General features: G+C 48.2%; 2 protein-coding genes across 5 annotated transcripts; both read left to right on the forward strand.

Annotated features, from left to right (window-relative positions):
- Positions 1-304: 304 nt before the first annotated feature.
- LOC148214859 (SEC14-like protein 2) lies at positions 305-7,649 on the forward strand. Of its 2 annotated transcripts, XM_088147273.1 has the most exons (9): positions 305-425; positions 639-827; positions 1,074-1,169; positions 1,392-1,452; positions 1,573-1,656; positions 2,537-2,643; positions 3,235-3,374; positions 5,249-5,418; positions 6,209-7,649. In XM_088147273.1, the coding sequence occupies exons 1-9, from the start codon at positions 387-389 to the stop codon at positions 6,343-6,345; spliced, it is 1,023 nt and encodes a 340-aa protein (XP_088003399.1). In that variant the 5' UTR covers positions 305-386; the 3' UTR covers positions 6,346-7,649. The 2 variants fall into 2 exon arrangements, with proteins under 2 accessions (XP_088003399.1, XP_088003398.1); XM_088147272.1 differs by lacking the exon at positions 1,573-1,656 and having other exon boundaries at positions 370-425.
- A 9,115-nt stretch (positions 7,650-16,764) lies between these two features.
- Positions 16,765-47,852, forward strand: LOC148214860 (SEC14-like protein 2). 3 transcript variants are annotated; one of them, XM_088147275.1, is made up of 12 exons: positions 16,765-16,854; positions 24,700-24,775; positions 32,281-32,324; positions 33,185-33,244; positions 33,458-33,646; positions 33,893-33,988; positions 34,238-34,298; positions 34,418-34,501; positions 35,383-35,489; positions 36,081-36,220; positions 37,096-37,265; positions 43,703-47,852. In XM_088147275.1, the coding sequence occupies exons 1-12, from the start codon at positions 16,801-16,803 to the stop codon at positions 43,837-43,839; spliced, it is 1,218 nt and encodes a 405-aa protein (XP_088003401.1). In that variant the 5' UTR covers positions 16,765-16,800; the 3' UTR covers positions 43,840-47,852. The 3 variants fall into 3 exon arrangements, with proteins under 3 accessions (XP_088003401.1, XP_088003400.1, XP_088003402.1); XM_088147274.1 differs by lacking the exon at positions 43,703-47,852 and having other exon boundaries at positions 37,096-37,670; XM_088147276.1 differs by lacking the exon at positions 43,703-47,852 and having other exon boundaries at positions 37,016-37,102.
- Positions 47,853-52,461: the final 4,609 nt, after the last annotated feature.

Here is a 52,461-nt window from a genome sequence, read left to right on the forward strand (position 1 = left end):
GGCAGAAGATTGGGAAAAAACGTTCTACTGGGGGTAGAGAGGAAGGAAGATGACCTTGATGGAGATAGGCAGGAACCGTTTCCTAGGCAAAAGGGGATGAAGCACTTTTAAGGCCCAGAAGATCCAGAGAACTTTTGGAAGTGGCTCAGAGAATCACCTCCCTAATTCACGGTAGTATAAGAGGGGGAAGGAGGACCAGCACAATCAGACTTGCGAGATTCTGCTATTGTAGCCCATCTCCATCACAGTAGTTTTAGCCTTCCTGCGAAGTTGAATTCCTGGTCTGGTCTACGTGGTGGGGCCGACATAGGATTTCCCTCTCTCACCGCTTTGTGGTTTGTTCTCTCTTGTTTCTCGGTGAACAGCACGTTGAGTACTGCAAGCATATGGATGCCGAACACATTAAAGAATGGAAGGCCCCAGAGGTGAGTCTCAGGTGATCTCAGGTGATGGCGGTTCCTCCCACTCTCAGCTGTCTCTCTCCTTCAATGGTGCCCAGTCTTGGTTGCTTCAAAAATGTTGCGAAAGGAATGGTGCCATCACGTTTACGGGGTCAGGTATCTTTAATTGGGCATTAAGTTGGCCCTGTCCACCGCTTGGAGGCTGGCCCGTCTGACCTGACCGTGTGGTTCTTGTAGGTTATCCTGAAGTACATGGCTGGAGGAACATGTGGGTTTGATCGAGAAGGCTGCCCTGTTCGGTATGAGATCGTTGGGGCCCTTGATCCCAAAGGGATCCTCTTCTCTGCTTCAAAGCAGGATCTGCTCAAGTATAACATCCAGGTGTGCGAGACATTGCGGGAAATATGCCAGGAACAGAGTGAAAAAGTAAGTCAGGGCGTGTGCAGAGTCAGCAGACTGGGCCAGATGGCACGATCCAGAAGTTCTGACTTTTTTTCAGGCTGTGGAACCTGTTCATTGTAAAATAAAATAAAATAAAAAATAATTCTAGAGCCCCTGATCAAAAGGCAAAGCGTGGGTGATAGAAAAGGGGCTGCTGATGTTCCTATTTACATCATTGCTTTAATTTTTCTCCCCATCTCTCTCTCTTCCCCCCACTCCCCTTTTCTCAAGCTGGGGAAAACAGTTGAAGCTGCTGTGATGATTTATGATTTTGAAGGGCTGGGTTTGAGGCATCTCTGGAAGCCAGCCGTTGACGTCTACAGAGAGGTGAGATGGGCAAAGAGGCTTGCGGGTCGTGCACTGAGAATTTCCCCCCTTGTTTGACCTAGAGTTGTGTTTTTGACCTTGGCAAGTTTAAGACGTGTGGACTTCTTTAAGACGTAAATTCTGGGAGTTGAAGTCCACCTATCTTAAAGTGGCAACGGCTGAGAAACACGGCTATAAAGTTTTGCAGTTTTCTTTTGTTTGATTCTTTCTGCATCCTTCCAGCTTCTTGCCATGTTCGAAGCGAACTATCCTGAGTGCCTTAAACATTTATTTGTTATTAAAGGTGAGTCTCAATCCCTCTCTGTGGGGGCATGTATTTTTTTGTTTTTTATTTTTTGGGGGGGAAAGACATCCCCTTACCCCTTGACTTACTGCTGATTTGTTTTTCCTGCCGACAATACAGCACCAAAACTGTTCCCTGTAGCTTACAACCTGGTGAAGCACCTTCTGAGTGAAGATACTCGCAAGAAGTTAATTGTCTTGGGAGGTAGGGGGCATTGTTGTGAATCTTTGATTTCTAGCAGGAAAAAAGGGTTGGTCAAGCGCAGCCCAGAACAAAAGGGAAGGCAAAACCAATTAAACACGCAGCTGTTACCAAAATTCTCCTTCTTTTTGGACTGGAGATGCAAAACTCCTTCAATGTGATGCCAGACGTCCCTTTTGATAGATCCACATTTCCTCCTGATCAGCTGATTCAAAGGTCCCTTTGTGTATTCCCAAACTTCTGAATTTTTTTAGGTGTGTTTTGGTTCTTCATTATGATTTTGTAAATGTTCAAAGTTTCATTGAGGCATGCGGTTTAATTAAACATGCTAAATTATATTTAACACAGAGTTGGGTCCTGACCTTCTGGTTCAGTCCCATCCATGTTGGAGTTTTCTCTGAGTTTCTGCCGTCCTTCTGAAATTGGATGCAAATCGAACACATGATCTGTTCTATGCAGGGTTGACCTGATGGCTGCGTTCACACACACGTGCTTTAACCTGGTTACTGAGTTTGTTTCTGCATGTAAATAACCGAGAGTCCACATTCCTTCCATTACTGCAAATCATCAGAGATCTAACAGGCTCCACATGTTCTTTTATTTTGTATTTATTTTAATTCATTTACTTTAATGTTTGAGGTGTGCCTTTTTCGTTTACAGCTCTTTTATGTTCAATATATTTCAATTTTATTTTGTTGAAAAACACCTAGGCTTCTAGCCCACAGACTCGTGGAGGTTTTAAAGAAATTATTATTAATTTATTAGGGCCGGTAGACAACCGGGCTGTGCAACGCTCCAGTGCAATTCCAGGAAGGGGTTTGGAGCACACAACAGCCACGAACGAGTATCTATTGAAAACAGTGTCCTTCTTACTTCTCCCTAGCAAATTGGAAAGAAGACTTACACAAATATATTGACCCTGCAGAGATCCCCGTGTTATATGGGGGAACCCTCACGGACCCTGATGGAAACCCCAAATGTGAGACCAAGGTATGGATATTTGTCAGGCGCTTAAGACCAGAAATTTTTGCAAAATTAGCCCCCAGCAGTTAGAAAGTGTGGCTGCCAAAATCACCATTTACAGAATGAATGAAAGAGCAAGAAAGCACCAAAACCAGCTGGAGAGGCATAGAAGCAGCTGGAGAAATAGGCAATCCTTGGATTTACTCACGCTAAACCAGGGTTTGTTGAGTAAGTGCCAGTGGCGGGATTCAAGCAACACACAAAGCCATAAACATGGTTTTTCCAGCTACAGTATCCACACAGAAATACGCCACACACAAGGCCACCGAAGGGGTTGTGTGCAGTCTTAGCCCGGCAGACCTGGCTGTCGTGGCTCAGAAACCCTGTGGTTTGGGGCTGAACGAGTTGTGTAAATCCAGCCAGTTGAGGTTCGTTCGTGAAACCATGGTTGAACAAACCCTTCTGGAATGTGACACGTAAGGGACATCAGGAGAACGAAGAGATGGGCCAGTGTTTTTCAGACTTGGCAACTTTCAGGTGTATGGACTTCAACTCCCAGAATTCCTGGCTGGTTGCTTCTAGGCTTGCTTCTGGCTGTTCATGATCTCCGTTTTACAGATAAACTACCGTGGTGATATCCCCAAAAAGTACTACGTGTGGAATCAGCTGAAGCAACAGTATGAGCATTCGGTCATCGTGAACCGGGGCTCTACCCAGCAGCTGGAATACGAAATCCTCTTTCCCGGCTGCGTCTTGAGGTAGGTCAGGGTGGACCTCAGCAGCGTGGGGAGAAGAGGAAGGAGGGTGTAGAGCTGGTGGTCTTCCACCCGAGCTTCCACACCTTCCACACCTGCGAGGTAGGCTGGCTCAGAAATGTCAGTTCAGCAGCACCCAGGGAACCCCAGGGTTGACCAGGTTCTGACCCCGTGATTCTTCTACAGGTATTCCTCGCTATCCGACCACAATAGGGACCGGAATTTAGGTCGCTAAGAGATTTGGTCGTTAAGCAAATCGGAGCTGATTTTACATCGTTGTTACAAGGGTTGTTAAGCGAATTCAGCTTCCCTAATGGGCGTGTTTTGCTGGAATTTGCTTAACGGCCACGTGATTTGCTTAACGACCATGTGACTCGCTTAATGACCATTGTAAAAAGGTCGCAAATTGCGATCGCGTGACCGCAGGGGTCATAAAGCATTTTTCCCAAGGCTGTCATAACTCTGGACCATCGTTAAATGAAGAGTTGTTAAGCAAGGACTACCTGTACCAGCGTTCTGACCGTGGCTTCAGGGGCACCTCACGTTTTGCATTTCAAGCTTTCCCCTTAAGTGGCAAGCCAGGACAGGTAGCATGGGACAAAGAAGTGGGCAGGTGAGAAGCAAAGCCAAATTTCGCCTAGACCTTTCCCATGGTTCGCGTCTGAGTTTGAAGTCTCTGCTCTTTTTTGTTTTCCATCGTTTCCTTGTTTTTAAACATTTTTAACAATTTGTAAACCACCCAATTTGTTTTGCGTGGTTTCCTTGTTTTTAACAATTTGTAAACCACCCAGAGTTGCTGGGAGTTGGATGGCAGATGCATTGAATACATGAGTATTTATTTATTAAATTTGGTTCCTTTTCGGGGCTGCGAAGACAAAATGAAATGTCGTTAATGCGATCACTTGGTGACTAGCTTGAAACGACACGCTTAGTTTGCTGGCTTTAAGCACTTGGGGTTCACCCATCATATCCCCTGTGACTGGCTCAGTGGGATGGGAGTCCTGCAAAGGGGTCAGTCGAGCCTATTATTTAACTCTGAAGTTATTAAATTTGGCCATAAGCCATCCCGGTCTTGCAGTGGGTTAGACGAACCCCACCCCGTCAGCCTTGGTTTGGGAACACCAAAACGCAGTCAAGGGACGCCAAGCGCTTCATCAAGAGGGCGGGTCGCGGCCTCAGGGTCCCCAGGCGGAGACTTTGGACCAGGCTAAGGTGGCTGTGTGCTGCCAGCAGATCGCCTGGCTTAGCAATGCCAGGATAAATGTGTCTTCAGAACAGGGGCCTGAATCCCAAAGCAACCAAACGGGGTGGATTTTTACCATCCGCTAAGCTACCCACAGTGATCAAGCATTGTGAGTTTTGCAAACACATTTGCTAAGTTTAACTGACCCGATGCCACCCAGAGTTGTCTGCTCCGGGCACAAGAGAGGGCAGACGATTTCCACACTACCCTTATCCCATTCTCACAAGTGCTCTGGTGTGTTTCTCCAGGAGCTGCCTTCGCACAACCCACTAAACCTTGTTTAACAAACGGGAGTGGCTGGGTTCACAGGACAGGCAATCCCCAAATAAACCATCTGGTGGTGGAAGGGGGAGGCATGGTTCCCCCCCCCCTCCAAATGAGAAAGCGGCTGGTTCCCATAGCACAAGCAATTCAGCCCCACTTTAGCCTAACCTACCCGGTGGAACAAACCCAGCCAGCTGGGGTGACAGACATTCCCCCCATTTTGCTCTCTTAGGTCTACATGGAGGGGTCGTTCTCACAAACACCCGTTTGCAATCGTTCCTGCATTTTAGGAGTAGGAATCTGAATGCCTGAACGCTCTTCCCTGCTTTAGAAAAATGCTTGTGGGTTTGTCTTCTGCCCTGAATTCAAGGTGGCAGTTCATGTCGGACGGGGCCGATATAGGCTTTGGCGTCTACCTGAAGACCAAAGTGGGGGCACGCCAGCACGCCGGGGAGATGACCGAGGTGTACCCCAACCAGCGCTACAACGCCCACCTGGTCCCCGAAGACGGCAGCCTCACCTGCGCGGATGCCGGCATCTGTGAGTGGCCTCGGCCGGCTCCTTTCCCTTTCCCTTTTCCTGCTCCTGCGGACTTTCATATTTAATGTTCTTCCTTGTATTTCTATCGGGGTGTCTTATCTTTGTCTATTCATTTAAAAGATTGTATGGCTGCTGTCACAGGCGCCCCCAGGTCCGGCTTATGGCCACTCACTCGCACCCTCCCAGCCTGTTGGGCCGGGCGGATCCCGTAAGCCCCCCTTGCTGTCCAAAGCGCTTTCGCCACTTTGGGGGAGCCGGGCTAGCCGATGGTTCGGGGTTTGGGCAACGCTGGGAATTGCTGAACGGAGCTTTTCAGTTTTTTCAGGGTTTCCCAGAGAGCAGGCGAGACACGCAGCCCTGGTCAACAGCTGGGAAAGAATGATTATAAATAATTATTATAAGTAAAGTAATAATTAGGGACACGCACGGATCACGTCCAACCGAGCACTGAGGCAGAAGCGGTTCTTTGGAATACACGGAGAGCCAGTGAATTTAGAGTAACGGCAACACTTTTCTGCTTACGATGTGCACTTGCTCTTTCTCACACACACTCATCACGCTTACCCACGTCCTTCTCCAGTAGGCGGGTCGTTTGTGGACCCCTAGGATCGTCCCCTCGGCCCCTGGGGATCGATATGGGCCAGTTTGGGGAACCCGGGCTAGTCTACGGTTCAGGGGTTGGGCAACGCCGGGAATTGCTGAGTGGGGTCCCTGGGAAAGGGCACGGTCTCCAGCTGCTGAGCAGGGCCGGTGGTCCTGGGTGACAACGGTCTCTCTTCTGCCCGCGCAGACGTCCTTCGCTTTGACAATACCTACAGCTACCTCCACGCCAAGAAGATCAGCTACACGGTGGAGGTCTTGCTCCCGGATAAGAAATCGGAGCAGAAGATCCAGGAGTTGGAGGAGCTCCAGATTAACCACGCCTGATGAAGACGGCGTCCCCAGGGGCCTCTCCGCTGCCCTCCCCGCCCCCCGGGAGTGGCAGGGGTGGGCACCATCCTCAGAGGTCCTCTCTGGGGGCGAATTCATGCTTTGGCAGTCAGTGGGGTGCAGGAGGTTCCAAAGACGCTTGCCTCAAGGCGGCGGGTCACGAATCGGTTCCTTCCGGCCCTGTGGGCTTACGAAAGGGCACCCGTGCCTCCCCACCGCCCGTCGGTGCGGGACGCAGGAGGGCATCGTAGTCAAGCTTGTGCGGGAATCGGCTGCCTACTCTCTAGTTTAGGGCTACGGGAGAGGATGGGGCTGCCTTGCCTCTTTGCGGGTGGGTGCTTTGGACCCTGGGGGTAATCGTGGGATTGAGGACAGCCCCCCGGTCCTCACAAAGGGGAGGCCATTGAGACCGAGCGTTGGCTTCCACCGGGGCCTCCCAGGTCCAAAGACAGTAGGGTTCTCTGTCCTTGGCAGAGGTATACTGTGCCTGTATCGGGAGGCTCTGCTTCAAAAGTCACTGAAAGACCCGTCCTAGATCCATTTTAATCCCCTTCCCTGGGATTAAACTGGGCAAGCTTCTGGTTGGGAAGTAGAAGCAAAATCTGTCCTTGCTCAGCTTGAAGGCAGCCAGCAGCGCTGCACGTTGATCCTCCTGTTCTGGCGATGCCAAAGACCACCGTCTCTCAAACCACCCTTGCAATGTGCAAGCAGAAACTGCGCCAGGAAATGAGGGGCCTGGGGTCCCCCACCATGCTATGCTGCTCACCGACTGCCTTAAACGGTCACCTCAATTCCTGCCTGCCTTAGTTCCTTTGCTGCTTCTGGGACTTTGACAGGACTGGCAGCCACCGGCCCCAACAGGACTCTTTGTACAAAATCCTACCCGAGATTGACAGACGTATCTTTGCTGTGGGTCATTCTGTCCTTTGCACAACGGGACATTTTCCACCCCACACTCCGGACTTGGGGAGGTCACGGAACAGTTAAGAGGGGATTCATCTCCCTTACCTGCTCCCGTCCTTGGAACTTCTCTGCTGGATATTTTGAGCGCTTGGCCAGAAGTGGGCACCGGGGCCAGCCGGTGCCCTCACCCAAAGGACACGCATTTGCTTTTCTTCCAGGTGGGGAGGGGCCACCCAAAAGCCGCTATGCCCTTTGGTTTCCTCTGCAGCCCTCACAAATAATTTTTTAAATTTTATTTTTGAAAGAACGTTAAGAGACCAGAAGGAAGAAAGAAGAAAAAAGCAACAGAGGGATTTACAAACTGTAAAAATTAGATAATGAATTTACAAAATGGTAAGCAAAAATAAAACATTCCTCGGGTCTAATAATATTAGGATGGTACATCTTTCACTTTTAAGTTGATGCTGACAATGAGTATTTGTAATTAATCTTCCTGTTGAGACTGCCTGGCTACATTTGGCAGAGTTCATTAGAAAATTTTGCACAGGGATTCATGATTCCTTTAATTCAAGCTGTTTTATATCAAGCTGTTTTATCTAGCCCTTCTGCCCAAGTGAATTCCCAACCACATAAAAATAATACTGTTGCAATTCTCAAGACGCAGCACAAAAGGAAAACTGCACAGGAAGGAAGAGGAAAAGCAAGCAAACCCAGGCCTCAATTCTATTTTATCCCAGTCGAGATTTTTAAACCGGCTTGAAAAGTGGTTTATCCTGAGAGGTGGTTTTAAATAATCTGTGTGCTATGGTGGGTACAGCCAGCTCCAGAAGACCCAGAAGAGAGATGGGCATGTCTTAAACGATCGGAATAAAAGGACTAAACTGCAGCCACAGCTGGAGAACAGTGGTGTTTTTGCACAGGCTTCTCCAGGATTGTTTTGCAGAATGCCCTCCCCCGCTAAGCTATTCTGTATAACCATCCCCACAGAGCAAAAATGAAAAGAAAACGAAAATGAAACCTAAGAACAATTTTAAAAAGAGCTGAATATAATTGTATAAGTGTACTATATACAGTATACGTGGTCTTGAGGAGAAATACAAGCCATATTCGATATTTCTCTCCAAAATGACTACCGTACAGGGAAAGAGAATGTAATTAAGAAAAAAAAAATCAAGGGAGCTAATAAATGGTGAGCAAATAGGTCTGAGTTTGTCCTGCACTATAGAGAATTGTGGAACTGCTGTCTTAAATTTTTGGCAGAGTTTTCTCACATTTTACATACGAGTCGCTTGTTCTAGGATGGAATTTTGAACGTTCACACCAACCTCCGTACTTGGGACCCACAGAACCCCCTTCGCCATGCTTTCCATAGGTCTTTCTAACGGCTATCCCTTCTTTTTTTCAGACCTCCGCTCTTAACCAGTCCCTTCCGTCCATCCATCTCTCTCTTCTCTCCTTCCTTCCTTCCTTCCTTCCACCCACCCACCTCTCTCCTTTCTTCTCCCTCCTTCCTTCCTTTTTCAGATCTCCACTGTTAACCAGTCCTGCCTGCCTGCCTCCTTCCTCCCTTCCTTCCTTCCGTCCATCTCCCTTCCGTCTCCTTCCTTCTCTCTCCTTCCATCTGTCCGCCTGTCCGTCCATCCATCTCTCCCCTTCCTGCCTGCCTGCCTCCATCTGGTAGCCCCTCTTCCGGCCAACCAATTGCATTAAAAGGCACAAGGTTTCATGACCTGCAGCTCGCTTCATCCGATGCCCGGAGTGGCTGGACCGAAAGGGGATTTACTGAGGAGTGGGGGGAAGGAGAGAAGGCCGTTATACGCATGTGCAGGTTGCCTGTTCAGGTTACCAGTGAACAGTCCTGATGGGCTAAAACCCCTGGGAGGGTTTGTCGGGACCTTCCGAGGTTGCCCGAAACCTTTTGCGGCTTGTGGGCTCAGCAATCTCTCGCTCCCTCGTGCTGGAGGAGTTTTCCCCGTTAGCTCCTCTGCGTCTGACGAAGCGAGCTGCAGTTCGGAAGCTTTTGCTGTTTAACCAGGTGGGTCGGCCTGAAACGCTGCGGGAAGAGTCCTTCCTGCTTCTCTAGCCTAGCCCGGCGTTCCTCCCACCGCGTCTTCGTTGCAAGCGGCCGCAACGAGGAAGCTACAAAGAGGGCTGCAAATGTCCAGCACACCACTGGGTGACAGCAAAGAGGGACCGAAAACCATATTCCTTGCTCCATCTAGCAATCGCTCCAATTCCTGCCGTCCCGAAATGCTAAAAAAAGAAGATGCTTGGTCGGTTGCTGGTGTAGATAGCCACAAAAGGGGCAGGCAGATAGAAATCAGAACTCTTTATTTACTGTACTGTATTTATTTAAATTTATTAGCCCCCCAACTCCTGCGGACTCTGGGCGGCGTACAAAACTAGGAAAAAAACATAAAAACAGCTAAAAGCATCAAATCAGACAGACGCCCAAGACTAAAATGATTTTCCATGTCATGCTACGCTACACTTGTGGAAGAAATTGCAATTGGTTTTGTTCACATAGCATACAAAACCGTAAACCCTGATTTACAAGCCCCAGGGGTGCAATTCACGTAACATGTGAAGCCGTGATCAAATGCCGTGGCTTAATGCATCCTGTGAGCCCAGGTCAAGTCTAATTGTGGCTTTCCTATTTAAAAAAAACACAAATATTAAAAAGAAAAAATTCACTGTTTTGCCATGAAAACTACCTCTGTCCACATAGTAAAGTCTTTGCTCTTATTTTACTCGATGATCATCGAAAAAATTCGATGATCCACTTGTTTGTTCTCTTGGCTGTCCAGGGTGTTCTCAGGAGTCTTCTCCAACACCAAAGTTCAGAAGTGTCAATGCTCTTCCTCTCCTGGTTCTTCAAAGTCCAACTTTCGCTTCCATGGAGAGCCACCAAGAAGACCATGGCCTGCAGCATTCTGATCTTTGTAGGTATAGACCCATGGTGGCATCTGAGTATCTTTTCCAAGGCCTTCGCGGCTGCTCTACTGAGTACTCGTCGGTGGCGTATTTCTTGGCTGCTTGTTCCTTTACTGTGGATGGTTGAGCCTAACAGGCAGAAGCTCTCCACCACTTTGATAAGTCCGCCCAAAATTATTCTAAAGGTAGAACAATCCCAGACCTGTCTCAGGAACAAGCCGATCCTTTCCCATTAGTTCTCTGAAAGAAGGACCAGTTTGGCCACCCTGATATAAAAGCGCGTGGTACTGGAGAAGGAGCCCTGCCCCAAGGAAATTACAATCAACACGACATGCCTGAAGCCATAGGTAAGCATCAGTGAGCTGGCTTCTCTTCCGGTTCGTTCCCAGAAGATCCGTATCTTTCGGAACACACAATCTGGTGTTGCTACCTGTGTGATTGCACTTAGGGAGCGATACACCCACTGTAACAAAGAAAACAGGATCTCAAAGGATTGCAGGAAAATCAGTATTTTCCCCAGTCCGTGCACAGCAGCTCTGCCTCCAATCAGAGCTACATTGCTGAAGCTGCTTCATCGTTTCTTCTACAGGATACTCAGCAAATGCTGTAATTTAGAGTCCGTTCGGGCTTTACCCCAAAGCCTCAGAATTTCCCAAATACCACCTTAATAGACACGTGGTTTCAAGCAAAGCTGCTTTTTGCAAGCTAAATGTTGTGAGGTCAAACATTATTAATTTTGTCAATTGTTTTGACCATTCCCTTGTTATAGTTCTCAATGCTCCAATAATTATGGGGAACGCTTTTGCTGGTTTATTCCACAATCTCTTTGGTCAGTTTTCAGTTTTATTTTTTAATCATTTGCAATCTTCTCCAGTTCCTTTTAAGCCACTCTAGTGACATGTGGCATTGCTCTGTCTCTAAGTAAAAACTACTTTTCTTCAATGACTGGGATGTGAGTTTATGTTTTTTGTTTATCATGGTCATTCAGGAGCACTTAATTCCCCATTATTTAGGGGCGTCAAATCCGTATTTTTTGCATAAATGCCCATGTATTTTACCCGCCCAATCCTACCTGGCATTCTCATTCGTCTGGAGATCGTGCTACACCTACCGATTAGATGGCCCACGATCTCATCTTTCTCTTTGCAAATTCTATATTTGCTGCTGTTGCTACTAGCCAGGGGTCCCACAATGGCTGGGACGCCAGTTGAGTCCTATTGATGAACAACTGGCCGTTGTTAAGTGTCTGGCCTGACACTTACGGAAGGAGCTTAAACTGGTTAGCACCATGATGTTGTACAACAGGCTCCCCCCCCCCCCCGTTTTCTTTAAAAAGAAAATATCTTTTCAACTTCGAGCCTTCCTGTATTTCAGGAGAACTGGTATGACAAGAAACACAGATGGAAACTCTTTGTCTGAACCTGCATCACCCAACTGTTGTTGTTTTCCATTGTATTGCATTCGTTGGGAGTTGGATTGATTTGTTTCTGCCACTTGTAACTAAGGGGGGTTGCTGTTAAAGGTTGTAATGGGAGCTGGGAAGCAGCTGAACCATATGTGGGCAATTTAGACTGGCTTGATTGGCGGCAAGGCAGCTGGGGCCCAAAGGGCCAGGAAGGAGCTCAGGTAGGAGGGGGAGGAAGGAAAGAGGTCACCACCAGGTGGAGAAGAATCTAGACGCCAGGCAATAAGGGGAGGGGGGGATAAATAGAGGGAAGTTTACCCAAGGCTTTAGTTTTAGCAATGTTCTGTTTACAAGCTACATGTACCACGTAATAAAGAAGTATTTTTCTGAACCAAGCCTGGTTGCGTGAGAATGCTTCAGAACTGGGAGTTGGACATTGTGGACTTGGCACTGTTCCTGAATGCCCGGCTGGCATCCGTCGCTTTGGCCCAGAGCGGGTTTGGAGAACGGGCTGGCGGTGGCTGCCCTGCCCTGCCCTGCCACCCCCCACCCCCCGCCCCTGGCTCAGCAGAACATCAACCTCGGCTGCCTTCAGGACTGTGACCCACGGGGACGTTATGAAAGAGAGGCACTTTGCCAAAAATAAGTGTACGTGGAGGAAAGGGTTGTAGGGACTATGAAGAAGAATTTAGAAGCACAGGACGTTTCAGGGAGGGGATGAAAGCATGTGGATGCAATTGTTCTGCACACTCGTCTGGGAAGAAACACTAGTGCACTCAAGGAACATTACATGTGCGTAGAACGGCCAACGTACAGCACGATGCTGCGATGCTGGGCTCAAAAGCAAGTCCATCAGTTGCTGATGAATTTCCCGCCTTCCCTCTACAGGCTACTGGGGAATGATCGGCATGTCCTAATCTTTGCATTTATGTATTTACAAATATTTAGCGGCGTGCAGCGTAAACACTCTAACCAACAAGAATCTACCCGTGAAAAGGTGACCACATGCTTACAAAGCCCAAACTGTCTTCATCGGCGCTTGTTTCTTTCTTCCCTTCACAGAAAATGAAAATTGATGTATTGCTTTTTGAGAAAAAAAAAAACAGTTCAAAACGCAGCCGCTTTTTAACGAGATGGGCGGTGACCACTTTGCTATTTAAAAAATAAAATAAATAAAAATTGTATTGGCTTTGCACACTTTTTTGTGGAATGATGTCGATCTTAGTGGGCAAACTTTAAGATAATGTCGCCTTTGAGTTGAGCTCAGCTCCTGAGGATTCCTGGTGGTTCTCTTAGCAACGATACAGAAATAGTTTCCCATTCTCTTCTTCTGGGATGTGTTCCCAACTTCTCAGCCTAGCCTACAACCTGGGGATTTCCTTGTGGTCTCCTATCCACCTCTCTATCATGGCATTGTCCTGAGTCAGTCATGTTGTGTTGGCTGAGGAGTGGTCCCAGGATACCTTTTCTCATTATTGCTCATTCCCAGTTCTTAAAATTAACTCTTTTATAACTATCCTGTTACCGACAAACCATAAGCTAGTCACACATGTGAAGGTGTGGTTGGGGCTCAGTTGTATTCAGAAAATGATCCTCCCTAATAGGACTTTAAGTGACGTCTGTGGGGTTTTATTCCCAAGTACGTCTTAAAACGATCGTTCTATCTTTGTCGGTGGTAAAAATGCCCCACTGAGCTTGTGTGCGTCCTCCATCACCAAGGAATCTGTGTGTCTTGTTAAGGATGGAAATATTCAATCACCTGGAGGCTATTCTCCCAAAAATAGAGACTGGCAATTATTTGCGCTTTCTTCTTCTCAAGAAGAGACCTTAAGTCTCCATCCTCACCCATCTGTAATATGGGAAAATGAGATGAATGGCAGCTAATTGAGGGAACTATGGCACAAGTTGCCAAAATAAGCCATCTGCTTCGAAAATGTTATTGGTTACATCAGTGTTTCTCAATCTTAGCAACTTTAACACCTGTGGACTTCTTGAGGAGTTGAGTTGAAGTTCACACATCTTAACTTGCATGGACTTCTTGAGGTCTTGAGTTGAAGTTCACACATCTTAACTTGCATGGACTTCTTGAGGTCTTGAGTTGAAGTTCACACATCTTAACTTGCATGGACTTCTTGAGGTCTTGAGTTGAAATTCACACATCTTAACTTGCATGGACTTCTTGAAGTCTTGAGTTGAAGTTCACACATCTTAACTTGCATGGACTTCTTGAGGAGTTGAGTTGAAGTTCACACATCTTAACTTGCATGGACTTCTTGAGGTCTTGAGTTGAAATTCACACATCTTAACTTGCATGGACTTCTTGAGGTCTTGAGTTGAAGTTCACACATCTTAACTTGCATGGACTTCTTGAGGTCTTGAGTTGAAGTTCACACATCTTAACTTGCATGGACTTCTTGAGGTCTTGAGTTGAAGTTCACACATCTTAACTTGCATGGACTTCTTGAGGTCTTGAGTTGAGCATCTTAAAGTTGCTAAGTCTGAGAGACACTGGGTGACATGCCAAACTCTAGACCTAGAAAGTCTCTTATACCAGACAAGTCCCTGGCACCAAAAACAGCGTTCTCAAACTCATAAGTGCTCCATAAATCTCTGGGCAAGAGGCTCACTTGGGTTGTGTTCCTGTCCAAATCAACGGAGACTTTTTAGTGTCTTCTGCTCTCACTTCAGAGGAGCTTGCCCATCAAATGTGTCCCGGAGATCTTCTCAAACCCCAGAGTAGGAAAGGCTTGACCCGAATACACTCCACGAGCCAACTCAACAAGAGTTTGAGTAAATAGCCAGGAATTCTGGGAGCAGCAGCAAATTGCCCCTTTAGCTTACAGATCAGAGGGACCTTTTTAACCACTCCTGTATGTTGACACTTCTGGGACGGAGACAGAAAGCTGATATGTTTGTGTTCCCTGCCCCCTTCTCCACCAAAGATACTCGGGCAAACCACAAATGAGGATGAGACTGGCCCAGAAATGAGGAAGAATCAGGGTGGTGTATGAAAGAAGAAGTTTTCAACTGGATGCATCTCGAACATATCCTTCCAGCCCCCAAAGCCTTCTCTTTCTTCTGTTGGAGGGCGCGTAGCCCTGGCTTCACCCATTCAGTACCATGGGGGGGGGGGGGCAAAGCAAGAACTGGGAAGACCCAGACCCCAAAGTAGGTGGAGCCGCCCATTCTCTGGGGTTCCTCTTTGTTTCAGAGGCTTCCCTCTCTGGCCCTTGACTAGACATGACGCCCTGGATTTCAAAGCGGCCGGCCCTCTCGCAGTCCACCACACTGTATAAACCAGTGGTGCTCAAACATTTTGATCTCAGGACCCCTTTACATTCTCAGAAATGACTGAGGACCCCAAAGAGGCCCAACGTACATTTTTGGCTTACTGTATGCGGGTTCTATCTACTGTATTTACATTGACTGTATTAGAAATGAAACCTGAGACATTTTAAACAATTTATTTGACTTCACAGAACCTCTGAAAGGGTCTCGGGGACCCCCAGGGGTCTCCAGACCACACTTTGAGAACGGCTGGTATAAACCATGCCCACGTGGCTTGTTCACAATTTGTAGTGTTGTACAGATGCAGGGAACTGGGTTAGCCTCCTAAACTGATTTCTTTATACTACTGTATTCTTTTATTATCTTTATAGAGTGTTGTAATTAATAAAATGATTCTACTGCACTCAGGTATAAGTACATTTTATTGAACCGCCCTTAGTGCATTCTAAATAAAAATAGTATTATTACCATCACTACTGTACGAATGGCTTTTAATATGTTTTTATTGTTTACATTTTTACTTGTACTTCTGTTGATAGTAGGTTTTCTCCATATTGGGGGGGGGGGCTTCATCTGCAGTATTAAGATCCTGCAATTTACCTAGCTATGATATACTGAAATGGGTCACTCATGCTGAGTGACAAACCATGGTGTATGAAACCCAAATGGCCAGGTTGACACAACATGCTACATTAAAACCAGTCAAACCCCATGAAGGATGAGGCTCGCCCGTGGGTGAACTCAGCCTGCAAGTCCATCTGGTCCGGTGGGGACTTTTCTTAGAAAGAGCTCATCGTCTTTAAAGTGATCGTTCTGGAAATGGGCTACTCCAGAAGTGAGGGCAGAGCAGTTCTGAGGTCGGAGGGGCAAATGTCCTGGGTCTCTGGCTGGCCACCCTGGCAGCAGGACACTGGAGTGAAAGGTTGGTGGTCAGGTCCATCCGGATTCCTTCTTTAGTTCTTATCCCTACAGGATTACGTGCAGTCAGTAATTCTCTAAAGCAGTGCTTCTCAACCTTGGCCACTTGAAGATGGGTGGACTTCACTGGGTTAGACACGCAGTAGACCGTCATGGAGCACATCTATCTACGTGGTCGCTAGGAGTCGACAATGACTTGGTGGCACGTCATTTATCCATCCATCCATCCATCCATCCATCCATCCATCCATCCATCCGCACAGGACAGCTGGCGGTGGGGCGACAGGGTGGGACATCCATCCATCCATCCATCCATCCATCCATCCATCCGCGCAGAACAGCTGGCGGTGGGGCGACAGGGTGGGACATCCATCCATCCATCCATCCATCCATCCATCCATCCATCCGCACAGGACAGCTGGCGGTGGGGCGACAGGGTGGGACATCCATCCATCCATCCATCCATCCATCCATCCATCCATCCATCCATCCATCCGCGCAGGACAGCTGGCGGTGGGGCGACAGGGTGGGACATCCATCCATCCATCCATCCATCCATCCACCCACCCACCCACCCACCCACCCACCCACCCATCCATCCATCCATCCATCCATCCATCCATCCATCCATCCATCCATCCATCCATCCATCCGCCCGCGCAGGACAGCTGGCGGTGGGGCGACAGGGTGGGACAGCCCCTGGCTCTCCAGGCTCAGTCACTGACGGCTTCTTGCAACCTTCCTGGCGACGCCCAGCGCCCCGCCCGCCCCGTTCCTCCCTACCTGCAAGCCCGCCCCACTCCGTGGGGGAGCCAGCTAGTGGCACTACGACTCCCAGAATTCCTGCCGGGCCGGCGCGCTGGCGGGACTGCTGGGAGTAGTAGTTTCCCTCCCCGCCGGAGCGCCGCCCCCTCCGGGGGAGGGGAGGAGGGGAGGGGGCGTGGCCCGCGAGCCCGCAGCCCCTGAAAGCCGCCGGCGCGGCGCGCGGGCAGGTAGACGCGGTCATGAGCGGCTTCGTGGGCGACCTGAGCGCCAAGCAGGAGGCGGCGCTGGCCAAGGTGAGCGGGGCGGCCGCCCCCCCGGCAGAGAGGTGCCCCCCCCGATTGCGCCCGTCCCTCGCCTGCCCGCTCGGCGGCCGCGCACGGACCTCTTCCCGCGCCGCCCGGACGCGCACCCCGGCGCCGCGCACCCGCAGCCGGCCCGCGCTCGAGCGAGCGAGCGAGCGGAGCGGAGCGCTGGGCTGGGCTGGCCCGGCCCGGCGGGGCTGCAGCAGGGCCCCCCTCCGCCCCCCCTCCGCCCCCCCCGCGGGCTTCCAAGGGACAGCCTCGCAAGGAGCCGCCGCCGCCGCCGCCGCGCGCGTCTCGCCTCCGGGCAGCGTTCCCCAGCCGGCTCCTTCGCGTGCAAGTTTGCACTCGCCTCTCGGGAGACCGAGCCCTCGGCGCGGTGGCTGTCCGTCTTGCGCCCTACCTTGCGGGGTCGTTGGGCGGAAGCGCGGGAGGGGTGAAGCGGGGTCACGGGCTGGTCTGCGGGCAGCGGAGAAGCGCTCCGAGCAGCTCGGGGTCCCTCTCGGGAGAGTGGTAAGCCCCGTTGCGCTCAGCCGCTGTGGGTGATGGCGGTTGTAGTGGCAGGAGGGACGGGGGTCGTTCGCCCGGCGGGCAGCTGACGGCAAGGCCGGGAAAGGTCCTCGGCTCCAGGCGCGATTGCCGAGGGCAGGGCGAGGAAGCCGCATCGCCTTTCTGCACCTCCGGAGGGGCAGACGAAGCCGCGTCAAAGGCGCTCCGTGGCGCGGATTCTTGCGATTCTTGGCAGCGACATACCTGCGATGGGACCCTCTCCAAATCCCTCCAAGAGGGTCTTTTATTTTATTTTATTTTATTTGAAGTCAGTTGGGGGAGCACAGCGTCTGGCGGCAGAAGGGTGCCCTCTCCGCGCAGCGCCATGCTCACCTCTGCGCAGGGTCCGGTTAGCCGTGCCCAAGGCAGGGTTGAGCCCGGACGCGTCTGCGTCTTCGGCGCGCATCTCAGCCCGTTCCCTTCCCTGTAAACTAAGGCGATCCTTTTCCTTCCTGTATCCAATTGGGAGTTCCTTGGGGGGCATCTTTGCTTCCCGTTGCAAATGCAGAAGCGCAAGGATTCTCAAAGGGCCCTTTGGGGATTTTAAAAATGGATAAGCAGATTTATGTCTGCTCACCAAGGGAATCTGCTTAACGTGTTGAAACGAGCTCCCTTATTTTAGGATGATGTTTCTAAAGGGGATGAAGCATTTCTGAGTCCAGAACCACCTGATAACATTTGGAAGGGGCTCAGAGAGACAGCCAGGGGAATTCTGGGAGTTGAAGTCCACACATCTTCAGGCTGCCAAGGTTGAGAAACACTGCACTGGAGTATAAGAAGGGGTTAGCACGATCAGACTTGCAAGATTCTGTTAGTATAGCCCATCTGCACCAAAGGAGTTTTAGCCTCCCTATGAAGTTGATTCCTGGTCTGCCCCCCTAGCAGGGCTGACGCCAGCAGCCTGTTCATCATATCTCTCGATGGTTCATAATTGTTTCAATGGTTTTCATGACTGAAATTGTTCGCTGCCCAGAGTCACCCGGATTGAGAGGGGTGGCTGTGGACATTGCATAAATAAATAAAAAAATACATACATAGGCTGAAACGCTGCTGGGGTCTGCTCCCTTGCCATTAAATGCCTTGTATGTAGAGAACTAGCTGCTACGGACAGAGCTTACAAGCTGGCTTTCTCTCTGACGTCTGGATTCCTATTCCGAACATGGTCTGGCCCACCAGATGTTGCTGAGCCAGTTAGGGCTGATGGGGAAGGATGTCGGGAGAGTCCATTCATTGGATGCCGGTCAGGCTGCAGAATGGGCAAGTAAAACCAGCAGGTGGCTGGAAAGGTTGATGTTCCAGGATGACTTGGGAATAAGTTGTGCTTTTCACCCTTCACTCCCACTCTTGACTCAGTTTGCACATCTGTAATGGGCAGAAGGAATAACCCTGTGGAACAGGAGGAAGAGCTGCAACCAAGACAACAGTGAGATAAAAGAAATCTGAGCCCGGGGCAGAAATGTAATTTGAGAAAGCGTCTCAAGCTTGACTCTCCCTGGTTCTCACGAAGATAAAGGGAGGGACAGATGGAGGAAGCACATTCAGACTTGCAAGATTCAACCTTATAATAAAAGTAGCATTGGTCTGCACGACTTAGGCTTCCTAGTCTGGTCTACCTCAAAGGGCTGGCAACATCACGCTAAATCGTATGTGCTTTGTTTAAATTCCTGGAGATGTGTGAATCCAGCTGTTCTGGTTTGTAAACTATAATTGTGGCTATCTAAATAAATATACCACTTACTTTTAGCAATGACACTTTAATCTTTATGTTCATTACTAGATTTACACCCCACCTTTCGTTCAGGACCTCAAAGCAGTGAATGTAGCGCTCTGCCTTCCCGTTCTTCTCCCACAACAACCCAGTGAGGTAGGATGGGCTGAGAGTGACTGGCCCAAAGCTACCAGAACGCTTCTCGACTGAAGGTAGACTTGAACCTGGGTCTCCCCGGTTCCAGTTTATCGCCTTAACCACAGAGAACCCGTCTGGGTTTCTAAGGAAAGAGATGTGCATTATCAGAGGTTGGCAAAACAGGGACCAAGCCCAAATTTGAAGGCCCCTGGCCTAGACTGCTGTACAACCCAGGATATTGGGTGGATTTACTTACTTGCCAGAACTATCCTACAAGATGGGTTGTGGTGCTTGGAAATACACCGACTCCTCATTTAGTGACCATATTCCATTTCAACAACTTGGTCATTAAGTGAAATGGTCACTAAGTGAACCCCTGACAGAGAGAGGGAGAGATGCTGCAAAGATCGCTGGTTGCTGCGGTCTCATTCAGATAAAGTTCACTACAGTGTCCTCTGCCTGACCTGTTTTTTCCCTTTTTTCGCCCCCTTGCAGGGTAGAGAGATTGTTTAAACAAACTATCTCTTCCTGAACTGCTTTCCCTAAAAAGTACTAACAAGTTTAACAAGCTCATCTCTGTGACTTTAATTAGTTGATTAGATCCTTTCAGCTCCCCTACTGCTTGAAACTGACCAGATCTTAATCAGTTTCACACTGAAGGCTTTTGTGGCCAGGCCCACAAAAATTAGTCCTAAATGCACCCATTGGTCAGAAAATGAATCCTTTATTACTGTCATATTTGCGAAAGGTCGCTAACTGAGGTAGTCGCTAAACGAGGAGTGGCTGTAGGCTGAATTCCCAGACTCACTTTCTGTGGATGCCATGTGCAAAATTTAAAGGCAACTTTCAATCAGTCTGGCACCAGTGGGTGTAGTGGGGAAGGTGCTGGACTGGGAGTGGGGAGATCCAGGTTCTAGTCCCCCTTCGGCCACCGATGCTCCCTGGGACTCTGGGCCAGTCCCTCCAACTCAGCCCATGTGGCACAGTGGTGAAGGGCCCAGTCTTCCCTTAGGTACCGAAGCTGCCTTCTGTACCTTCGAGGTAGGCCAGGTCACAAACAGACACTGCAAGAATTCCAGGAATGCTACTTTATTGTTGGAGGGTATAACAAGAGAACCTTGAAAGGCTGTCGGAGTTCCTCTCTACTCCCTCTTATACCAAACAGAATCCAGGTGGGCTTATTTTGAGTTTCTTTCTCGCACTTTCCACTTTCCTAGGACTGAGCTGTCTTTTATTCTCTCTTAATGGTTCATCCGTTCCTTCATCAAGGTTATCTCCTCGTTCTTCTCCACTGGGTGACTTGGGGCCACTCACTCTCTCGGCCCAACCTACCTCTCGGGATGGCTGTTGGAGCAACGTCAGAGGAAGGAATACGGTGTGTCTCCTTTTGAGTTCCTGCAGGAAGGTCAAGGATAGAAATCTAACATATTCCCAGAATCGCCAGCTGATGTTTGAGGGCACCGGGTTGGGAAAAGCAGTAGCAGGTTTTTTCCTCATGCTGAAGCTTTGGATTAGTGGTCAGTTCAGGAAGCTCTTCCAGCAGTTTCATTGAACTGCGAAGTCAGAAAATACTTGGATGGGAGACCACCAGGAGACACCTGCACTTTTAATCTAGACCTACAAGTAAAAAGAAAAAAACAATTCTGGGAGAAGGCACTGCAAAGCGCATCTAAAGTGCTGCCAAGAAAGCTGTGGGGAGATTCAGTATCTGTGAAATCTTTAGAGCTGACTTGAAGGGAACTTTACTGAAGTGACCAGGGAGGCCTCTGCTTCTTCAGGAAAGTTCATGCTAGTAAGTGCTCCCAGTTGGGTTGACGACAGCCCTTTCTGTTTAGCTGGAGACCATTAAGTCTCCCTTCCAACATGGAGATCTGGAGATACGATGCAAAGCTTCTCCAGGTGGATCCCAGTGGAGTTGAGGCAGATAATTTCCTGGGAGTTTAGCGATTCCAACCCGCCTTACATATGGAGGACCAGCCTCAGTTCCAGAGCACATCTGGGCAGGTACTTGTTCTGAGGCCACCCTCTACATTAGCGCTTCTCTAACTGGCAGTCTTCCAGATGTTTGGGGGCTACAGCTCCCATCATTCCCTGCAGGTGCTAGCAATTCTGGGACTCCGAGTTCCCCAAAATTTAGGAGGGCATCCAGCTAGAGGAAACACAGCATGAGAAGCTGAACGTTTTGGAGAGGATTTTTGACCTGTAAAAATTGTATTTATTATGTTTACATTAATAATAATTCTTTTATTATTTTATTCCCTCTTCTCTTAACCTGTCACTGTAATAACTTTCTCTTAGTGGCCTTGAGGACAACAGAGGTTTATCCCTGGAGTCTATTGAGAATTATGCATATATTTTTGCAATCCTCCATGGCGATGAGAAATTTTATTTAAAAAATATGGAGGTTCCTAGCCACCACCGACGCTACCTTTGGCATTTATAGACTCTGAGGAATATTTGAAAATACTTAACGGTATTTGGCACACCTTAAATGCAAAACTAAATGAGGGGAATTAAATATCAAGGCGCATACAGATCTGTGCAAGTATGCACCCTGGGGCTTAAAAGTTAAGTCTGGGAGGGCTGACTAGACTGCATTGCAAAATGTTGCTAATCTCTGATAGTCAAGAAAGGTATTATCATTCCCTTCACGGGGAAGTTAAAAATTTACTTTCCACACTTGATCATTCTAAACCACTTTTTCACAGCAGGACCAATATATTAACAAACTACAGTTTCTTGCTGATTCCCAGTAACGGTATGCTTTATTTTTTCAAAGAAACAAATCTTTTCGCGTTGAAATAAATGCATTTATTTTTTTAAAAGCATTCTTTTATTTCCGTTATTTCAAGGCTGTCGCTTCTAGATGGAAAACGTACATCTGTATGCGTTGGTAGTCCACCTACCTTTCTGGGAGTTGAAGTCCGCACATCTTAATTTCCAGGGCTGAGAAACACTGATCTAACTCAGTGTTTCTCAACTGCTGGCTGGGGGATTCTGGGAGTTGAAGTCCACGCGTCTTAAAGTTGCCAAGGTTGAGAAACATTGATCTAGCTTATCTGCTTGGCCCCCTTTTGAGCGTGCAATGATGCCTCTTCCCAACTTGGGTGTGAAGTCATAATAGTTCATAAGAGCCTCTTCAGGGCGCCATGTATCACCTCAATGTCTCTGCCTTTTTCCTGGGGAGGTGAATATATTTCCAAATAGGAGGGGACTTTATTCACCTATTAGATTTATCTCTGCTATTCTGCCAAGAGCGCAAGGTGATATGCGGAGAAATCCCTTCTCCACTTTTTTTCCACCACAACAGCCCTGTGAGGTAGCTCACCCTAAAAATATCTGGGGGGGCTTTGCTTTGCAAAAAACCAGGTTTTAAAATGGAAAGTGCATGTTTTTTTAAAAAAAGCGAAGGTTCGAGGGATGGCGCTCCCAGACTGCTTCTGCTGACCTAATTTTCTTTTGCAGCCGATCCGTTCCTGCCGGAGCACGGACACTCCTTTCTTAAAGAAAATGCTTATTAACTGTTTTCGTAATAGGTGATGTTAGAAGAAGTGTATAGCATTGAAAGAGTTAATAATCAAGGTGTAATAATGTTGTGTTCATCTCAAAGATTATGACCTTGTAAAGATCTTGCATGATAAGGTGAAACCAGGAGTAAATGAACTAGAATAACCTCATTTAATGTGGAGAGAAAGATGATGTTTTCCTTGGAAGCCGTCAGGTGTGACTAAATTGGATTAAGTGTATTTGGGCAGCCAGGTTCACTCCCAACTCCGCAATCCCTGGGCTGCGTTCACACATGCAGCTTGACATCACAAAGGGTCGATTCACACACGTGTGTCTTCCTTGATCACTGCAGCATCCAATAGAGCAATGTTTCTTAGTGTAGTCTGAGGGCCCTTGAGGGTCCCAAAACCCTCCCAAGGGTCCGCGAAATCAAAATTATTCGCCAGATATTGAAGATATTTGCAAAAATTTAAACCGTCACTCTTCTCGTTATTCTTTATTTGTTACAAATATAAGGTTTTTTTCACAAAAATATTTTATGATAATATCTAATGGGTTTAATATTGTTATTTTGACATGGTTCAATAAATAAACATTCTATGAATGCATCTGTTTTAATTTGGTAATATGGTAAATATGGGTAAATGTAGCCCTAACCAACAAAAACTCTTTTGGGCTCCTCCACGATTTTTAAAAGTGGGAAGGGGTCCTGAGAGCAAAAATTTTAAATTGAAATGCAATTGAGGTTTGCATTTGCAAAGGGGCCTTACCAGAAACAGCTTCTATCACTCGCTAGGTTGCAGAGATAAAGTATCTGAGCATGTTCTAGCTGCACAATCCTGTCTGTGTTCCTGGCCAATTAAGTCCCTGTAATCTGGTTCAACTGAGGGGTTTGCCTTGAATAAAGAATGATTGGCTGGGATCGCACAGCAGCAAAGAGCCATGATTTGCAAAGTTCAGGGGTTGCTTTCATAAAACACCTTTCATGGGGCCATTCTCAGTCCAACATACGTCACAGATTGATGGTTGTAAGCTGAATCAAACAGAGATTTAAGATAAGATTTATCTTCTCACCCCCAGAAAATAAACGTTCTCTGGAATCAAGCTGGACTCCTGGAATGTTCATGGAGACGTCCATGTCATTTTCTTGGCTCTGTCTTCTTTAGGGATTTTTTTTCTTTATTTCACTGATGTCAGGTCAGAGAACAGACGGGGCAAGGATTACTGGAACTCTACTTAATTGTTATCCGGTGTAATAGCACGATCTGGAAAGCCTGCCAGAGTTTCTCTCTCCCTGCTCTTGCAGCAAGGAGGATCAAGACAAGGCAACCCGGGGTTTCTTTCTCACCCTCTGTTCCTTTTCAAGGCTCTGTTGATGTTTACTGACTGGTTCATGCATTTCTTCTTCAAGTCTACCTCTTCTATACCACTATAACCCTGAGCATTGCCTGGTGGTCTCCCACCCTAGAACCTGTTTAGACCGTGCTTAGGTTTTTGAGATCATTTCAGCTCCTGATGACTATCTGGACAAAAGCAGACAATATTATGGAAGTTATGGCTTCCCAAGATGTTTTTTTCAACTTCCCAGTCTAACCTTAACCCTAACCCTGACCCTAACCCTGGGATTTTCCATGCTATGTAAATAGGATATTGTTAAGTGCCCCCCAACGCTAATCAAGGGTGCCCTTTGCTTCCCAGCCTCCCAGCGGCTGGCAGTTTGATTTGACTTTATTTAATGTTCCTTCCGTTGTGAGGTATAAATGAACTATATACCATCAAAGAAAAATCAGGATGGCCTGGTCCGGCACCTAAATCCAGCCACTGTTTTTTATTTTGGCTCATTCCCAAGAAAGCATTAAGTGGCTTGAACAAGAAACGAAAGATTCCAGCTGGAGTGTAATCACCGCCTCCATATTTTTCTTTTTCCTTTTCTATAGTTCCGTGAGAATATCCAAGATGTCTTACCAAGTCTCCCCGTCCAGGATGACTACTATTTGTTGAAGTGGCTTCGAGGTAAGAAGGAAAACCGTAACGTGTTTGTAGTAAGCCTGGATGCATTTCCTGTAGCCAGGGGTTAGCTTCTGTCCAAGGCCACAGGGTTTGGTCATGCCTGGAAAATTTGGCGGTGGCAAGCGACGCTCCCTTTGCAAGGATGACCCATTAAGTGGCAAAGCAGGGCCGCCTAATGGAGTGATTCAACACTTAGGGAAAACCGGTGCAAGATGTTTGCTGGAAATGCAGTAATGAGGTTGGAGCATTGTTCTGTATTTGGTGGCAATGTTACAAAGCTGAACAATTCTGGAAGACAATTTATCACAGAAGGAAAACAAATCTTAAAGGAGGAATTCTCTTTTCTGCCCACTGTTTTTCTGTTAGACATCACTAAATGTTAGTGGTTCGGAGTTTATGTTACATGTACAGGTAGTCCTCCTTTAGTGACCACACTGGGACCCACAACTTGGTGGTTAAGTGAAGCGGTCGCTAAGTGAAACCATGACTGTGCTTATGATCTTGCTTCAGCTTTCCTTTGCTTTACAGACCTGCAAAGGTGGTAAATGCAAGGACTGGTCGTAGAGTTATTTTTCATCGCTGTTGTAATTGCCCCTCTAAACAAGACCCCTTCATGGATCACTGCCTTGTCGTGGCGAAGGGGCTTGCGTAACTCAGTGAAGCCATGAGCTATACCGTGCAGGGCCACCCAAGACAGACAGGTCACGACAGAGAGTTCTGACAAAATGTGGTCCACTGGAGAAGGAAATGGCAACCCACTCCAGTGTCCTTGCCAAGAAAACCCCATGGACAATGTTAAAAGGCTAAAAGATATGACGCCAGAAGATGAGCCCCTCAGGTCAGAAGGTGTCCAATATGCTACTGGGGAAGAGCGGAGGGCAATTCCAAGTAGCTCCAGAAAGAGTGAAGCGGCTGGGCCAAAGCCGAAAGGACGTTCAGCTGTGGATGTATCTGGAAGCGAAAAGAAGGTCCGATGCTGTAAAGAACAATATTGTCTAGGTACCTGGAATGTAAGATCTATGAACCAAGGCAAGCTGGATGTGGTCAAACATGAGATGACAAGATTGAACGTCGACATCTTGGGAATCAGCGAACTGAAATGGACGGGAATGGGTGAATTTAATTCGGGTGACCATTATATCTACTACTTTGGGCAAGAAACCCCTAGAAGAAATGGAGTTGCACTCATAGTGAATAAGAGAGTGGGAAAGGCAGTAATGGGGTACAACCTCAAAAACGACAGAATGATCTCAGGGCGTATCCAAGGCAAACCATTCAACATCACAGTCATCCAAGTCTATGCCCCAACCACTGATGCTGAAGAAGCTGAAGTTGACCGCTTCTATGAAGACCTACAACACCTTCTAGAACTAGCACCAAAAAAAGATGTCCTTTTCATCATAGGGGATTGGAATGCTAAAGCAGGAAGTCAAGGAGTAATCGGAATAACAGGCAAGCTTGGCCTTGGAGTACAAAATGAAGCAGGGCAAAGGCTAATAGAGTTCTGTCAAGAGAACAAGCTAGTCATAGCAAACACTCTTTTCCAACAACACAAGAGACGACTCTACACATGGACATCACCAGATGGTCAATACCGAAACCAGATTGATTACATACTTTGCAGCCAAAGATGGAGAAGCTCTATACAGACAGCAAAAACAAGACCAGGAGGTGACTGTGGCTCAGATCATGAGCTTCTCACTGCAAAATTTAGGCTTAAATTGAAGAATGTAGGGAAAACCACTAGACCACTCAGGTATGACTTAGATCATATTCCTTGTGAGTACACAGTGAAGGTGATGAATAGATTTAGGGGATTAGATTTGGTAGACAAAGTTCCTGAAGAACTATGGACGGAGGTCCGTAACATTGTACAGGAGGCAGCAACTAAAACCATCCCAAAGAAAAAGAAATGCAAGAAAGCAAAATGGCTGTCTGATGAGGCTTTACAAATAGCTGTGGAAAGAAGGAATGTGAAAAGCAAGGGTGAAAGGGAAAGATATAGGCAATTGAATGCAGATTTCCAGAGAATAGCAAGGAGAGATAAGAAGGCCTTCTTAAATGAACAATGCAAAGAAATCGAGGAAAACAATAGAATGGGGAAGACTAGAGATCTCTTCAAGAAAATTGGAGATTTCAAAGGAACGTTTAGTACAAAGATGGGCATGATAAAGGACAAAAAAGGCAGGGACCTAACAGAAGCAGAAGAGATTAAGAAGAGGTGGCAAGAATACACAGAAGAACTATACAAGAAAGATCTTAATGTCCCTGATGTCCATGCTGGTGTGGTCACTGACCTTGAGCCAGACATCCTAGAGAGTGAAGTCAAGTGGGCCTTAGGAAGCATTGCTAACAACAAAGCTAGTGGAGATGACAGTATTCCAGCTGAGTTATTTAAAATACTAAAAGACGATGCTGTTAAAGTGCTGCACTCAACATGCCAGCAAGTTTGGAAAAGGCAACAGTGGCCACGGGATTGGAAAAGTTCAGTTTACGTTCCAATTCCAAAGAAGGGCAACGCCAAAGAATGCTCAAACTATCGCACAATTGCACTCATTTCACATGCTAGCAAGGTTATGCTCAAAATCCTACAAGCTAGGCTTCAGCAGTACGTGAACCGAGAACTACCGGATGTACAAGCTGGGTTTCGAAGAGGCAGAGGAACTAGAGATCAAATCGCCAACATTCGCTGGATCATGGAGAAAGCACAAGAGTTCCAGAAAAATATCTACTTCTGCTTCATTGACTATGCAAAAGCCTTTGATTGTGTGGATCACAACAAACTGTGGCAAATTCTTAAAGAGATGGGGGTACCAGACCACCTTACCTGTCTCCTGAGAAATCTGTATGCGGGCCAAGAAGCAACAGTTAGAACCGGTCATGGAACAACCGATTGGTTCAAAATAGGGAAAGGTGTACGACAAGGCTGTATACTGTCACCCTGCTTATTTAACCTATATGCAGAGTACATCATGAGAAATGCCAGGCTGGAAGAATCACAAGCCGGAATTAAGATTGCAGGGAGAATCATCAACAACCTCAGATATGCGGACGATACCACCCTAATGGCAGAAAGTGAAGAAGAACTAAAGAGCCTCTTGATGAGGGTGAAAGAGGAGAGTGCGAAAGCTGCCTTGAAACTCAACATTAAAAAAACTAAGATCATGGCATCTGGACCCATCAATTCCTGGCAAATAGAAGGGGTAGAAATGGAAGCAGTAACAGACTTCATTTATTTGGGCTCCAAGATCACCGCAGACGGAGACTGCAGCCATGAAATTAAAAGACGCTTGCTCCTTGGGAGGAAAGCTATGGCAAGCCTAGATAGCATATTAAAAAGCAGAGACGTCCCCTTGCCGACAAAGATCCGCATAGTCAAAGCTATGGTTTTTCCAGTAGTAATGTGTGGCTGTGAGAGCTGGACCATAAAAAAGGCCGAGCGCCGAAGAATTGATGCCTTTGAACTGTGGTGCTGGAGAAGACTCTTGAGAGTCCCCTGGACTGCTAGGAGGTCAAACCAGTCAATCTTAAAGGAAATTAACCCTGATTGTTCATTGGAAGGACTGATAATGAAGCTCAAGCTCAGATACTTTGGTCACCTAATGCGAAGAGAGATCTCTTTGGAGAAGACCCTGATGCTGGGAAAGATTGAAGGCAAAAGGAGAAGAGGACGGCAGAGGATGAGATGGTTAGATAGCATCACTGAAGCAATGAGCATGAAACTGAGCAAACTCAGGGAGGCAGTGAAGGACAGGAAGGCCTGGCGCAATATGGTTCATGGGGTCACGAAGAGTTGGACATGGCTTAACGACGGAACAACAACAACAACAAACAAGACAGTCACTGATAAAAATCAAATAAACACATAAATTCTACAGAGTATATAGAGTTAGCTTTATATATGATAACAGCTGCCAGAATAGTATATGCCCCATATAGGAAATCCCATATAATTCTCTCTTTAGGAGGATAACTGGAGGTTTGCAGAGAAAGATGATCATAAAATTACAAAAGGACCAACTGGCGTGGCTCAAGAGCAAGATTATACAAGAATAAAAGTTAAAGTGCAAAAAACACTGTGGGGCTTCATCTGGGACTTTTGTGCCAGCATCGATAGATTTTGGTTAATTCAACAGGTCACTTATAACCGCAACGTGGTGCAAAATTCCGAGTCTGGGCTCTGGATACGGAGTGTTCTGCCCCCCGTGAGAAAACACGTTTGTGAAAGAGGTTGCCACGGCTGTGGTCAAAGCCCAGGGCCTGTTTTCTACGCATCTTTTCTTGTTCAACCCTTTAGCACAAAGAGATCAGTGTGCAAGGTCTGTTACTTCCACGTATCACGCGGTCACCCTTTTTGAAAACAGGGAAAAAAAATAAAAAATGAAATATTTCACATTTTTAGAAATGGCACGGCCTTTCTAAATACCTCTGATGTAATAGAGCACTCTTTTAAATTGTCTGTTTTGCAATAAAAACAACACACAGGAAAAGGAGAATCCAGAAGAAGAGGAGTGTGGGTGTGTATATGTGTGTTAGTTCCTATAGAGCTATCTTTGTTTCCTATTTAAAGTTGTATTTGAGCACAGCTTTCCCCGACACCCCCCTCGTAAGTATATTGGATTCCAGCCCCTGTAATTGCTAATCAACCAAATTCCCATCCAAAATACCTGGAGGGTACCAGATTAGGGAGCACAGTGTTATCTGTGAACCCAGTCAATTATGGCTTACTCTGTAAACTAAGTTAAGCAAACCAGGCTTTTGTGTGATATGTAACGCCAGACAGCAGGTTGACGTTTCCATGACCTCACTAACACTGGAAGTGGAGAAGCTAGCCCAGAGTTTCTCCACCTTGGCAGCTTCCAGATGGGTGAACTCCAACTCCCAGAATTCCCCAGCCAGCCATCAGCTAGCCAGTGATTGGAATTCACACATCCTGCTAGGCCATAAACCATTGTTTGGCTGAGTTCAGGGACCATAATAAGCCAGACCAACTGCACAAGAACTTAACTATACAAGCCCCACCACTGCAGATTTTCTCCAGGGAGAAAGGTCTATCATTCTAGGTGTGAACTCACCAGTGTGTGTGGGTGAGCTATAGAAAGGTTTCCTCCACCACCCATATTTTCTTGGCACCCACAGAATTGCCAACTGCTGGCACCCACGTTGACTGCGATGTGAGTCCTTCAGATTCTTCAAAGTGTCTGTCAGCTAGGTCTGCCTCTAGACCCCCTGTCTGGGTATTTCAGAGAATAAAGCTTCTGGGGAGGGGTCTTCAGCCGCTCATAGAAGGTTGCAGGCCAGGAGGGTGGGTGAGTGGGAGAAGACCAGGCTTGAGAACGTCCAGATCATGCTAAAGCTGGGTGGAGGTTACTGTCGGTGGTTTGCAATCTAGAGGAGGATGCTGGGATGAAGCGGGAGAGAAAATGTGATAACTCCTATCCCAGCAAGAATCTATAACCTGTTATAAAAAGGTTTTGAGGGAACACAGCAGGTGAGGGTCTGGTTTGCACTTGGATGGAAGGTTGGAGAAACAGAGAAGTCAAAGACTCTTCTCAGAAGAACGCCCCGGCAAGTCATTTCTGTACTTTTGTAGAGACATTTACCTGGATGTGTCGCCAAATCAGGTGGCTCCTGGTAGCCCCTTTTCCACCCCACCCATTTTATTAAAAGGCAGACAGGTTCACAGGTCCCTTTTCTACATTGCTGAGTAGTCCAGAACCTCAGCACGGTTGGTCCATCCAGCTCTCACACAGATGGTCCGGTGCAGTTTCTTTTAATTGTACGAGGAAAGGCACGGCAGTCCACGGTATCCAAAGGTCGGAAGGAGTCCAGCAGCACTTTTTTGGGGAAAACACTTATGCCTTTCAATAAAATTGGCCGGGTGGAAAAGGGGCTACCAGACTTCTCCTGATGTTTGGACCCCGTGGAATGACACCGCTCTTCTCCTACCATGGACGTGTCTAGAAAGCCACAAGGTGTTGAACTGACTTGAAGAACGCTTTAGCTTGGTTATGAAAAAGCACAAGAGATGTTGCAGCTCCATCCGTCTCTTCCCCAGGTCTTTTTGGAAAGGGTGTGGGTGGAAAGAGTAAGGGGATGGTGGCAACGAAGCCATCTTCTCTTCCAGGTAAATGGGCCATAAGAGAGCAACCATCAGCAGTACATGAGAATATAGTAAGATTTCTCCTTGAGGTTATGGTGGTATCTATTCCGACCACCCAAGAATAGTTCTCATTCTTGTCTATTTTTCACATTTCTATCCTGCTGCTGAGAGCGTTTGGATTGCGGCAGGCTGGAAGTATGAAAAATAAATCCTTTTCTTGAGTTCTGAAAAAGTGTGGAAACTTTTCAGGCTGCACCTTTGGAACGGCCCGTCCTTGGCTGGCTAATGGGGACCAAGAAAGAGGAGGTGAAGGAATTGGGTTGGAAGAGGCTCGTGTTAGACAAAACCGGGCTTGTCCCATTTCCTTGCAGGCAACCCATTCAGGGTGAGAAGTCAAGCGAGTTCACGTTTGTTTTCCAAGGCTCAGGTGATGGACTGGATAAGAGCTGTAAATTGCACAAGGCAACGAGTCCGGGCAAATCTGTGCCAGCAGAGAGCCAAGGCCAACGGAGCTAACCGAGTGGCACCCTGCCCCCAAAAGTGCCTTTGAGAACAGTGGCCTTTGGACGTGACTCTGGGCTGCAATCTAGGGTTGGTTAGTTTCAGTTGGCACATGAGCCAAGAGAGTGTGCTTTCTGAATCAAGGTTATGCCGTTGTGCAAGATGCTGAATTAACAAAGGCAAGAGAAGCGTAATATGAAAGGTCAGGTTTCCTTCAGGTCCAGCTCCGTTCTTGGTGGACACATCTGTATGGCTTCCTTCCCTGAATTCCTCCAGGATTTCAGCCACAACTACGGAGACCCATTTCCTTCCTAAGGGCCACCAAGGTCAACTCGGTGAAGGAAGGAATGAACAGACCGAAGAAGGAAAAAGACCACAGTAAAACATTGCATTAGCATTAACGGTGGCAATGAGAGCAGGGCAGGGTTGACCCAGGATGTAACAAATCTTAGCCATGGCTTAGGGACACAGAATTGTCGTTGTGGTCTAATAGGTAATGCCAGTAAAATAAGTCAAATTGCTCTGGGAATTCTGAGGAGAGGAGATCAACTGCAAACGAGGGTCTCTCCAGAATTGGCAACACAACAAGACGTGGGTGGTAGTTTCTTCTGTGGTTCACGATGCTACCCTGGTTCAGCAACTGGGATTTTCCTACATTTGCCTTCCGGTGCTGCCGTGGAAGAGCATTAAAGTGAGCCAAGGAGAAGGTCAACCGCCTTCTGCGAGTGAAAGTGGCAATTGATTGCTCTCTTAAGCATGGACCCAAATCTAGCTGTCTTGCTTGGTTAGCGGAAGAACCAACCCTACTGAAAGATGCGGGTGCAGCGACAGAGCATTCCCACCATTGGTGCCTGTGGGAGGGTAGTGTGAAATTTCATTCCTAACCGGCATGATCTTGTTCCAGCCCGGTGTTTTGACCTGCAGAAATCGGAAGCTATGCTCAGGAAGGTAAGAGGCAGCTTTCTCTCCCATTATTTTTTATAAACACAGGACAAGGCTGGGTTTGCACCCTCCCATTCGCCTGGATCTGTTTTTTGGTCCACACAACACATTGAACCATGAACTAACCCAAACAGGCTGCTTCATCCTGCATGCTAAGCTGTCAGTGAACTAGCGGAGGTCCATCCTAAGCAAGCTGAGCAGGTTGGCAACTGGAGTAGAATTGCTCTTTAAGTGACTTGCCTAAGCCTTTGTGCAAACTGAGCCCAATCAGTTGAACGTGGCTTTGCTTTTGTTTAGCGCTCATGAGAAACCAATGGAGGTGTCAGTTCAGGTGCCAGACAAGGAGTGGGAGATGCAGGTTCTAATCTACCATCACCGTGGAGGGTCCCTGGAGGCCTCTGAGCCGACCCTCCCTCTCAGCCTATCCTCCCTTGGCAGAAGAGGGCCACCTGAGGTCCTGCATGAAAGGCAGGATATAAATCTAATCAATAAAGTGAATAAACATGGCAGAAGATTGGGAAAAAACGTTCTACTGGGGGTAGAGAGGAAGGAAGATGACCTTGATGGAGATAGGCAGGAACCGTTTCCTAGGCAAAAGGGGATGAAGCACTTTTAAGGCCAGAAGATCCAGAGAACTTTTGGAAGTGGCTCAGAGAATCACCTCCCTAATTCACGGTAGTATAAGAGGGGGAAGGAGGACCAGCACAATCAGACTTGCGAGATTCTGCTATTGTAGCTCATCTCCATCACAGTAGTTTTAGCCATCCTGCGAAGTTGAATTCCTGGTCTGGTCTACGTGGTGGGGCTGACATAGGATTTCCCTCTCTCACCGCTTTGTGGCTTGTTCTCTGTTTCTCGGTGAACAGCACGTTGAGTACCGCAAGCATATGGATGCCGAACACATTAAAGAATGGAAGGCCCCAGAGGTGAGTCTCAGGTGATCTCAGGTGATGGCGGTTCCTCCCACTCTCACCTGTCTCTCTCCTTCAATGGTGCCCAGTCTTGGTTGCTTCAAAAATGTTGCCAAAGGAATGGTACCATCACATTTACTGGGTCAGGTGCCTTTAATTGGGCATTAAGTTGGCCCTGTCCGCTGCTTGGAGGCTGGCCCGTCTGACCTGACCGTGTGGTTCTTGTAGGTTATCCTGAAGTACGTGGCTGGAGGAACATGTGGGTTTGATCGAGAAGGCTGCCCTGTTCAGTATGAGATGGTTGGGGCCCTCGATGCCAAAGGGATCGTCTTCTCTGCTTCGAAGCAGGATCTGCTCAAGCATAAATTCAAGGAGTGCGATAGGTTGCGGGAAATATGCGAGGAACAGTCTGAAAAAGTAAGTCAGGGCGTGTGCAGAGTCAGCAGACTGGGCCAGATGGCACGATCCAGAAGTTCTGACTTTTTTTCAGGCTGTGGAACCTGTTCATTGTAAAATAAAATAAAATAAAAAATAATTCTAGAGCCCCTGATCAAAAGGCAAAGCGTGGGTGATAGAAAAGGGGCTGCTGATGTTCCTATTTACATCATTGCTTTATTTTTTCTCCCCATCTCTCTCTCTTCCCCCCACTCCCCTTTTCTCAAGCTGGGGAAAAGAGTTGAAACTGTTTTGACGATTTCTGATTTTGAAGGGCTGGGTTTGAGGCATCTCTGGAAACCAGCCATTGACATCTACGGAGAGGTGAGATGGGCAAAGAGGCTTGCGGGTCGTGCACTGAGAATTTTCCCCCTTGTTTGAACTAGAGTCGTGTTTTTGACCTTGGCAAGTTTAAGACATGTGGACTTCAACTCCCAGAATTCCCCAGCCAGCATGGCTCGCTGGGGAATTCTGGGAGTTGAAGTCCACCTATCTTAAAGTGGCAACGGTTGAGAAACACGGCTATAAAGTTTTGCAGTTTTCTTTTCTTTGATTGTTTCTGTACCCTTCCAGGTTATTGCCATGTTCGAAGCGAACTATCCTGAGTACCTTAAAAATGTATTTGTTATTAAAGGTGAGTCTCAATCCCTCTCTGTGGGGGCATGTATTTTTTTATTTTTTATTTTTTTGGGGGGAAAGACATCCCCTTACCCCTTGATTAATGCTGGTTTGTTTTTCCTGCCCACAATACAGCACCGAAACTGTTCCCTGTAGCTTACAACCTGGTGAAGCACCTTCTGAGTGAAGATACTCGCAAGAAGTTAATTGTCTTGGGAGGTAGGCGGCTTTGTTGTGAATCTTTGATTTCTAGCAGGAAAAAAAGGGTTGGTCAAGCGAAGCCCAGAACAAAAGGGAAGGCAAAACCAATTAAACACGCAGCTGTTACCAAAATTCTCCTTCTTTTTGGACTGGAGATGCAAAACTCCTTCAATGTGATGCCAGACGTCCCTTTTGATAGATCCACATTTCCTCCTGATCAGCTCATTCAAAGGTCCCTTTGTGTATTCCCAAACTTCTGAATTTTTTTAGGTGTGCTTTGGTTCTTCATTATGATTTTGTAAATGTTCAAAGTTTCATTGAGGCATGCGGTTTAATTAAACATGCTAAATTATATTTAACACAGAGTTGGGTCCTGACCTTCTGGTTCAGTCCCATCCATGTTGGAGTTTTCTCTGAGTTTTTGCCATACTTCTGAAATTGGATGCAAATCGAAGAAATGATCTGTTCTATGCAGGGTTGACCTGATGGCTGCGTTCACACACACATGCTTTAACCTGGTTACTGAGTTTGTTTCTGCATGTAAATAACCGAGAGTCCACATTCCTTCCATTACTGCAAATCATCAGAGATCTAACAGGCTCCACATGTTCTTTTATTTTGTATTTATTTTAATTCATTTACTTTAATGTTTGAGGTGTGCCTTTTCATTTACAGCTCTTTTATGTGCAATATATTTCAATTTTATTTTGTTGAAAAACACCTAGGCTTCTAGCCCACAGACTCGTGGAGGTTTTAAAGAAATTATTATTAATTTATTAGGGCCGGTAGACAACCGGGCTGTGCAACGCTCCAGTGCAATTCCAGGAAGGGGGTTTGGAGCACACAACAGCCATGAACGAGTATCTATTGAAAACAGTGTCCTTCTTACTTCTCCCTAGCAAATTGGAAAGAAGACTTACACAAATATATTGACCCTGCAGAGATCCCCGTGTTATATGGGGGAACCCTCACGGACCCTGATGGAAACCCCAAATGTGAGACCAAGGTATGGATATTTGTCAGGCGCTTAAGACCAGAAATTTTTGCAAAATTAGCCCCCAGCAGTTAGAAAGTGTGGCTGCCAAAATCACCATTTACAGAATGAATGAAAGAGCAAGAAAGCACCAAAACCAGCTGGAGAGGCATAGAAGCAGCTGGAGAAATAGGCAATCCTTGGATTTACTCATGCTAAACCAGGGTTTGTTGAGTAAGTGCCAGTGGCGGGATTCAAGCAACACACAAAGCCATAAACATGGTTTTGCCAGCTACAATATCCACACAGAAATACGCCACACACAAGGCCACCGAAGGGGTTGTGTGCAGTCTTAGCCCGGCAGACCTGGCTGTCGTGGCTCAGAAACCCTGTGGTTTGGGGCTGAACGAGTTGTGTAAATCCAGCCAGTTGAGGTTCGTTCGTGAAACCATGGTTGAACAAACCCTTCTGGAATGTGACACGTGAGGGACATCAGGAGAACGAAGAGATGGGCCAGTGTTTTTCAGACTTGGCAACTTTCAGGTGTATGGACTTCAACTCCCAGAATTCCTGGCTGGTGGCTTCTAGGCTTGCTTCTGGCTGTTCATGATCTCCGTTTTACAGATAAACCATGGTGGTGATATCCCCAAAAAGTACTACGTGCGGGATCAGCTGAAGCAACAGTACGAGCATTCGGTCATCGTGAACCGGGGCTCTACCCAGCAGCTGGAATACGAAATCCTCTTTCCCGGCTGCGTCTTGAGGTAGGTCAGGGTGGACCTCAGCAGTGTGGGGAGAAGAGGAAGGAGGGTGTAGAGCTGGTGGTCTTCCACCCGAGCTTCCACACGTTTCACACCTGCGAGGTAGGCTGGCTCAGAGTGTCAGTTCAGCAGCACCCAGGGAACCCCAGGGCTGACCAGGTTCTGACCCCGTGATTCTTCTACACGTAGTCCTTGCTATCCGACCACAATAAGGACCGGAATTTAGGTCGCTAAGAGATTTGGTCGTTAAGCGAATCGGAGCTGATTTTACGTCCTTGTTACAAGGGTTGTTAAGCGAATTCAGCTTCCCTAATGGACGTATTTTGCTGGAATTTGCTTAACGACCATGTGATTTGCTTAATGACCATGTGACTCGCTTAATGACCATTGTAAAAAAGGTCGCAAATTGCGATCGCGTGACCGCAGGGGTCATAAAGCATTTTTCCCAAGGCTGTCATAACTCTGGACCATCGTTAAATGAACAGTCGTTAAGCAAGGACTACCTGTACCAGCATTCTGACCGTGGCTTCAGGGGCACCTCACTTTTTGCATTTCAAGCTTTCACCTTAAGTGGCAAGCCAGGACAGGTAGCATGGGACAAAGAAGTGGGCAGGTGAGAAGCAAAGCCAAATTTCGCCTAGACCTTTTTCATTGCTCGCATCTGAGTTTGACATCTCCGCTCTTTTTTGATTTCCATCGTTTCATTGTTTTTAAACGTTTTTAAGAATTTGTAAACCACCCAATTTGTTTTGCATTTGTTCTCACAAACACCCGTTTACAATCGTTCCTGCATTTTAGGAGTAGGAATCTGAATGCCCGAACGCTCTTCCCTGCTTTAGAAAAATGCTTGTGGGTTTGTCTTCTGCCCTGAATTCAAGGTGGCAGTTCATGTCGGATGGGGCCGATATAGGCTTTGGCGTCTACCTGAAGACCAAAGTGGGGGCACGCCAGCATGCTGGGGAGATGACCGAGGTGTACCCCAACCAGCGCTACAACGCCCACCTGGTCCCCGAAGACGGCAGCCTCACCTGCGCGGATGCTGGTATCTGTGAGTGGCCTCGGCTGGCTCCTTTCCCTTTCCCTTTTCCTGCTCTTGCGGATTTCATATTTAATGTTCTTTTGTCAAGTCCACGATGTCCACCTCTCAGTTCTGAAGCATTCTCACGCAACCAGGCATGGGTCAGACAAATACTTCTTTATTAAGAGGTACATGTAGCTTGTAAACAGAACATTGCTAAAACTAAAGCCTTGGGTAAACCTCCCTCTATTTATCCCCCGTCCCCTTATTGCCTGGCGTCGTGACTCCTCTTCACCTGTTGTTGACCTCTCTCCTTCCTCCCCGAGCTTCTTCCTGGTTCTTTGGGCCCCAGCTGCCTGGCCGCAATCAAGCCAGCCTAAATTGCCCATATATGGTTAAGCTGCTTTCCAACTCCCCTTACAACCATTAACAGCCACCCCCTTAGTTACAAGTGGCAGAAACAAATCAATCCAAATCCCAACGAATGCAATACCATGGAAAACAACAACAGTTGGGTGATGCAGGTTCTGACATACTGCCCCCCTCCCGAAAAACCTCTCTTCACCACGCTGGCCAGGAGCCCTAGAAATAAGGAAAAGAGGAACTGGAATTATGAAAACATACATCCTATAGAGTTCAACACGTTCACCTGGGTTTGTTAGGATAATTCTTGTAAAAGTCCAAAAGTAAGTCTGGAGCTCTAACATGTCTTTTGGAGACCCATTCAGCCAGAGATTTAGGGAAATGTTTCCAATGTACCAAATACTGAATGTCTCCTTTGAATTTTCTAGAGTCCAATATTTCCCTGATCTGAAAGTGTTATTCCCCCTCGATCATAATAGGTTCAGGAGGGGTCACTGATGGCCTCCATTTATCAGATTCCTTGTAGGGTTTCAATAGTTCACTGTGGAAGACAGGATTAATCTTCCTGACGGTTTTGGGGAGTTTCAAACATACAGACACAGGGTTAATTACTCTATCCACCGTGAAAGGTCCTATGTATTTATTATCAAGCTTTCTACATGGCCTGGAAGATTTCGGATTCTTGGTAGATAACCACACTTTGTCCCCAACTTTCCACGGTTCATATGGTGCTCTCTTCTTATCTGCTCGTGCTTTATAACTTTCTCTAGCTTTTGCAATAGCTTTTTCTGCGATAGGCCACAATCCCCTTATCCTGTCACCCCATTCATCTACTGTTTTAACCCCTGTTTGAGCGTGGGGAAGTTCAGGTATAGGTACAAATTCTTTCCCTGATACAATTTGGAAAGGGGACAGCCCAGTACTATCGTGTACAGCATTATTGTAAGCCACTTCAGCATAAGGTAATAAGTCCACCCAATTGTCCTGTTGATGGTTTATGAAACATCGCAAATACTGTTCCAACCCCGCATGCCTCCTCTCTGTCGCTCCGTCCATCTGAGGATGAAAGGAAGAGCTTATTGCTTGCTTGGACCCCAAAAGGGTTAAAAATGCCTTCCAGAATTTAGATGAGAACTGGACCCCCCTGTCGCTGATCACTCTTTCAGGACAACCGTGTAATCTGTATATGTGTTGGATAAACAATGCAGCTAGTTCAGGCACTGAGGGGATGGCTTTGCACGGGATGAAGTGAGTTTGTTTAGAGAAGAGATCAGTAACAGTCCAAATTACAGTCATTTTCCTGCTCTCTGGTAGGCCTACAATAAAATCCATGCTTATTTCTTTCCATGGTTTTTCAGGGCAGGCCACAGTTTGTAATAATCCACGTGGTTTCCCCCCTTGCCTTTTGGCCATAGCACATACAGGACAGGTAGTTATGTATTCTGCCACATCTCTCCTGAGTGAAGGCCACCAAAATTGCCTGCGGAGTAGATGTAAAGTTTTGAAAAACCAAAGTGTCCTCCTGTTTTATCATCATGGCCCCTTTGTAGTACCATTTTTCAAGCCTCCTGGGGCACGTACAGTCTATCTGCTTTCCACCATGCCCCCTCCCTCTGGGTTAGTTCCTCCTTATTCTCCTGGAACCACTCATCCTGTTCCAGGAATCGATTTAAGTCCATTAATAACTCTGACTTGAGGAGGATTTGGTGGCATTACTTAGTGACCTGGTGACTGCAGCTGCCAGTTCTGGCCCCTGCCGGTTGGGGATTACAGCTGACACCACCTTCTCCCGTTGGCTATTGTGCTGGGGCAGCTGGAAAGAGCATCTGCCAAGAAATCCCACCCTCCCGGGAAGTATTTTAAAGTGAAATTAAATCTGCTGAAGAATTGCGCCCATCTTATTTGTTTAGGAGACAACTTTCGGGGTGATGTCAACGCTTCTAAATTCTTATGGTCCGTCCAAACCTCAAAAGTTTCCTCCGCGCCTTCCAGCAAATGCCTCCAATTCGTTAAAGCCCATTTCACTGCGAAAGCTTCCTTTTCCCACACTAGCCACCTCTGCTCAGGTTCAGTGAACTTTCTAGATAAGTAAGCACATGGTTTTAACACACCTTCCTCATCCCTTTGTAAGAGGCCAGCTCCAGTTGCTACGTCTGAGGCATCTGCCTGAATAACAAAAGGCTTTGTTGGGTCTGGGTGTTTTAGGATGGGTTCAGCAGTGAATAATTTCTTGAGGTTTTCAAAAGCCTCCTGACATTCTGCTGTCCATTTTAAAGAGGCGCTGGGGGCTTTTGCAGCTGCCGAGGGTTTGTCCTTCGTTTTTAAAAGATCAGTCAGAGGGAGGGCTACTTGTGCAAAATTAGGAATAAACTGTCTGTAAAAGTTGGCAAAGCCAAGGAAACTTTGCAGTTGTCTCCTGGTTTTTGGCGCCTCCCAAGCTAGGACATCCCGCACCTTATTGGGATCCATTTCCACTCCTTTATTAGATATTCTGTAGCCCAGGTAGTCAATGCAATCCTTATGGAACTCACACTTGGATAATTTTGCATACAACTGCGCATTTAGCAGGTTCTCCAGCACTTTCCTGACCAATTTCACGTGTTCCTCCATAGTTTCAGTGTAGATTAAAATGTCATCCAAGTACCCCAACACTCCTCGGTAGAGGAACTCGTGCAAGACCTCATTAATCAGTTGCATGAATACCCCGGGGGCGCCTTTTAATCCGAATGGGAGGACTTGATACATGTAGGGTCCCAGTGCGCAGCGGAATGCGGTGCGCCATTCGTGCCCAGCTTTTATCCGCACCCTGAAATATGCCTCTCTCAAATCTAGTTTGGTAAAAATCTTTCCTTTTCCCAAATGAGCTAACAAGTCTTTCATTAATGGGAGAGGGTATTTGTTCTCCGTGCATATTGCATTTAACCCCCTATAGTCCGTGCATAAGCGTAAAGTCCCATCTTTCTTTTCTCTGAAAAGGGCTGGCGCTGCCAGGGGGGATTTGGCGGGCACTATGAAGCCTCTGCTCAAGTTTTTGTCAATGAATTCCCGCAACGCCCCCATTTCCTTTTGGGTCATTGAGTACATCTTTGGGGCTGGGTACTTTGCTCCTGGCACCATCTCAGTCTCGCAGTCTGTGGGGCGATGTGGCGGTAGCTGGTCGGATTCCTCTTCGCTGAATACTTTCGCCAAGTCCCTATATTGCCAGGGGATTTCCTCCCCTCCCCCCGCGTGGGGCCTCCCCCCTTGGCGCTGCTCCTTCAGGGCTGCTGCCCCAGCTCCCCTCGTGGGTTGGGCTCCGCCTGCGCAGTCCCACGCCCGCCATCCCGCCATCCGGGAAGGCCAGAGTCTTCTCCCGCCAGCTGATGCGGGGGTCCCTCCGTTCCAGCCCGGACATTCCCCGGATGAGGGGGCAACTAGCCAGCGGCGCGACCAGGCGCCTTAAAGCCTCCCGGTGCGTTCCGGCTCTTAACTCAAAAGCCTCCGCGTAGTAGCGGACCGCACCTCCCCCCACCGCTGTTCCATCCACTTGCCTGAAGATTATGGGCGTCTTCAGCCGGTGCACTTCCAAATTTAGTCCGTTGACGAGCGCGAGGCTGATCACACTCCGGGAGCAACCCGAATCCAGCAGCGCTGTGAGCCGGGCCCGACGGGTCGATCGCGGAGCACGGATCACTACCTCATAGGTCACGGGACTCACCCGGATGTCCTCGATCGATTTGCTCGGGAGCGGCTGGCCGCGCCTTGGGCTCTCCTCCCTCTGGCCGGAGCTCTCCCCGCCTTCCTCGCTGTCGGAGAGGTCGGCCGTTCTCAGCCGCTCTTCTTCGCCTCTCGCCGCCGTGCTTTTCCGTGGGCCTTCGTCGGCTTTGCAGGTTTCTCGGCTTTTTTCCCTGTCGGCGCGGGTTGTAGCCTGGGGTTCTGGGGGCAGGCCGCCACGAAGCGCCCCTTCTCGCCGCACACGAAGCAGGCGTTCCCCGCGGCCGGCGGCCTTGCCGAGGGGGTTAACCCCTTCCTGGCCGGTTTCCGCCCCGTTTGCCGTGCGGCGCTAGGGGGCCGCCCTCTCGCCTCGGCGCCGTGCGGCTTGACTCTGGCCAGCTGCGCCTCCAGCACGGAGACGTGGGTGATCCACCCCGCCAAGGTCTCCGGGCACGCCCGCATGAGCCTCGGGTCCAGCCCCTCCTGGAACGGCCGCACGAGGAACGCCGCTCTGGCCAGTCGGGCAGCTTCTTCGCCGCCGAGCGCCTGAACTGCAGCGCGTACTCGGTCACCGAGCGCGGCCCCGGCTTCGGCTCCCGGATTGCCTCCGCTGCGTGCGGGCGGGCACGTGGGTCCTCGAACCGGTCCCGTAGGGCGGTGATGAAGCGGTCGAAGCCCCCCACTTCTGGGCCTCCGCTTCATTCAAGTCGTTCGCCCACCCGGCTGCCACGGCCACCAGGAAGCGGGACACATACAGCCCCCTCCAGGCAGCGCTGGCAAACAGGCGCCCGCACGTGCCCATGCAGATTCCCACCTGGTTCAGGAAGGCGGGCAGCTGGGCGGGGGCTCCGCCGTACTTCTCTACTACCCCCCTCTTCTCGATAGGTCCCCCTCCTCCCGATGGGGCCGTTGGGCGGCTTGCTCCTGGTCCGCTCCCCCGCCGCGTCCTGCGGGGGTCTGGGCCGGGGCCTGATGAGGGGGAAGGGTCGGTGGTTCCAGCGGAGCCCTTGGGGAGGGCTGGTCGGTCGGCGCAGGCCCGTCTGGGTGAGGGAGCTTGCACGGGAGGCTGCACCATAATCCCCAGCTCATCCAACGCCTTCCAGCTTCCTCACCCGTTGCCCCTCATCCCATGGCGTCCACCCCCCCCCTTAGTTACAAGTGGCAGAAACAAATCGATCCAACTCCCAACGAATGCAATACAAGGGAAAACAACAACAGTTGGGTGATGCAGGTTCTGACATCTTTCTTGTACAGTGGTACCTTGGTTCACGAACTTAATTCGTTCCACAACTCTGGTCGCAAACCGAATTGGTCGTGAACCGAATCAAATTTTCCCATAAGGTTCAGTGTAAATACAGTTAATCCATTCTGAACCATATGTATTTTTTTTTTTAAACCACAAAAGTATGAAACAAAATACAGTACAGTACAGCCTGAAGAGAGCAAACACTAACCTTGCTTGAGGCGACTTCTGGCGTGGAGGACAGAAAGGTGGGTGGGGAGGCAGTTATTGCTTGGAGGGAGAGTCCCCCTCCCTACAGGAAGCCACGACCTGTGTCACATCAGGGAAAATGGCCGTGGGTCGTGTTCGTCACCTGATGCGGAGTTCGCGAACGGAAGCAAAATTTTGTGAACGGTGCTGTTCGTGAACCGAATTGTTCGTGAACAGAAGTGTTTGTGAGCCAAGGTATTACTGTATTTATATTGGGTTGTCTTATCTTTGTCTATTCATTTAAAAGATTGTATGGCTGCTGTCACAGGCGCCCCCAGGTCCGGCTTATGGCCACTCACTCGCACCCTCCCAGCCTGTTGGGCCGGGCGGATCCCGTAAGCCCCCCTTGCTGTCCAAAGCGCTTTCGCCACTTTGGGGGAGCCGGGCTAGCCGATGGTTCGGGGTTTGGGCAACGCCGGGAATTGCTGAACGGAGCTTTTCAGTTTTTTCAGGGTTTCCCAGAGAGCAGGCGAGACACGCAGCCCTGGTCAACAGCTGGGAAAGAATGATTATAAATAATTATTATAAGTAAAGTAATAATTAGGGACACGCACGGATCACGTCCAACCGAGCACTGAGGCAGAAGCGGTTCTTTGGAATACACGGAGAGCCAGTGAATTTAGAGTAACGGCAACACTTTTCTGCTTACGATGTGCACTTGCTCTTTCTCACACACACTCATCACGCTTACCCACGTCCTTCTCCACTAGGCTGGTTGTTTGTGGACCCCTAGGATCGTCCCCTCGGCCTCTGGGGATCGATATGGAGCAGTTTGGGGAACCCGGGCTAGTCGACGGTTCAGGGGTTGGGCAATGCCGGGAATTGCTGAGTGGGGTCCCTGGGAAAGGGCACGGTCTCCAGCTGCTGAGCAGGGCCGGCGGTCCTGGGTGATGATGGTCTCTCTCTTCTGCCCGCGCAGACGTCCTTCGCTTTGACAATACCTACAGCTACCTCCACGCCAAGAAAATCAGCTACACGGTGGAGGTCTTGCTCCCGGATAAGAAATCGGAGCAGAAGATCCGGGAGTCGGAGGAGCTCCAGATTAACCACGCCTGATGAAGACCCCCAGGGGCCTCTCTGCTGCCCTCCCCGCCCCCCAGGAGTGGCAGGGGTGGGCACCATCCTCAGAGGTCCTCTCTGGGGGCGAATTCATGCTTGGGGAGTCAGTGGGGTGCAGGAGGTTTCAAAGACGCTTGCCTCAAGGTGGCGGGTCGCGAATCGGTTCCTTCCAGCCCTGCGGTTTTACGAAAGGGCACCCGTGGCTCCCCACCGCCCGTCGTTGCGGGACGCAGGAGGGCATCGTAGTCAAGCTTGTGCGGGAATCGGCTGCCTACTCTCTAGTTTAGGGCTACGGGAGAGGATGGGGCTGCCTTGCCTCTTTGCGGGTGGGTGCTTTGGACCCTGGGGGTAATCGTGGGATTGAGGACAGCCCCCCAGTCCTCACAAAGGGGAGGCCATTGAGACCGAGCGTTGGCTTCCACCGGGGGCCTCCCAGGTCCAAAGACAGTAGGCTTCTCTGTCCTTGGCAGAGGTATACTGTGCCTGTATCGGGAGGCTCTGCTTCAAAAGTCACCAAAAGACCCGTCCTAGATCCATTTTAATCCCCTTCCCCGGGATTAAACTGGACAAGCTTCTGGTTGGGAAGTAGAAGCAAAATCTGCCCTTGCTCAGCTTGAAGGCAGCCAACAGCGCTGCACGTTGATCCTCCTGTTCTGGCGATGCCAAGGACCACCGTCTCTCAAACCACCCTTGCAATGTGCAAGCAGAAACTGCGCCAGGAAATGAGGGGCCTGGGGGTCCCCCACCATGCTGTGCTGCTCACCGACTGCCTTAAACGGTCACCTCAATTCCTGCCTGCCTTAGTTCCTTTGCTGCTTCTGGGACTTTGACAGGACTGGCAGCCACCGGCCCCAATAGGACTCTTTGTACAAAATCCTACCCGAGATTGACAGACGTATCTTTGCTCTGGGTCACTTTGTCCTTTGCACAACAGGACATTTTCCACTGCACACTCCGGACTTGGGGAGATCACGGAACAGTCCTGCACTATAGAGAACTGTGGAACTGCTGTGTTAATTTTTTTGCCCAATTTTCTTACACTTTACATACGAGTCGCTTGTTCTAGGATGGAATTTTGAACGTTCACACCAACCTCCGTACTTGGGACCCACAGAACCCCCTTCGCCATGCTTTCCATAGGTCTTTCTAACGGCTATCCCTTCTTTTTTTTCAGACCTCCACTCTTAACCAGTCCTTCCTTCCGTCCGTCCATCCATCTCTCTCCTTTCTTCTCCCTCCTTCCTTCCTTTTTCAGATCTCCACTGTTAACCAGGCCTGCCTGCCTGCCTGCCTGCCTGCTTCCCTCCCTCCCTCCCTCCTTCCTTCCGTCCATCTCCCTTCCGTCTCCTTCCTTCTCTCTCCTTCCATCTGTCCGCCTGTCCGTCCATCCATCTCTCCCCTTCCTGCCTGCCTGCCTCCATCTGGTAGCCCCTCTTCCGGCCAACCAATTGCATTAAAAGGCACAAGGTTTCATGACCTGCAGCTCGCTTCATCCGATGCCCGGAGTGGCTGGACCGAAAGGGGATTTAAACTGAGGAGTGGGGGGAAGGAGAGAAGGCCGTTATACACATGTGCAGGTTGCCTGTTCAGGTTACCAGTGAACAGTCCTGATGGGCTAAAACCCCCTGGGAGGGTTTGTCGGGACCTTCCGAGGTTGCCCGAAACCTTTTGCGGCTTGTGGGCTCAGCAATCTCTCGCTCCCTCGTGCTGGAGGAGTTTTCCCCCGTTAGCTCCTCTGCGTCTGACGAAGCGAGCTGCAGTTCGGAAGCTTTTGCTGTTTAACCAGGTGGGTCGGCCTGAAACGCTGCGGGAAGAGTCCTTCCTGCTTCTCTAGCCTAGCCCGGCGTTCCTCCCACCGCGTCTTCGTTGCAAGCGGCCGCAACGAGGAAGCTACAAAGAGGGCTGCAAATGTCCAGCACACCACTGGGTGACAGCAAAGAGGGACCGAAAACCATATTCCTTGCTCCATCTAGCAATCGCTCCAATTCCTGCCGTCCCGAAATGAAAAAAAAAGAAGATGCTTGGTCGGTTGCTGGTGTAGATAGCCACAAAAGGGGCAGGCAGATAGAAATCAGAACTCTTTATTTACTGTATTGTATTTATTTAAATTTATTAGCCCCCCAACTCCTGCGGACTCTGGGCGGCGTACAAAACTAGGAAAAAAACATAAAAACAGCTAAAAGCATCAAATCAGACAGACGCCCCAGACTAAAATGATTTTCCATGTCATGCTACGCTACACTTGTGGAAGAAATTGCAATTGGTTTTGTTCACATAGCATACAAAACCGTAAACCCTGATTTACAAGCCCCAGGGGTGCAATTCACGTAACATGTGAAGCCATGATCAAATGCCGTGGCTTAATGCATCCTGTGAGCCCAGGTCAAGTCCAATTGTGGATTTCCTATTTAAAAAAAATACAAATATTAAAAAGAAAAAATTCACTGTTTTGCCATGAAAACTACCTCTGTCCACGTAGTAAAGTCTTTGCTCTTATTTTACTCTGCAGGCCCGGTTAGCGTCCTGTTCCTTTTTTCCCCGATATCGGAAAACTAGCGCAGGGCTATTATATGCGGCAGAAGTTTGAATTACAAGCAGAAAGCGTGAAAATGCTTCTTCTGCATAACTCTTTTTCCGAGCAGGGAACCAGACAGGTGCTCTAGAAAATGGTTGTTTAAATTGGCTGGCTTTGACACCCAGGATTAAAAAGAAAAGTATCTGTCAAGAGGAGGCCAGGCAAAACCTGAGAGTGGCGGAACCAGTGAAATGGGTTCATTAATGCCAGCTGGCCAGCGTAAAGCAAACAGCAACGACTGTGGGTTATACGCTAAGACTGAGCTACCCAAAAATCTGGTGTGAAGTTGCAATGTTTGAGATTGATTAGGTGCCATTAAGTTGCTGTCGACTCTTAGCAACCACGTAGATTTTTCTCCATGGTGATCTGTCCCTCACCTGGTCCTTCAGGTCTCCCAACCGTGCACTCATTGGCACTCTGCGTCAATGCCTCTTGCTGCTGGTCATCTTCTCTTTCCTTCCACCTCTCCCAGCATCAGAGCCTTCTCCAGAGTGCTGGGTCTTCGCATCGTGTGTCCAAAGTAGGATCATTTGAGCCTGGTCATTTGTGGCTCAAGTGAAGACTCTGGGTTGATTTATTCAATGATCCACTTGTTTGTTCTCTTGGCTGTCCAGGGTGTTCTCAGGAGTCTTCTCCAACACCAAAGTTCAGAAGTGTCAATGCTCTTCCTCTCCTGGTTCTTCAAAGTCCAACTTTCGCTTCCATGGAGAGCCACCAAGAAGACCATGGCCTGCACCATTCCGATCTTTGTAGGTATAGACCCATGGTGGCATCTGAGTATCTTTTCCAAGGCCTTCGCGGCTGCTCTACTGAGTACTCGTCGGTGGCGTATTTCTTGGCTGCTTGTTCCTTTACTGTGGATGGTTGAGCCTAACAGGCAGAAGCTCTCCACCACTTTGATAAGTCCGCCCAAAATTATTCTAAAGGTAGAACAATCCCAGACCTGTCTCAGGAACAAGCCGATCCTTTCCCATTAGTTCTCTGAAAGAAGGACCAGTTTGGCCACCCTGATATAAAAGCGCGTGGTACTGGAGAAGGAGCCCTGCCCCAAGGAAATTACAATCAACACGACATGCCTGAAGCCATAGGTAAGCATCAGTGAGCTGGCTTCTCTTCCGGTTCGTTCCCAGAAGATCCGTATCTTTCGGAACACACAATCCGGTGTTGCTACCCGTGTGATTGCACTTAGGGAGCGATACACCCCAGTGTACCTTTGACTAATCTGGGTTAATATGATCAATATTTGGTTACAGGGGATCAAAGCAAAGTCGGTTTGTTTGGTTAGCTTATGGCTCGACATGTGCGAGCCCAGAGAATGGATTAATTCACTAACTGGGTTAAGGAGTAACGTTGGCTGTAAAACAAAACATACTCAAGTTTCCAAATACTGTTTTCTATCTGCAAGCTATATAATAAAGTGATGTGTGAACATCCAGCTTGTCTTCCCGATTTGCTTTTCATAAGTTTGCGTTTGTAGGGCGGTGTGTGGGTGGCACTTCATTGTTTAGCCGTTCCCTGATATCAGAGTCGTTCCGATCGCATTTCTTTTAGCTAGGGTTACCGTATTTGGGCTGCACAAATGCACAGAGCCACTAGATGGCAGCCAGACCATTTCTTTTTGGCACCATCTAATGCTCATTACATTTTTACGGCCTAGACATGGTACCCCTATTTTAACTCGCTGCATATTTTAATTTCTTAGTCCCAGCAGCTGGCCGCTGACTTTACTGGGCTGGGAAGTAAGGCAGAGCGATGCTTGATTGTCCTTGGATGGGAGACCACCATGGAATCCCAGCGCTCTGGGGTAGACTGGGCAGTTAGACAAACATCTGAAAGAGGATCGTGGTGAATTATGGGCGGCTATATGGATGTGCCCACAAAGTCATCCAGAGTCAAACTCAGTTCGGAGGAGGCTTTATCTTGTATTCTAATTTATTTTATTTAGGTATGTTAACAATGACCCTGAGGTTTTACTGAAGACAGGTGTCAGATGCTGAAATATGCATTTAAAGGATAACTGCAAAGGAAGACTGTGATGCTTACCAGGGAAACAAGGTGGTGTCAGCCAACTTCCCAAGTGCGCATTTACTTGCAAAGGCGAGTTTGCTGCCCGTAACATACTGCACAGAAAACACCTACACAAGATTTTGGAAAGTTGATTTCAGCAAAGGCTCAACAGAGAAAGAGACTCACCTAGTCCTGCAGAAAAAAAGAGCAAGCTGGTCAACTTTGTGGCCACCAAAGGAAGCCACGGAACGGGACAAACGTGGCAACCAAGATGGTCTCCCCCAAACCTCCAACCAAACCAGAGAACAGACTGGAAGCTCCGAGCTTCTGTTTGCTGCCTTATCCTGGCGGCCTCCCGTCCTTGGAAAAAAGCACACCTCTCCTGTTCAAGGGCCGACTGTGCAACCCTGTCTTCCCGTGTCGCCGTTCGGTCCGTAGCATCGCCTGCCAAACGGAGAGCCAGCTGTTTGCTCGTCCCCTTTCAGCTTGGGGTGGCCCTGCTTGCGGACGAGGTGGGCAAGCCAGCTTTTTTTTTGCCCCCCTGGCCTCGGGGTCCGGGAGTGGTTTTATTCCTAAAACATCAAAGCGGCACTCGAATTGATTACTTATTCACTTACGTCAACATTGGCAGACCACTTCGCATTCAAAAGAAAAAACGAGAATTAAGTTGCTGTAACATTCTGGCAGTTAAAAGAGGTGACTGATCAAGTGATAAAAAGGCACGTTAAAAACACTGTGTAAAACACCGAGTAAGATCAGCAGTAACAACAACCCCCCAAATAAAAGAAGCAACGGTGCAAAGTTTTTAATCACGTGCCGGGAAGCGCTTTGCACGTAAGACGGTTTGCTCTCAGGGACTCCTTTCTTAGCCCGCAGTACAAAGCCAGTTCTTCATTTTTAACACAGTTATCTGGGCCTCTTCAAAGTGTCCACACCACACAGTAAGCTACAATGTGATTAACATTTGCGGTGAGTAAACCAGTCTCTTGGGGCATCTGGATCTAGAAGTTGTGCACACGTGGGTGTAATTCCATGATTTATTTCCCCTTCCGGCCTCCGGATACGGAGATGAAAGGCAGGAGTGAGATTCCAGCCACAGCATTTCTGCTGCTCGTGTTAATAAAGAAAACAGGATCTCAAAGGATTGCAGGAAAATCAGTATTTTCCCCAGTCCGTGCACAGCAGCTCTGCCTCCAATCAGAGCTACATTGCTGAAGCTGCTTCATCGTTTCTTCTACAGGATACTCAGCAAATGCTGTAATTTAGAGTCCGTTCGGGCTTTACCCCAAAGCCTCAGAATTTCCCAAATACCACCTTAATAGACACGTGGTTTCAAGCAAAGCTGCTTTTTGCAAGCTAAATGTTGTGAGGTCAAACATTATTAATTTTGTCAATTGTTTTGACCATTCCCTTGTTATAACTCTCAATGCTCCAATAATTATGGGGAACGCTTTTGCTGGTTTATTCCACAATCTCTTTGGTCAGTTTTCAGTTTTATTTTTTAATCATTTGCAATCTTCTCCAGTTCCTTTTAAGCCACTCTAGTGACATGTGGCATTGCTCCGTCTCTAAGTAAAAACTACTTTTCTTCAATGACTGGGATGCGAGTTTATGTTTTTTGTTTATCGTGGTCATTCAGGAGCACTTAATTCCCCATTATTTAGGGGCGTCAAATCCGTATTTTTTGCATAAATGCCCATGTATTTTCCCCGCCCAATCCTACCTGGCATTCTCATTCGTCTGGGCAATCGTGCTACACCTGCCGATTAGACAGTCCACGATCTCATCTTTCTCTTTGCAAATTCTATATTTGCTGCTGTTGCTACTAGCCAGGGGTCCCACAATGGCTGGGACGCCAGTTGAGTCCTATTGATGAACAACTGGCCGTTGTTAAGTGTCTGGCCTGACACTTACGGAAGGAGCTTAAACTGGTTAGCACCATGATGTTGTACAACAGACTTCCCCCCCCCCACTTTTTCTTTAAAAAGAAAACATCTTTTCAACTTGGAGCCTTCCTGTATTTCAGGAGAACTGGTATGACAAGAAACACAGATGGAAACTCTTCCTGAATGCCCGGCTGGCATCCGTCGCTTTGGCCCAGAGGGGGTTTGGAGAACGGGCTGGCAGTGGCTGCCCTGCCCTGCCCTGCCACCCCCCACCCCCCGCCCCTGGCTCAGCAGAACATCAACCTCGGCTGCCTTCAGGACTGTGACCCACGGGGACGTTATGAAAGAGAGGCACTTTTGCCAAAAATAAGTGTACGTGGAGGGGGAAGGGTTGTAGGGACTATGAAGAAGAATTTAGAAGCACAGGACTTTTCAGGGAGGGGATGAAAGCATGTGGGTGCAATTGTTCTGCACACTCGTCTGGGAAGAAACACTAGTGCACTCAAGGAACATTACATGTGCGTAGAACGGCCAACGTACAGCACGATGCTGCGATGCTGGGCTCAAAAGCAAGTCCATCAGTTGCTGATGAATTTCCCGCCTTCCCTCTACAGGCTACTGGGGAATGATCGGCATGTCCTAATCTTTGCATTTATGTATTTACAAATATTTAGCGGCGTGCAGCGTAAACACTCTAACCAACAAGAATCTACCCGTGAAAAGGTGACCACGTGCTTACAAAGCCCAAACTGTCTTCATCGGCGCTTGTTTCTTTCTTCCCTTCACAGAAAATGAAAATTGATATATTGCTTTTTGAGAAAAAAAAAAAAACAGTTCAAAACGCAGCCGCTTTTTAACGAGATGGGCGGTGACCACTTTGCTATTTAAAAAATAAAATAAATAAAAATTGTATTGGCTTTGCACACTTTTTTTGTGGAATGATGTCGATCTTAGTGGGCAAACTTTAAGATAATGTCGCCTTTGAGTTGAGCTCAGCTCCTGAGGATTCCTGGTGGTTCTCTTAGCAACGATACAGAAATAGTTTCCCATTCTCTTCTTCTGGGATGTGTTCTCAACTTCTCAGCCTAGCCTACAACCTGGGGATTTCCTTGTGGTCTCCTATCCACCTCTCTGTCATGGCATTGTCCTGAGTCAGTCATGTTGTGTTGGCTGAGGAGTGGTCCCAGGATACCTTTTCTCATTATTGCTCATTCCCAGTTCTTAAAATTAACTCTTTTATAACTATCCTGTTACCCACGAACCATAAGCTAGTCACACATGTGAAGGTGTGGTTGGGGGTTCAGTTGTATTCAGAAAATTATCCTCCCTAATAGGACTTTAAGTGACATCTGTCTTAAAAAGATCGTTCTATCTTTGGCTGGTGTGGCTCTTCCGGGCTGTGTGGCCGTGTTCTTGAAGTTTTGTTTCCTAACATTTCGCCAGCACCTGTGACCGGCATCTTCAGAGTGCAGGAGCACAGACAGGAGCAGTTCTCTCTGTGCCCAGGGTGATGTGACCCTTTTGTGGGTATTTATAGAGACCTGGAGGGGGGGGGAAAGGGGGGATTGGGGGTGTGTGGGGGGGGTTGAGTTACTGAGTGGCTGCTTGTTTTGGTGTCAGCATCTGTGTGTATCTTCCTGGGGATTAGGCAGGGTTTTTTCCTCTATTGAATTGTTAACGAGGGGCTGCTGGGGGTGATTAGCAAGTTCATTGTGTGAACTGTTCACATGTCCTGGTGGTTGAGCTGAGTTCATTGACCTTTTGCAGGCTGTATTTTTCAGGATTGGTAGCCAGGTTTTGTTGATTTTTAGAGACTCCTCTTTTTTATTGAAACTCTGCTGGTGTTTGTGAATCTCAATGGCTTCCCGGTATAGCCTGGTATAGTGGCTGTTGGTGTTGTCCAGTATCTCTGTGTTTTCAAATAGGATTTTGTGTCCAGTGTGCTTGAGAGCATGTTCAGCTACTGCAGATTTTTCTGGTTGCTGTAGTCTGCAGTGCCTTTCGTGTTCTTTTATCCTGGTATGGATGCTGCGTTCCAGGTCTCTATAAATACCCACAAAAGGGTCACATCACCCTGGGCACAGAGAGAACTGCTCCTGTCTGTGCTCCTGCACTCTGAAGATGCCGGTCACAGGTGCTGGCGAAACGTTA

Source organism: Python bivittatus, unplaced genomic scaffold, assembly GCF_059951505.1.
Source record: "Python bivittatus isolate LINGU-HERP-01145 unplaced genomic scaffold, Pbiv_v1 ctg000490_np1212, whole genome shotgun sequence".
In the NCBI taxonomy this organism is placed as follows: domain Eukaryota; kingdom Metazoa; phylum Chordata; class Lepidosauria; order Squamata; family Pythonidae; genus Python; species Python bivittatus.

Bases quoted from the DNA above. Each gene is read 5' to 3' on its own strand.
- LOC148214859 (XM_088147273.1), top strand. From the start codon at position 387: ATGGATGCCGAACACATTAAAGAATGGAAGGCCCCAGAG. The intron at 828-1,073 runs GTAAGTCAGGGC...CCTTTTCTCAAG, and splicing joins GCCAGGAACAGAGTGAAAAA to CTGGGGAAAACAGTTGAAGC. The intron at 1,657-2,536 runs GTAGGGGGCATT...ACTTCTCCCTAG, and splicing joins GAAGTTAATTGTCTTGGGAG to CAAATTGGAAAGAAGACTTA.
- LOC148214860 (XM_088147274.1), top strand. From the start codon at position 16,801: ATGAGCGGCTTCGTGGGCGACCTGAGCGCCAAGCAGGAGGCGGCGCTG. The intron at 16,855-24,699 runs GTGAGCGGGGCG...CCTTTTCTATAG, and splicing joins AGGAGGCGGCGCTGGCCAAG to TTCCGTGAGAATATCCAAGA. The intron at 33,245-33,457 runs GTGAGTCTCAGG...TGGTTCTTGTAG, and splicing joins AAGAATGGAAGGCCCCAGAG to GTTATCCTGAAGTACGTGGC.